This window comes from Ranitomeya imitator, chromosome 1 (genome assembly GCF_032444005.1).
Source record: "Ranitomeya imitator isolate aRanImi1 chromosome 1, aRanImi1.pri, whole genome shotgun sequence".
Lineage (NCBI taxonomy): Eukaryota > Metazoa > Chordata > Amphibia > Anura > Dendrobatidae > Ranitomeya > Ranitomeya imitator.
Window position 1 is genome coordinate 1,119,070,221 of NC_091282.1, and position 72,089 is coordinate 1,119,142,309.

The window sequence follows — 72,089 nt, forward strand, 5'->3', positions numbered from 1 at the left end:
CCAAAACATCATCCAAATACACAATCATAAATTTATCCAGATATTCACGGAAAATATCGTGCATAAAGGACTGGAAGACAGAAGGAGCATTAGAAAGTCCAAAAGGCATCACCAAATACTCAAAATGGCCCTCAGGCGTATTAAATGCGGTTTTCCACTCATCACCCTGCTTTATCCGCACAAGATTATACGCACCCCGAAGATCAATCTTAGTGAACCATTTAGCCCCCTTAATGCGAGCGAACAAATCAGTCAACAATGGCAAAGGATACTGATATTTGACTGTAATCTTATTCAAAAGACGGTAATCTATACAAGGCCTCAAGGAACCATCTTTTTTGGCCACGAAAAAAAAACCTGCTCCCAAAGGGGACGAAGATGGACGGATATGTCCCTTTTCCAAGGACTCCTTAACATAATCCCGCATAGCAGTATGCTCTGGCACTGACAGATTGAACAAACGTCCTTTAGGAAATTTACTGCCAGGAATCAAATCTATAGCACAATCGCAATCCCTGTGAGGAGGAAGCGAATTGAGCTTAGGCTCCTCAAAACATCCCGATAATCAGACAAAAATACCGGAACCTCAGAAGGAGTAGATGAAGCGATAGAAATCGGAGGTGCATCATCATGAACCCCCTGACATCCCCAGCTTAACACAGACACCGCTTTCCAGTCCAAGACTGGGTTATGAGTCTGTAACCATGGCAGACCAAGCACTAAGACATCATCTAAATTATACAGTACCAGGAAGCGAATCACCTCCTGATGAACGGGAGTCATACACATGGTCACTTGTGTCCAGTACTGAGGTTTGTTCATAGCCAAAGGTGTAGAGTCAATTCCTTTCAAAGGAATAGGGACTTCCAGAGGCTCCAGACTAAACCCACAGCGGTTGGCAAATGACCAATCCATAAGACTCAGGGCAGCGCCTGAATCCACATAGGCATCGACGGAAATGGCTGATAATGAACAAATCAGAGTCACAGACAGAATGAACTTAGACTGTAAAGTACTAATGGCAACAGACTTATCAACCTTTTTTGTGCGTTTAGAGCATGCTGATATAACATGAGCTGAATCACCACAATAAAAACACAACCCATTTTTCCGCCTATAGTTTTGCCGTTCACTTCTGGACTGAATTCTATCACATTGCATTGTCTCAGGTGCCTGTTCAGAAGACACCGCCAAATGGTGCACAGGTTTGCGCTCCCGTAAACGCCGATCAATCTGAATAGCCATAGTCATAGACTCATTCAGACCTGTAGGCTCAGGGAACCCCACCATAACATCTTTAATGGCCTCAGAAAGGCCATCTCTGAATCTTGCAGCCAGGGCGCACTCATTCCACTGAGTAAGCACCGATCATTTCCGAAATTTCTGACAATATATTTCTGCTTCATCTTGCCCCTGAGAGAGAGCCAATAAAGCTTTTTCAGCCTGAATCTCTAGGTTAGGTTCCTCATAGAGCAAACCCAATGCCAGAAAAAACGCATCCACATTGAGCAACGCAGGATCCCCTGGTGCCAATGCAAATGCCCAATTCTGAGGGTCACCCCGCAGGAAAGATATAACAATTTTGACTTGCTGAGCAGGGTCTCCAGAGGAGCGAGATTTCAAAGAAAGAAACAACTTGCAATTGTTCCTAAAATTCAGAAAACTAGATCTATCACCAGAAAAAAACTCTGGGATAGGAATTCTAGGTTCAGACATAGGAGCATGTACAACAAAATCTTGTATATTTTGAACCTTAGCAGCAAGATTATTCAGGCTGGAAGCCAAACTCTGGACGTCCATGATAAACAGCTGAGGTCAGAGCCATTGAAGGATTAAGAGGAGGTAAGACGCAGCCAGGCTGCAATTAAGGCTAGGCAGCAAACTCTGAGGGGAAAAAAAAAAAAGAAAGAAAAAAAAAAAACTTCCTCAGACTACTTTTCCTCCTACTTCAGCCAATACGATTACCACTTTTTGGCCGGCTATACTGTCATGATCCCAATGGCAGGGGATAACAAAAGGACAAGCACAAAAAAACAAAACAAGCTCTAGGGTGATGGAAACTGAGCAGACCGCGATCCTGAACCTAAACACACAACTAGCTGTAGCCGGGGAACGTGCCTACGATGATTCCTAGACGTCTCGCGCCAGCCGAAGGACTAACTTCCCCTATTAGAAGAAACACAGACCTCTCTTGCCTTCAGAGAAACACCCCACAGAAATAGCAGCCCCCCACATGTAATGACGGTGAAATGAGAGGAAAGCACATACGTAGTTATGAAAACAGATTCAGCAAAATGAGGCCCGCTAAAGCTAGATAGCAGAGGATACAAAAGTAAACTGCGCGGTCAGTGAAAAACCCTACAAAAAAACCATCCTGAAATTACTTGAACTCATGTGCCAACTCATGGAACATGAGGAGTAATATCAGCCCACTAGAGCAACCAGCAAAAAGGAATCACATATCTGCAAGCTGGACTAAGACAAAAATTAAGCAAAACGTAGAACAGGAAAATCAAAAACTTAGCTTGTCCTGAAGATTACAGAAGCGGGAAGCAGAGGTAACAAGACACACTGATTACATTGATAGCCGGCGAGGAAATGACAAGAAAGCCAGGTTAAATTGGAAACTCCCATATCCTGATAGAACAGGTGGACACCAGAGACCGCAGAAAACACAAGTCACCCAGTACCATCTGTAACCACCAGAGGGAGCCCAAAAACAGAATCCACAACAGTGTTCATATCCCCATGTGTGGTGAGTATCCCATGTCGGGGCCCCACCTTAGCAACTGTACAGTATATACTCTTTGGCACCATCACTCTCATTTTTTAAGTCCCCCTTGTTCACCTCTGGCAGCTGTCAATTTTTCTCCAACACTTTTCCTTTCACTTTTTCCCCATTATGTAGATAGGGGCAAAATTGTTTGATGAATTGGAATGCACAGGGTTAAAATTTTGCCTCACAACATAGCCTATGACGCTCTCTGGGTCCAGACGTGTGACTGTGCAAAATTGTGTGGCTGTAGCTGCGACGGTCCAGATGCCAATCCCGGACATACACACATACATACATAAATACACACACAGGCTTTCAACTTTATATATCACATTATCATGACTGGAGATTGACGGATGAGGAAAAGCTATAATTTGCCTGTTCTTGCAGATTTTCCTGGGAAATTTGATTTGCAGAGAAGTTATTTTTCTCGAGTTGTATATTTCTTATTATCTTTTATTATCTCTTCGGTCTCTCTAGGACTGTCCTGTGCATGCATGCATAAGGTTACAATGTCATGACGATGAGTTTTGTGGTGCGTGCACTGAAAAGTCCAGAGCTGAAAATCCAGGCCTAGCATGAAAAGGCCTGAGTTTTCAACCATCATGGCGGATGAAAAAATACGACAAGTCAAAGTTCTTAGTCTATATGTGCAGGTCATCGACCGCCTCTTTTGCTCTTGCAAAACCTGCAGACTGCAAAAGAATCGTCTGATGGTAACATTCAAAAGAACCGTCAAATACGAGATGCCCACGCATATGACTCACCACCTCTGCTACTAGACCAACTTCTGCAAAAGGTTTGTATGTTCACCCCAAGTTTGCATGGATTTCCCATGGGTGCTCTGGTTTCCTCCCATACTCCAAATACATATTGGTAGGGAATTTAGAATGTGAGCCCCATTGGTGACAGCCATGATAATGTATGTAAAGTGCTACGTAATATGAGAGAGCTGTATACGCAAAGCATAATAAAAACATAACTCTAAAATTTAATTTTCCTAAGTAGCTACTTACTGACGCACTCTTGGAAGGGAACATGTGGCAATAGTATGCAGTGCAGTTGTGGGGTGTAGAATTGCTAAATTGTAGTGATGAGCAAATATTCATCATTATTTGTTACTCGCACTAATATTACGCTATTCCTGGCTATTCTTTACTCGGCAGGTAACTAGCTATTTGCCTCGGTATATTCAAGTGACCCGCCCAGCATGTTTGGCGCTTTATTTGCAGCCAATGAACATGCTGGGCTTGCTTGCCAATCATAGTAATGCCTTTACAATCTTTGGTGTGGCATTGCTGTGATTGGCTGGCCTTACAGCATATTTAAGCCCAGCCGGCGCCATCTTGTGCACATTGCATGCGCAAACAGTGTAGTGAGAGCGTAGTGTGAGCGTAGGGAGAGTGAAAGCAGCATGTAGAGAGAGTTTCTGATTTCAAAAAGGTTTTAAGAGTTACTGAGAGTGAAGATTAGTTCTATGTTAAGGTACCTTCACACTGAGCAACTTTACAACGAGAACGACAGCGATCCGTGACTTTGCAGCGTCCTGGATAGCGATCTCGTGACATCGCTGGTCGTAGCTGAAAGTCCAGAACTTTATTTGGTCGTCAGGTCCACGTGATTCGTCATGTTTGACAGCAAAAGCAACGATGCCTGCAATATTTTTTTCACAGAGCTAACAACCAGCGAGAATGATAAGTACATCACTGGATCGCTCTTGCATCTTTCTGGAGTTGCTGTGTTTGACATCTCTTCAGTGACCTAACAGCGGCGCTCCAGCAATCTAGTTTAGGTCGGATCGTTGTCTATATCGCTGGAGCGTCGCTAAATGTGACGGTACCTTTAGGTTTAGATAGCGTAGGAAGAGATTTAATACGAGGAAGAATGAAAGGCAGGCTGGGTGTTATCATTGCAAGTACATGCTGCAGATCTCTGCTAGTTTGCATTGTGTGTACTGTAGGAACAGATTGTGGGAGTAGGGAGATATAGGAAGGGTTTCATATCCAGTACCATAATATACAAAACAGCTCTTTTTAGAGCAAAATAATATTACTCAGTACCAGCATATGCTAAATCAATTATTTTTTAGCAAAATAATATTCCTGGATACCAGCATATACTAAATCGCTTTTTTTTAGACCAAAATAATATTCCTCAGTGTCAGCATATAATAAACCTCCTTTTTTAGAGCAAATTGCTAAATAATATTTGTTACCTATAGCTGAAATAGCTTATATTTATATAGCAGTTGTGCGCTGATGCAACCTGCAGAGATACGCAAACTATGTACCAGTCATTTTCCTGAGTTTGCTGTTGTCGTGTCTCATATAGGTGATATAAAAAAAATTACTCTGCTATTGCTTAAATAAATAACATACATTTATCTAGCATTTGTGCGACTGGCGGGAATTTTTACACATTACCTTTTTGAGGGTACTTGTAACAAATAAAGCCAGGATTTTTTTTTTCATAACGTATTCAATATGGGAAAGGATGATGTTAAGGAACGGAGATGTGGATGTGGTGATGCCCGCCAACGCCATGTGACAGATCAGAAGGTGACTTTATCTTGTTCTATTTTCCTATTAAAATTCTGTCTGTGCGCTACACCTTTGTAGAACTCAGACAAGTATGAGGATGTTATGGGTTGGATTGCAGACAAAGGCTCCAGTGTGTTGACAAGCAGCACCAAAGTTTTCCACACGGTCCAGTCTCAGTAGCCAAGAGGCTGAGCCTTACAATCCTCCTTCATCACCCATCAAGAGTCGTAGGAGACATATGACCCAAACACTGGCCACTCCAAGGAACCTTTTACGTTCTCTTGTAAGAATTTTGGCCTCTCACCATGCACCATTAAAGGGGGTCATGAGGAGGTGGAGTGCAGTCATGCATAAACAGTTAAGCAACCATGGCCAGAAGAAAGCCATGTTGGGGAAGGTCAATTCATGTCTGAAGAGGTAGAGGATAATCATGATGCACAGTTGCCATCATGTCAGCCAAAATTCACAACTCAGAAGGAGGATCAGATTGATGATTTGGAAAATGACGGTTGATGAGGAAGCCACTAATCCATCCTGGCATGGTGGCACGCATAGCGAGCACAGCAGTGCAGAGAGGGATGGATCCATAGCATGAAAGCAGGCAAGAAGAGGTAGTGGTCGGCCAGCGGGAGAACTTGGTCAACTGTTCCACAGAGCCACCCCAACTGACTAGCTAACAGGCCAATGGTGCTTTTTTCCACTGTGTGGCAGTTTTTTTCTGAAAGTCCTTCAGACAAAACAACTGTAAATTGCAGCATCTTCCATAACAAGCTCAGAAGAGGCAAGAACACTGCCAACCTGAGCACCACTAGCACGCAGACGCACATGGCAGCAAAGCACCCCAGTAGGTGGGTGGAACGCCTGGGTACAAAATCTGTGTCTGAGGGTAAAACCACTGCCTCTTCCCCTGTGTTATGGACTTCCCAATCTACTGTCCAGGAAGCAGACACTGATGTCTCCTGCCCACAACCAGCAGTTGCACAGACACAACAGTCAGCATTCACATCTAGTTAATTTTCCAGTGCAGCATTCAGATGTCCCTGCTCCAGATGTTTCACAGGAAGTAGAAATATCCACCCACAGGCCAAAATGCTAAACACACACATTTTCAGATTACTAGCCATGGAAATGTTGCCGCTTCAGCTTGTCGGAACTGAGCCTTTCTGTGACCTCTTGGCGGTGGCAGCCCCCAGTACTCGATTCCCAGCCACCACTATTTTTCCCAATGTGCTGTCCCTGCATTACATAAGCACATGTTACACAATATCAATCATGCTGTGACCAATGCAGTTACAGGGAAGGTCCACCTTACTACAGACCCATAGACAAGGTTTTGTGGACAGGGATGCTACATTTCCCTGATGGCACATTGGGTGAACCTCCTAGAGTCTGGGACAGAGTCAAAGGCTGGGACATCACTCATCTTACCCTCACCAAGAATAGTGGCCCAACTTCCATCAGGGTTTCAGTCTCCTTGTATGCCAGTTCCTGTCTCTACTCCTTCTCCTCATCTGCAGCTGAACTATTTAGGTGATAAAACTCACGATAAAAGACCAGACGATCAGTGGCTCTCCTTGCTGAACCTCCAACTAGGTCTGGTTGTGTGCGATAATGGGCATATCTTGATGGAGGCTTTAAAGCTCTCAAGCTGGTACACATTCCATGCGTAGCCCACATGCTGATCTTGGTCGTACAGCAGTTTTTAAAAACATACGCTGACTTGCTGGACCTACTTGCCAAGGTACACTATGTCAGCACCCATTTCCAAAAGTCATCTTAGGCTTTCGAGGGTCTGGCTGTGCTGTAGCCGTGCTTTAATTTGCCTCATTACCGAATGATTCTTGACCTTCTCACATGCTGGAATTCAACTTTTCATATTTTGTAAAGGCTTAGTGAGTAGCAGAGGGCAGTGGATGAATTCCAGCTTCTCAATGCCCATCAGAGTAACACTCAGCCCCCACACATAACAACTGCCGAGTGATTGTGGATGGCTGACATATGTAAAGGTTCCTTAAAACTTTGAGTACTGCATCAAGATGGTGAGCGCTGATGACACTATTATCAGCATAACCATCCCACTGCTCTGTCTATTACAACGTTTGCTGCAGAATATCAAAAAGGAAGCTTTGATTGCTAAGCAGGAAGCTATGGATCAAGATTTTACAGTGGCTGATAACACACAGCCCAGCCTCAGACAATATTCTCAAGCCACATTGGGTGATGACGAGGAACAGTAGGAGGAGGAGGAGGAGGAACAGGAGTTTTTGGTCTGCGCTAGAGAAGGGACTCCCATCCCAGCTTCATGCCTGTCCAGCATGGATGACTTGAAGATGAGAAGAGGAGGAGGAGAAGATGGTTAGTGTTCGTCCTGGTGGGGAAACTGAACATTTGACTCTTTGTATTCTTCCACACATGGCATAGTTCATGTTCAGATGCTTTTCCCCAGGCCCTCATGTGAAAGGCATTTTGTCAACTTTGAAATACTGGCTGTGCACCTTTCTTGACCCATGGTTCAAGCAGCAATTTATTTCTCTCATGTCAGAGGTAGACATACCATTTCAGTGCGTGCATGCCAGAGGGTAATTGTTAAGAAGTTGCTGAAAAGATTACCCTTAGACAATGCTGCTGGCAGAGGTACCAGCTCTTTTCACCCACAAGGATTACAAGGGAAGGACACGAACACCATGTGCAATTCAGGGGGGAGTGAATGTCCACCAACTGGCCCATTTTCATGAAACTGTCACACCAGCAAAGGCTATCTGTGGGTGTAACTATGACATGGAGGGAGAAGTTGACCAAGAAGAAGGAGTACTTAAGTGACCAGAAAAGCGTCCTTCCTGATTCTTCATTGTCTTTTAACTATTGGTTTTCCAAGCTGCACACTTGGCACCACCTCTCCTTGTACGCCTTGGAAGTGCTGCCATGCCCTGCTGCTAGTGTGTTGTCTGACTTTGCAAGCCCTACGGATGACAGCAACCCAATGTAAATACAGCTAAAATGGTGTTTTTTGGAAGTTGTCTTAACATCCATCCTTTACCACCCAAACTTATTTTGTTCTGGAAATCACGTCCTACTCCTCCTGCTTCTGCAACAAGTACTTAGCGGTCATCTATGTATACCCCATGTGGATAATGTTTTTAAATTTGTAAACCTTTGTACATGGTGCAATGATGAAACTTGTACACCTTTTTAGGCCGGCGTCACACTCAGCGTATGAAAATACGGTCCATTTTTTACGGCCGTAATACGCAAAAATGTCCCCAAAATAGTGATCTGTATATCATCCGTAGGCAGGGTGTGGCAGCATATTTTGCGCATGTCATCCTCCGTATGTAATCCGTATAGCATCCTTACTGTGAGATTTTCTCGCAGGCTTGCAAAACGGACTTACAATGGATCCATGGGCTGAAATATTCGTTAAAACATATATACTGTCTATATATATATATATATATATATATATATGTCAGTGAGTTACATATATATATATTTATTAATATTCCATATAGCGCTAGATAGCTGAAAAGCCGGTAATTTAATTGCGGCTTTTGCTATCTCCTTCCCAAACTCGACATGATATGAGACATGGTTTACATACAGTAAACCATCTCATATCCCTTCTTTTATTACATATTCCTCTTTAGTAATGTAAGAAGTGTCTTGATGTAAAATTTGGTGGCTCTATTAAATTAAAGGGTTAAATCGCAGAAAAAAATTGTCGTGGGCTCCAGCACAATTTTCTCCGCCAGAGTGGGAAAGCCAGTGACTGAGGGCAGATATTAGTAGCCTGGAGAGGGTCCATGGTTATTGGCCCCCCTCGCTAAAAACATCTGCCCCCAGCCACCCCAGAAAAGGCACATCTGGCACTTAGCCTCTCTCTTCCCACTCCCGTGTAGCGGTGGGATATGGGGTAATGAAGGGTTAATGTCACCTTGCTCTTGTAAGGTGACATTAAGCCAGATTAGTAATTGAGAGGCGTCAATTATAAACACCTATCCATTATTAATCCAATAGTACGAAATGGTTAATAAAACACACACGTTATTACAAAGTATTTTAATGATATAAAGACAGAGGGTGTTTTAATATTTTTTTATACTCTTAATCCACCTGAAGACCCGTGTCACCTGAAACAAAGTTCAAAAAAACAAACAACAATATTACATACCTTCCGTCATTCAGTCTTGTCCCATGCTGTAAATCCATCTGGAGTTAAATCATTTTACACCCAGGAGCTCTGCTAATTTATTGTGCTCGTGGCTGTAAAACCCCAGGGAATTCATGGAATGCAGGGGAATGACCTGTAGTTACCTCGAGTCGTGATGATGCACCCTCTGCTGGAGGTCCTCATATGAACTCGAACCTGGGAACTATTCAGAATATTTTCCCACGCTGGAGTTCATATGAGGACATCCAGCAGAGGGTGCATCACCACAACTCGAGGTAACCTCGACTAACAAACAAGTTCAAGCTGCCCTGCAGTCCGAGGGTACTACAGTGTCAGCCCGTACTATCCGTCGGCGTCTGAATGAAAAAGGACTGTATGGTAGGAGACCCAGGAAGACCCCACTTCTTACCCCGAGACATAAAAAAGCCAGGCTGGAGTTTGCCAAAATCCACCTGAAAAAGCCTAAAACGTTTTGGAAGAATGTTCTCTGGTCAGATGAGACAAAAGTAGAGCTTTTTGGGCAAAGGCATCAACATAGAGTTTACAGGAGAAAAAAAGAGGCATTCAAAGAAAAGAACACGGTCCCTACAGTCAAACATGGCGGAGGTTCCCTGATGTTTTGGGGTTGCTTTGTTGCCTCTGGCACTGGACTGCTTGACCGTGTGCATGGCATTATGAAGTCTGAAGACTACCAACAAATTTTGCAGCATAATGTAGGGCCCAGTGTGAGAAAGCTGGGTCTCCCTCAGAGGTCATGGGTCTTCCAGCAGGACAATGACCCAAAACACACTTCAAAAAGCACTAGAAAATGGTTTGAGAGAAAGCACTGGAGACTTCTAAGGTGGCCAGAAATGAGTGCAGACCGGAATCCCATAGAACACCTGTGGAAAGATCTAAAAATGGCAGTTTGGAGAAGGCACCCTTCAAATATCAGGGACCTGGAGCAGTTTGACAAAGAACAATGGTCTAAAATTCCAGCAGAGCATTGTAAGAAACTCATTGATGGTTACAGGAAGCGGTTGGTCGCAGTTATTTTGGCTAAAGGTTGTGCAACCAAGTAGGCTGAGGGTGCCAATACTTTTGTCTAGCCCATTTTTGGAGTTTTGTGTGAAATGATCAATGTTTTGCTTTATGCTTCATTCTCTTTTGTGTTTTTTCATTTAAGACAAATTAAATGAAGATAATAATACCAAAGAATTTGTGATTGCAATCATTTTCAGGAAGAAACTGAGTATTATCTGACAGAATTGCAGGGGTGTCAATACTTTTGGCCACAACTGTAGCTGAAGCAAATAGGCTTTTGAAGATTTCCCCAGGGGGGGCCAAAAGTCATAGACCACGTGTCCCCAGCAATTATCACAGGGGTGTGAACTCCTGTGCAGTTACCAGAAAAACTGACTTGATTTGTTTGACTCAGGCTGCAATGCAGACAATGTGGCACCACGGATCCCAGGCTAAACCAGCTAAGGCTCTGAGATATTGAATCTAGAAAATGACCTAAGAATGCATATCTCTGAGCATAGCCGAGTGCATAATCAGAATCTGCATTCCTTTCTCCACAAGCCCTTACATGAAGCCACCACCAGAACCTGCAACCTCCTGCTCTGTGGCCTCCCCTCTAACACTCTCGCACCCCTCCAATCTATTCTAAACTCTGCTGCCCGACTAATCCACCTGTCCCCCCGCTATTCCCCAGCCTCTCCCCTCTGTCAATCCCTTCACTGGCTCCCCATTGCCCAGAGACTCCAGTACAAAACCCTAACCATGACGTACAAAGCCATCCACAACCTGTTTCCTCCATACATCTGTGACCTCGTCTGCCGGTACTTACCTACCCGCAACCTCCGATCCTCACAAGATCTCCTTCTCTACTCCCCTCTTATTTCCTCTTCCCACAATCGTATACAAGATTTCTCTCGCGTATCACCCCTACTCTGGAACCCTATACCACAACACATCAGACTCTCGCCTACCATCGAAACCTTCAAAAAGAACCTGAAGATTCACCTCTTCTGACAAGCCTACAACCTGCAGTAACCACCGATCGACCAAACCGCTGCATGACCAGCTCTATCCTCGCCTACTGTATTCTCACCCATCCCTTGTAGATTGTGAGCCTTCGCAGGCAGGGTTCTCACTCCTCCTGTACCAGTTATGACTTGTATTGTTTAATATTATTGTACTTGTTTTTATTATGTATTCCCCTCCTCACATGTAAAGCGCCATGGAATAAATGGCGCTATAACAATAAATAATAATAATAATAATAACTCTGCTTTTATTGAGTTATAAAGTATAGCTACCAGGAATTAAATACGGTAGCAATATTTGGTCTCCCTGCGCAGAACCCAGTGGCGGCGCCACCAGTCCATTTAGAGCTTCGGATGGAAAGTTTTGGACATCCACTGTTCAGGACAGAAAGCCATACTCTCAGATATGGGAGGAGTGGGGTTGGGCACTGCGTGTGGGAGGGGGCAGCCTAGGGGATAATAGGCAGCTCCTCATTTTGGACTCAGTTTTTTTACTGGCAGGAGGCCCGTTAACTGATGTGGCCAGGGCATCACGTAACAAAGAAGTGGACCTGTGATCCATCAGCGCCTCACTCTGGTCACATGCTTCATCACATGATAATTGTAATCTATCTATACCCTACCCTTGTACTACACTCCTGACTGTATACTTGTATATTTGTTCTTAAATATATATCCCTGTATTTTTCTAGCATCCTTTTTAGAATCCTTTTTAGCGATTAAATATAAAATTAATCTTGGGCTGCTCTTTTATCTCGATTCACATATCTCCACGTCCGCATGCTCAGCTGGTTATTATACGCTATCCGGATTGGTTTCTGACTGGATTTAAGCCTGTTGTAAGAAGGGGCTTATATCTGAAGAGGAACTGATGGCAGTATACTGTACTGTGTTAGTGAGGAACTCCGACAGTGACAGCTGGGAGGTTTACATATCTATCCCCAGCCAGGACTGGAGATATATATCCCCCCTCGCTTAGAGTTCCTCAATAACTCTTAACCATAAGGGAAGCCTCTTTGGCGATTATTTGCCCTCGTGCAGTTCCCTGACTGACCTGGAGTAAGTGGTGGTGCCAGAGAGCCGATCCCTGCTCGGTCATTCTCTCCCCTCCCCAGAGGTGAGTGAAGTCGACACACCCCTTCAACTGTGCGATCCATCACAGTAGATGTGATAAAAATATGGTATTTTTAGGGGACTAAAAATATAAAAAGCTGTTATATTTTTTAAAGGTATTATAAAGATAAAAAAGTTTAACCTGCACCCTCTTTCCACAGCCAAATTATAAAGAAAGTTAAAAAAAAGCATATTTGTTCTCACTGTGTCTTTAAGGCCGGGATCACACATGCGAGAAATACGGCCGAGTCTCGCATGTTAATACCCGGCACTGTCGCCGGCTCTCAGGAGCGGAGCTTGTGGTCGGGTGCAGTGCTGGGTATTAACATGCGATACTCGGCTGTGTTTCTCGCATGTGTGATCCTGGCCTAACAGTCAGATCTCTCAGTCTAAAATTAACCCCTTAGTGACCAGAGACATTTGTGTTTTTGCATTTTCCTTTTTTGCTGACCCTTCCTCCCAGAGCCTTAACTTTTTTATTTTTTGGTCAACTTGGCCATATGAGGGCTTGTGTTTTATGAGACAAGTTGTACTTTGGAACAAGACCCTTGGTTTTAACATGTCGTGTACTGGAAAATGGGAAATAAGTTCCAAGTGTGGTGAAATTGCAAAGAAAGTACAATACCACAGATGTTTGTTTTTTTTACCATGTTCACTAAATGCTAAAACTAACCTGCCATTATGATTTTCCATGTCATTATGAGTTCATAGACACCAAACATGTATAGATTATTTTTTATTTAAGTGGTGAAAAAAATACAGTTTGTTAAAAAAACAAAATGTGCCATTTTCCAATACCCGTAGCATCTCCATTTTTTTGCAATCTGGGGTTGGGTATGTTAGGGCTAGCGGAACGCACCAAATAATTAGAGAAAAGGAATAATGTTGGTTCGCAGCCCAGGGTTCACCGTGCAGAGATGGAACCTGCTGCTAAGCAATGACGGACTATATGGTCGGTACAATGAGGATACACACATGGGTTAGCTTCACCCTGTGTGAAAGAAGTGAACCCTGTTGCATCAAAGGGCCGCAGTACCGCACATAACAGAAATAATAATTAAATAGCATGAGAGTGCATGCAATGCCGCACTGGCTGACGCCACTAACCACCCAGACTTGGGTTTGGAAAGCGCAGTGATAGCGCACGGCGCCGCACTGGTGGTCACAGCAATAGACGCTGTTTGTGTACCAGTGTTGGTTACAAGTTGGGCGCTAGATTACAATCATCCTCCTTTCGCGAGCATTCAAACACAAGGGAGGGGATGATTAAAGAGCGACTTTCACTCACAACACACACACATAAACAAGTGTATACTAGTGCAGGGCCGTGCAGCCATGCAAACCTTTTATAGCTGCAGCAAGTTCAGGACCTTCCTAGAGGACCAATGAGAACTGCTACAGTAACTGAGCAGCTTCAGGACCTTCCTAGAGGACCAATAGGAGCTACTGCAGTACCTGAGCTTGCGACCCCAGTCCACTGAGAGGTCTTCCTTTGGGCATGATCAGAAGGGGAAAAGCAGGACATAGTCCCAGAGACCTCTGCTCACTGCTGATCAGTGCAGGCTACAATGGCAGAGCCTGGAAAGGCAGCAGTAACCCTTTGCACAGAATCAGACTGAGCGAGACGCTGGGACCGACGTCTCCACTGCGGCTGATGCAGAATGAGAGACTGCAGCAGACATGGTTTGAGAGTCCCCCTGTGCAGTGGCAGGAACTCGACTCCTAACAGGGTGAAGGCTTATTTTTTGTGTGCCGAGCTGTCATTTTTATTGATACCATTTTGGTAAAGATAAGATCTTTTGATCGCCCGTTATTGCATTTTAATGAAATGGTCCAGTCACCGAAAAAAAAGCCTAATTCTGGCATTTTGACTTTTTTTATTACATCGTTTAACGATTGGATTCATTTTTTTGGATTGATAGTTTGGGCAATTCTGAACACGGCGATACCAAATATGTGTATATTTGACTTTTTTATTGTTTTATTTTGAATGGAGCGAAAATGGGTGATTTGAACTTTTCTATTTTTTATTTTTTTATATTTTCAAAAACTTTTTTTTTCTTTTTGCATGCTTCAATAGTCTAGAAGCTGCAGTACTTTGATCGGCTCTGTTACATACAGGCAATGATCAGATCGCCTGTATGTAGCAGAAATGCTCATTTGCTATGAGCGTCACCACTGGGTGGTGCTCATAGCACTCTGACTATGACAACAATAAGGCCGGCGTCACACTCAGTGTAGGAAAATACGGTCCGTTTTTTACGGCCGTAATACGCATAAAAATTCCAGAAATAGTGTTCCGTATCTAATCCGTTGCCAAGGTGTGGTCGCGTATTTTGCGCATGTAATGTTGCGTATGTAATCCGTATGACATCTGTAAAGCTTTTTTTTTCCACGCAACCTGTCAAAATGGACATTTAACAGTTTTGGAGCCTGAAATTAATTAAAATCACCATCAGCAACCCTATTTAAGGCCTCTACAACAGGTGGCACCCTCCCATATGGCCATTTTGTGGTTGTGCATTTGTTGGTGTGTTGTGGTAACGTTTGCACCGTGTCTGACCTACTGCACTTCACCCCAACTTAGCGGGTTTTGTTTAACTGGGTCTTGTTTGTCGGTTTGGCCAGCCATACCCTGTGATTGTAGATCCGCGAAGGAGGAGAAGAAGAATGTGGGTGCATCCTCTTTTGACCGAACGCCTCACTAAATGCCATTTTCAGAGGCTCTATACAGCTCTGCGTGCACATCCTGATAAGTTTTACCTATACTGTAGAATGACAATACCAACATTTGATATCTTGTTGGAGACAGTACGTCCAGGACTCACGTATCAGGACACCAGGATGCGAAAAAGTATATCCGCAGAGGAGCATCTTCTCCTTACTTTACGGTATGTTTTCAACATCCTCACATACTGTATGTTAATGATGTTTTTTTTCAGTGTTGTTTGGTAGCAGCTATCTTAAAATATGTGTGTTACTTAGGACCAAACCACAATAAAAATACTGTATGTATTTTAATGTTCTACTTATGTACACTAGGTAAATATCCATTAATTTCATTGATATTCCTGTTTTTTTGGAAACAACATACTTGCGCTTTATCATGTTTTACCTAAACTATTGTTACCTAACTAATATGATTTTTTGTGTCCTTTCAGCTTCCTGTCAACTGGATTGTCTTATGTGGGACTACACCTGGAGTTTCTCATTAGACGCTCCACGATTTCTGGCATTGTGCGCTCAACATGTAGTGAAATATGGTTGAAACTACATGAACTTGTCATGCCTGAGCCAAAAATGGCTGATTGGCTCAAAATAGCCCATGGGTTCAATGACACTTGTGACTTCCCACACTGCATTGGAGCCCTGAATGGGAAACATATCAGGGTGCGTAAGCCACCGAACTCTGGCTCCCAATTCTATAATTATTAGCAGTTTTTCTCTGTAGTTCTGTTAGCTGTAGTTGACAATAACTACAGGTTTATAATTGTAGACATTGGGGCCTATGGGCGAACAGGAGACTCAAGAGTCTTCAATTCGTCCATTATGGGTCGGCGGCTACGTGAAAACCATTTAGAGCTCCCATTACACAACAACTCCCAGGCTGCAATGCTGAATCAGTGCCATATGTTCTTGTGGGAGATGAGGCCTTCCAATTGACAAGGAATGTCATGAAGCCTTATCCCAGGCCCAACCTGGATCACCGGCGGCGTGTTTTTATTTTCAGGCTTTCCAGGGCGCGTAGACTGGTGGAGTGTGCCTTTGGGATTCTCTGTGCCAAATGGCGTCTCCTCCAGTCTGCCATTCAGCTGAGTGAGGCTACTATTAATGAAGTTATTAAAGCATGTGTTGTTTTGCACAATTTTACTAGACTTCATAATTGCCCGTCATCTGTTATTGGTAAAGAATTGTTGCCCAATGAGAGTAGGCCTACACCACATGGCCCTCCTCCGCGCGTCCGCTTTCTGGAATTAAAGTGAGAGATATTTTCACAAATTATTTTGTTTCTCCTGAGGATGCTACTCCCTGGCAAGATTATGCTGTTTCTTAGTTGTGATTTCCTTATTTTCAAAATATATAATCACCATAAAATATTTTATGCCTACAGAAACTGTACTCTGTGTGTTGTATTTACTTAATTACCAGATGGTTATGAACAGAGCATATGTGTGTGATGTAAGAATGATTGTCCCACAAATGTCAATTGGTTTTTGACAACATTTTATACTTATAGCAAAAGCCTTTTGGTCTTAACTTTTAACCATATTTGTTTCATATGGGTTTTTTTTTTTGAAAACCACAACAGAACAAAGTGCAATTACAGCACAAATTTAACCAAAACATGGTTAGGCAGAACAAATATAAACAAAAATAACTTTCAGTTACAAATTTCGGTAAGTAGATGGAGGTAATGGCGGCAGCTCAGGGTCCTGCTCAGGTGGCCTTTGTTTTGCCAATTGTCCTTCACCCTGTGTGGATGCTGTGTGTGGCGAATCCAAATACAGGCCTTGGCCATATTGGCCAGTTGGGTATTGGCCATAATGGATTTGTCTCTGGCCCTCATGCTGCTGAATATATTGGCTGGACTCATAGCCACCCCCAATATGGCCATGTCGTCCAAACCCAAGTTGGGACCAGCCTACAGCACTGGGTCTGGAAAAGTGGGCATATTGGGAAGGTTGATTGTAGGCTGTCATATGGTACGGTGCTGGCCTTGGTTGATTTTGGGTGGGGAGGGGTTGAGGTGTAGGCACATGTGGAGGAGGTGCTTGAAATCCCGATTGACCATGCACCTGTTGAGTTTGTAGAAGGCGCAAGAGGTTATGTGGTGAAAGCTGCCTTCTCTCAATAAATTCCAAAACCTCCTAGGGGTCATTTGGGGAGGTCCATAAATCAATCAGATTTTGAATACACCCTCTCACACATAGCCTCACCTCATGGGGAAGGGGACAAAGGTACCGGGCAAGGCTGCAAGCAAAGGTCTCCTCTCCATCATCTGTGGCTGCCCATGCCAAATAATTGAGGACCCCAGCTGTTGTGAATTCCGCTCTTGGGCTCCCTCCGGTGGTTGTAAGTGCCACTTTTGTGAGTTCTGCTCTTGGGCTCCCTCTTGTGGTTTCTAGTGGTATGGCTGCTCCTTGGAGTTAGCTGTCATCAGCTGCCTCCACTTATTGTCTCTTCTGCTCGGCTATTTAGGCCTGGCTCTTTCTTCAGCCAGTGCCACTTGTAAATGGTTCCTGGTTGGATTCACATCTCTTTGGAGTTCCCTGTTATCCTGACCAGTTCAGCAAAGCTAATTTTTTGCTTGCTCTTTTCTGTCCATAGATTGTGGACTTATCCATTCTGTGCTTTCTATGTTTGTCCAGCTTATCAGTGTGAAATAATTCTGTCTTGCTGGAAGCTCTGGGAGGCAGATTTGCCCTCCACACCTTTAGTCAGGTGTGGAGATTTTTTTTAAACTCTGCGTGGATTTTTGTAGTGTTTTATACTGACCGCACAGTATTCCATCCTGTCCTATCTATTTAGCTAGACTGGCCTCCTGTGCTCATCCTGGTTTCATTCTGAGTATGTCTTTTCCCTCTCCACTCACAGTCATTATTTGTGGGGGGCTAATCTATCCTTTGGGGATTTTCTCTGAGGCAAGATAGCTTTCCTGCTTCTTTCTTTAGGGGTAGTTAGCTCTTAGGCTGTGACGAGATGCCTAGGGAGAGTTAGGAGCATTTCACGGCTACTTCTAGTGTTGTGTTGAGCTTAGGGACTGCGGTCAGTACAGTTACCACTTCCTTCAGAGCTCATTCCATGTTGCTCCTAGACCACCGTATCATAACAGTACAAGTGGCCAAAAATGAATTAAATGCATCTCAAAAGAAGGAAAAGAAGTTCTGAACCATTTTTTTTTCTGTGCTCTGGTTTGTCTTTTTTTCCTCTTGATATCTGGGTGGTTCAGGATATATGCTTTGGCATGGATGTTCAGGGTTTGTTTTCTCGTGTGGATCAACTTGCTGCAAGAGTACAGAGTATCCAGGACTATGTTGTCCAGACTCCGGCTTTAGAGCCTAGAATTCCTACTCCTGATTTGTTTTTTGGGGACAGATCCAAGTTTTTGAACTTTAAAAATAACTGCAAATTGTTTTTTGCATTGAAACCCCGTTCTTCTGGTGATCCCATTCAGCAAGTAAAAATCATCATATCCTTGCTGCGTGGTGACCCTCAAGACTGGGCTTTTTCTCTTGAAACAGGGGATCCGGCATTATTGAATGTAGATGCATTTTTTCAAGCGCTCAGATTATTGTATGACGAACCTAATTCTGTGGATCATGCAGAAAAAAACCCTGTTGGCCTTGTGTCAAGGTCAGGAAGCGGCAGAGTTATACTGCCAGAAATTTAGAAAATGGTCTGTGCTCACTAAATGGAATGAAGAGGCTCTGGCTGCTATTTTCAGAAAAGGTCTTTCTGAAACCCATAAAGATGTTATGGTGGGCTTTCCTACGCCTGCCGGTTTGAGCGAATCTATGTCTCTAGCCATTCAGATTGATCGGCGTCTGAGCGAGCGCAAAGCTGTGCACCATATGGCAGTATCCTCTGAGCAAAGTCCTGAACCTATGCAATGTGATAGGATTTTGACTAGAATAGAATGGCAGGAATTCAGATGTCAGAATAGGCTGTGTTTTTACTGTGGTGATTCGGCTCATGTTATCTCTGATTGCCCTAAGCATACTAAGAGAGTCGCTAGGTCTGTTACCATTAGTACTATACAGCCTAAATTTCTCTTATCTGTGACCCTGATTTGCTCATTGTCGTCCTTTTCTGTCATGGCATTTGTGGATTCAGGCGCTGCCCTGAACTTAATGGACTTAGAATTCGCCAGGCGCTGTGGTTTTTCCTTGCAGCCTTTGCAGAGCCCTATTCCTTTGAGGGGTATTGATGCTACACCCTTGGCCAAGGATAAACCTCAGTACTGGACACAGATGACTATGTACATGGCTCCTGCACATCAGGAAGATTGCCGTTTTCTGGTATTGCATAACCTGCATGATGTTGTTGTACTGGGATTTCCATGGTTACAGGAACATAATCCGGTGCTGGATTGGAAAACTATGTCGGTGACTAGTTGGGGTTGTCGAGGAGTACATAGTGACGTTCCTTTGATGTCAATTTCCTCTTCCCCCTCTTCTGAGGTCCCTGAGTTTTTGTCGGATTTCCAGGATGTATTTGATGAGCCCAAGTCCAGTTCCCTTCCTCCGCACAGGGACTGTGATTGTGCTATTAACTTGATTCCTGGTTGCAAGTTCCCTAAGGGCCGACTTTTCAATCTGTCTGTGCCAGAGCATGCCGCCATGCGGAGTTATGTTAAGGAGTCTTTGGAGAAGGGGCATATTCGGCCCTCTTCGTCACCATTGGGAGCGGGTTTCTTTTTTGTTGCTAAGAAGTATGGCTCCTTGAGACCCTGTATTGATTATCGTCTTCTTAATAAGATCACGGTCAAATTCCAATACCCCTTGCCTTTGCTTACTGATTTGTTTGCTCAGATTAAGGGGGCTAGTTGGATTACTAAGATTGACCTCCGAGGGGCATATAATCTTGTTCGTATTAAACAGGGTGACGAATGGAAAACTGCATTTAATACGCCCGAAGGCCATTTTGAGTACCTTGTGATGCCATTTGGACTCTCTAATGCTCCATCTGTGTTCCAGTCTTTCATGCATGATATTTTCCGCAATTATCTTGATAAATTCATGGTCGTATATTTGGATGATATTTAGATTTTTTCCGATGATTGGGAGTTTCATGTGAAGCAGGTCAGGATGGTGTTCCAAATCCTTCGTGATAATGCTTTATTTGTGAAGGGGTCTAAGTGCCTATTCGGAGTTCAGAAGGTCTCTTTTTTGGGTTTTATTTTTTCTGCCTCGTCTATAGAAATGGATCCTGTTAAGGTCCAAGCTATTCATGACTGGATCCAACCCACATCTGTGAAGGGTATTCAAAAATTTTTGGGCTTTGCTAATTTCTATCGCTGTTTCATTGCCAACTTTTCCAGTGTGGTTAAGCCCCTTACTGATTTGACGAAGAAAGGCGCTGATGTGACTAATTGGTCCTCTGAGGCTGTTGAGGCCTTTCAGGAGCTTAAACGCCGATTTACTTCTGCCCCTGTGTTGCGTCAGCCTGATGTTTCTCTTCCTTTTCAGGTTGAGGTCGACGCTTCTGAGATTGGGGCAGGGGCCGTTTTGTCTCAGAGGGAGTCTGATGGCTCTTTGATGAAACCGTGTGCTTTTTTTTCTAGAAAGTTTTCGCCTGTGGAACGCAATTATGATGTCGGCAATCGGGAGTTGTTGGCTATGAAGTGGGCGTTTGAGGAGTGGCGACATTGGCTTGAGGGAGCTAAACACCGTGTTGTGGTCCTGACCGATCATAAGAATCTGATTTACCTCGAGTCGGCCAAGCGGCTGAATCCTAGACAGGCTTGATGGTCCCTGTTTTTCTCCCGTTTTGATTTTCTGGTCTCGTATCTTCCAGGATCTAAGAATTTTAAGGCTGATGCCCTCTCTAGGAGTTTTTTGCCTGATTCTCCTGGAGTCCTTGAGCCGATTGGCATTCTTAAGGAGGGGGTGATTCTTTCTGCTATCTCCCCTGATTTGTGGCGGGTGCTTCAGGAATTTCAGGCTGATAGGCCTGACCACTGTCCAGTGGGGAAGCTGTTTGTTCCTGATAGATGGACAAGTAAGATAATTTCTGAGGTTCATTGTTCAGTGTTGGCTGGTCATCCTGGGATTTTTGGTACCAGAGATTTGGTTGCTAGGTCCTTTTGGTGGCCTTCCTTGTCGCGCGATGTGCGTGCTTTTGTGCAGTCCTGTGGGACTTGCGCTCGGGCCAAGCCTTGCTGTTCCCGCACTAGTGGGTTGCTTTTGCCTTTGCCGGTCCCTGAGAGGCCCTGGATGCATATTTCCATGGATTTTATTTTGGATCTTCCTGTTTCCCAGAAGATGTCTGTTATCTGGGTTGTTTGTGACCGGTTCTCTAAAATGGTCCATCTGGTACCTTTGCCTAAGTTGCCTTCCTCCTCAGATTTGGTTCCATTGTTTTTTCAGCATGTGGTTCGTTTGCATGGCATTCCGGAGAATATTGTGTCTGACAGAGGTTCTCAGTTTGTCTCTAGATTTTGGCGGGCCTTTTGTGCTAGGATGGGCATTGATTTGTCTTTTTCTTCGGCGTTTCATCCTCAGACTAATGTCCAAACTGAGCGAACTAATCAGACCTTGGAGACCTATTTGAGATGCTTTGTGTCTGCTGATCAGGATGATTGGGTGTCTTTCTTGCCGTTGGCCGAGTTTGTCCTTAATAATCGGGCTAGTTCGGCTACTTTGGTTTCACCTTTCTTTTGTAATTTTGGTTTTCATCCTCGTTTTTCTTCTGGGCAGGTTGAGCCTTCTGATTGTCCTGGTGTTAATTCTGTGGTGGACAGGCTCCAACAGATTTGGACTCATGTGGTGGACAATTTGACGTTGTCTCAGGAAAGGGCTCAACGTTTTGCTAACCACCGTCGGTGTGTTGGTCCCCGGCTTCGTGTGGGGGATTTGGTTTGGTTGTCTTCTTGTCATGTTCCTATGAAGGTTTCTTCTTCTAAGTTTAAGCCTCGGTTTATTGGTCCTTATAAAATTTCTGAAATTATTAATCTGGTGTCTTTTCGTTTGGCTCTTCCAGCCTCTTTTGCCATTCATAATGTTTTCCATAGATCTTTGTTGCGGAGATATGTGGTGCCCGTTGTTCCCTCGGTTGACCCTCCTGCCCCGGTGTTGGTTGAGGGAGAGTTGGAATATGAGGTTGAGAAGATTTTGGATTCTCGTTTTTTGAGGCGGAGGCTTCAGTATCTTGTCAAGTGGAAGGGTTATGGCCAGGAGGATAATTCTTGGGTTGTTGTCTCCGATGTCCATGCCACCGATTTGGTTTGTGCTTTTCACTTGGCTCGTCCTGATCGGCCTGGGGGCTCTGGTGAGGGTTCGGTGACCCCTCCTCAAAGGGGGGTACTGTTGTGAATTCCGCTCTTGGGCTCCCTCCGGTGGTTGTAAGTGGCACTTTTGTGAGTTCTGCTCTTGGGCTCCTTCTTGTGGTTTCTAGTGGTATGGCTGCTCCTTGGAGTTAGCTGTCATCAGCTGCCTCCACTTATTGTCTCTTCTGCTCGGCTATTTAGGCCTGGCTCTTTCTTCAGCCAGTGCCACTTGTAAATGGTTCCTGGTTGGATTCACATCTCTTTGGAGTTCCCTGTTATCCTGACCAGTTCAGCAAAGCTAAGTTTTTGCTTGCTCTTTTCTGTCCATAGATTGTGGACTTATCCATTCTGTGCTTTCTATGTTTGTCCAGCTTATCAGTGTGAATTAATTCTGTCTTGCTTGAAGCTCTGGGAGGCAGATTAGCCCTCCACACCTTTAGTCAGGTGTGGAGATTTTTTGTAAACTCTGCGTGGATTTTTGTAGTGTTTTATACTGACCGCACAGTATTCCATCCTGTCCTATCTATTTAGCTAGACTGGCCTCCTGTGCTCATCCTGGTTTCATTCTGTGTATGTCTTTTCCCTCTCCACTCGCTGTTAGAGCTAGCGGAACGCACCAAATAATAAGAGTGATAGTGTACAGTGCGTTCGTAGCCCGGGGTCTACCGTGCAGAGATGGAACCTGCTGCTGAGTAATGACGGACTATATGGCGGTACTAATAAGTATACTCGCGTGGGTTAAACTTCACCCAACGTGAAGGAAGCGATCCTGTTGCGTCACATGATCGCGGTACCGCACATAGAAGGCGAGCAAGCAGTCAGCGAACTTAACCCCAACTAGGATTGAAGTCCGATTAGACCACTTGCTGGCACAACACCGCAACAGGGTGTGTTAGGCAACTCTTATAATTAGAGCACCGAAGTGCGAACTGTGCCGTGCTGGCAGGCACCACTAAGCACCCAGACGTGGGTCAGGAAGCGCACTACTGGCGCGTGGCGCCGCACTGGCAGTCACAGCAATAGACGCTGATACGTGTGTGACACGAGTGATTTGTCGGGCGCTAGATAGCAGCCATACTCCATATGCGAACAGTCATACAATAGGGTAGGGGTATTTAATGAACGACTTGCACTCACAACAAACACACGTATTCAATTGTACACTAGCGCATGGCTGTGCGGTCATGCGCAGTTTATATAATTGCAGGACAGGAAGTGGCCACAGAAACTTTGCCCTTCCAGGGCCTGCCAAGAGGACCAATGGAATGCGCTGCAGAGCCAGAGCACATGACCCTCGATCTCCAACGGGAGATCTTGCTCTGGGCATGCTCAGTGTGCGCAAACAAGGACTTAGTCCCAGGGAAGTCCGCTCGCCGCTGACCAGCACTGACTTTAATGGCGGGAGCTGAAGAAGCAGCAGTAACTCTCTGTACAGAGTGAGAGCGAGCAAGACACTGGGAGCGACGTCCCTGCTGAGCAGACTCCACTGCGGCTGGAGGGGAATGGGAGACCGCAGCGGAGACGGATCGAGATTCCCCCTGTGCAGCAGAGGAAACTCGACTCCTAACATTACTCCCCCTCCTAGGGCCCCCCCTCCTTGGGCCTCGCTACGCTCGAAGGCAGCAATGAGCTGTGGGGCCCGAATGTTTTCAGCAGGCTCCCAAGACCTGTCCTCTGGACCATAACCCTTCCAATCCACCAAATAAAACTTTTTGCCGCGTACCACCTTGCACCCCAAAATAGCGTTCACCTCGGAATCGTCCGTAGACGAACCCGATGTCCCGGCAGATGACTCGGAAAACTGGGACATGTATACGGGTTTCAAGAGGGACACATGAAAGGTGTCTTTGATACCCAAGCGTGGAGGAAGAGCCAGGCGGTAGACCACAGGATTAACCTGTTCGAGAACCTTGAAGGGACCCAAGTAGCGAGGAGCAAACTTAGTGGACTCAACTCGCAGCCTGATGTTACGGGCGGAGAGCCACACCAAGTCGCCAGGGGCAAAAGTCGGAGCGGGGCGCCGATGAACATCGGCGGAGGACCTCATTCTCTCCTTGGATGCCCGAATGGCATCCTGCGTGCGATCCCAAATGTCCCGTGCCTCCACAGCCCAGTCTGCCACCCTGGGATCAGCGGAAGACACAGGCATGGGCACAGGAACACGCGGATGCTGGCCGTAATTTAAGAGGAATAGAGTCTGACCGGTGGAGTCGGCTACGGCATTGTTAAGTGCAAACTCTGCCCACGGTAGCAAGGATGCCCAGTCATCCTGTCTGGCAGAAACAAAATGTCGCAGATATGTGACCAAGGTCTGGTTGGCCCTTTCTACCAACCCATTCGTCTCGGGATGATATGCCGAAGAGAGATTTAACTCAATACTGAGTAGACGACATAGCTCCCTCCAGAATCGAGACGCAAACTGGGGACCCCGGTCACTAACAATTTTGTCTGGCATACCGTGTAAGCGAAAGATATGCTTGATAAACAAGACAGCCAACGCCCGTGCAGATGGTAGCCGTGGAAGAGGCACCAAATGCACCATTTTGGAAAAATGATCGGTGATCACCCAGATAATGGTGCAATTACGAGACTTGGGTAAGCCAACCACAAAGTCCATCCCGACCATCTCCCAGGGCCTGTCAGCCACGGGCAGAGGATATAGCAAACCAGCTGGCCGTTGCCGAGGAGTCTTGTTCCTGGCGCAAGAGACACACGCCCGAATGTACTCCGTGACATCACGAGCCATATGCGGCCACCAGTATGTCCTCGCCAGTAACTCTGATGTCCTTTTAGTACCAAAATGTCCACCCACCCTAGACGAGTGCGCCCAAGAGAGAACCTCCGGTCGCAAACTAGATGGAACAAAAGTCTTGCCCGGGGGCACAGACTCCAGCGAAACCGGGGCCACGGTTCTCAAACTCTTGGTGGGGACAATAAGCCGAGGCTCCTCCTCCTCCTCCGCAGATGACACAACGGAGCGAGAGAGAGCGTCGGCCCGAATGTTCTTCTCCCCAGAAAGGAAATGGAGGGTGAAATGAAACCGGGAGAAGAACAAGGACCATCTGGCCTGGCGAGAATTCAACCGCTGAGCTGTCTGCAGATACACCAAATTTTTGTGATCTGTGAAGACTTGAAAGGGAAAACGTGCTCCCTCCAAGAGATGTCTCCACTCCGAGAAAGCCAACTTCATGGCTAGCAACTCCCTGTCCCCAATGGAATAATTCCTCTCTGCTGGTGCGAAGGTCTTGGAGAAAAAGAAGCAAGGATGCTTCCGACCTTGAGCATCCTTTTGGAAGAGGACTGCTCCAGCACCAACAGAAGAGGCATCCACCTCCATGATAAATGGCTTATCAACATCGGGGCGATGAAGAATGGGAGCGCTAGTGAAGTGTGACTTTATAGAGATAAAAGCCTTGGAGACCTCCTCAGACCACAATTTGGGATTCGCCCCCTTCTTGGTGAGGGCAACCAAGGGAGCTACCAAAGTTGAGAAATGCGGGATGAACTGGCGATAATAATTGATGAACCCCATAAAGCGCTGCACCGCTTTAAGAGAATGGGGTTCCTGCCAGTCCATCACAGCCTGTAGTTTGGCAGGATCCATAGCCAATCCCTGGGCTGAGATGATGTAGCCCAGGAAAGGCAAGGACTCCTGCTCAAACATACACTTCTCCAACTTGGCATAGAGGGAGTTTGCCCATAGGAGGTCGAAGACTTTGCAAACATCTCTCCGGTGGGAGTCAATATCTGGAGAGTAGATGAGAATATCATCCAGATAGACTACGACCGAGGTGGAAAGCATATCCCGGAAGATATCGTTCACAAAGTCTTGGAAAACGGCTGGGGCATTACAGAGCCCAAAGGGCATCACCAGATATTCATAGTGCCCATCCCTGGTGTTAAAAGCCGTCTTCCATTCGTCCCCCTCACGGATGCGAATCAGGTTGTAAGCACCCCGCAGATCTAATTTAGTAAATACCCTTGCTCCCCGAAGCCTATCAAACAGTTCAGATATCAAAGGCAAATGGTATTTATTCTTAACGGTGATGGCGTTAAGACCCCTGTAGTCTATGCATGGACGCAATTCCCCACTCTTCTTCTGCACGAAGAAGAACCCTGCCCCAGCAGGTGACACTGACTTACTGATGAACCCTCTTGCCAGATTTTCCTGGATGTACTGTGACATTGCCTCCGTCTCCGGGAGAGATAGCGGATAGACTCGACCCCGGGGAGGCTCAGCACCAGGCAAGAGGTCAATAGGACAGTCATAGGGGCGATGGGGCGGAAGGGTCTCCGCCGCCTTTTTGGAGAATACGTCTGCATACGACCAATACTGCTTGGGGAGAGAGGAAAGATCTGCGGGTACCTCAGTTGTAGCTACCTGAACGCACTCCCTCTGACACCTACCCCCACAAGATTCACCCCATCCCAGAATTCTGCCTGAGGACCACTCGATATGAGGAGAGTGGTACCGTAGCCAAGGTATTCCCAACAGGACTTCATCAATTCCCTCTGGAATGACGAGCAGAGAAATAATCTCCTGACGAGATGCCGACATGGACAGAGTAAAAGGGATGGTCTGGTGAGGTATCTGTGAGGGCAGAGTCGACCCATTCACCACTCGTACCGTTACAGGTTGAGCTAGCATAACCAGAGGTATTGCGTGGCGTTGGGTGAAGGCAGAAGACATAAAATTGCCCTCCGCCCCAGAATCCACGCAGAGCTCTACCGAGTGGGAGAATGAGCCTAAAGTTATTGTCCCCTTAAAGGACAATTTAGAGGCAAACGTCGCCGTGTCTAGTGTACCTCCACCTACGACCACTAGACGCTGACGTTTCCTCGACCGCTGAGGACATCTGGTGGCTAAATGTCCAGACTGCTGGCAAACATGACAGACCCTGAGTGCACAAGCGGTCCGGGACTTAGGTCCCACTTGTGACACTTCCCTGGCCTCATGTGACTCAGGAACCAGGACCGGAGATTCCAGAGGTTTGGCGAAAGTAGGAGCCAGCCGAAACCTCTGCCTACACTGGGCTCGCTCTAACCTCCGCTCGTTAAAACGGAGGTCAATTCGAGTGGAGACTGTTATTAACTCCTCCAGTGTGGCAGGAATCTCCCTAGTGGCCAGAGCGTCCTTTACATGGTCAGCCAAGCCCCTTCAAAATATGGGGATAAGAGCTTTATCCGACCATTCCAGCTCAGATGCTAAAGTGTGGAATTGGACGGCAAAATGACTGACCAAGGACTCACCCTGAGTTAATGCCAGCAGTTGGAGCGCAGTGTCATGGGTGACTTGAGGTCCTAAAAAGACCTGTTTTAAAGTGCTCAAAAACAGAGGAGCACTCTGCACCACATGATCGCCACGCTCCCACAGCGGCGTAGCCCATTCCAACGCCCTGTCCGACAATAGAGACACAATAAATCCCACCTTAGCCCGCTCTGTGGGGAAACGTGCAGCCAGAAGCTCGAGATGAATAGAGCACTGACTCACGAATCCCCTACAAAATTTGCTATTACCAGAAAATTTTTCTGGCAGTGGGAGGCGAGAAAATGTCGGAACAGGGGTGGCAATGGACAAAGTTGCTGCAGCCACGCTGGCAGCCTGTACAGCAACTGCGGTAACATCCACAGCTGGGGTTGCGCTCTCGAGAGCCGCCAACCTATCCTCCAGCTGCTGTATATACCGCAGGGATTGCTGTTTGTCCGTCATCACTAGCCAGACCCGGGCGCTAGTGTAATGTTAGGGCTAGCGGAACGCACCAAATAATAAGAGTGATAGTGTACGGTGCGTTCGTAGCCCGTGGTCCACCGTGCAGAGATGGAACCTGCTGCTGAGTAATGACGGACTATATGGCGGTACTCATAAGTATACTTGCGTGGGTTAAACTTCACCCAACGTGAAGGAAGTGATCCTGTTGCGTCACAGGATCGCGGTACCGCACATAGAAGGCGAGCAAGCAGTCAGCGAACTTAACCCCAACTAGGATTGAAGTCCGATTAGACCACTTGCTGGCACAACACCGCAACAGGGTGTGTTAGGCAACTCTTATAATTAGAGCACCGAAGTGCGAACTGTGCCGTGCTGGCAGGCACCACTAAGCACCCAGACGTGGGTCAGGAAGCGCACTACTGGCGCGTGGCGCCGCACTGGCAGTCACAGCAATAGACGCTGATACGTGTGTGACACGTTGAGTGATTTGTCGGGCGCTAGATAGCAGCCATACTCCATATGCGAACAGTCATACAATAGGGTAGGGGTATTTAATGAACGACTTGCACTCACAACAAACACACGTATTCAATTGTACACTAGCGCATGGCCGTGCGGTCATGCGCAGTTTATATAATTGCAGGACAGGAAGTGGCCACAGAAACTTTGCCCTTCCAGGGCCTGCCAAGAGGACCAATGGAATGCGCTGCAGAGCCAGAGCACATGACCCTCGATCTCCAACGGGAGATCTTGCTCTGGGCATGCTCAGTGTGCGCAAACAAGGACTTAGTCCCAGGGAAGTCTGCTCGCCGCTGACCAGCACTGACTTTAATGGCGGGAGCTGAAGAAGCAGCAGTAACTCTCTGTACAGAGAGAGAGCGAGCAAGACACTGGGAGCGACGTCCCTGCTGAGCAGACTCCACTGCGGTTGGAGGAGAATGGGAGACCGCAGCGGAGACGGATCGAGATTCCCCCTGTGCAGCAGAGGAAACTCGACTCCTAACACTCACAGTCATTATTTGTGGGGGGCTAATCTATCCTTTGGGTATTTTCTCTGAGGCAAGATAGCTTTCCTGCTTCTTTCTCTAGGGGTAGTTAGCCCTTAGGCTGTGACGAGATGCCTAGGGAGAGTTAGGAGCATTCCACGGCTACTTCTAGTGTTGTGTTGAGCTTAGGGACTGTGGTCAGTACAGTTACCACTTCCTTCAGAGCTCGTTCCATGTTGCTCCTAGACCACCGTATCATAACACCCAGCATCCACATCCCTCCAACTGGCTTGCAGCTCCCTCCTTCTGTGGCCTCTGCGTAAAGGCCCAGCTTCCTGTGGGGAGGAGACCAGTGAGACAGGAGGGCTGCTGCTGTGTCCATGCTCTTCCTGGCTTACAGGATCAGGTGCTGCTGAGGGTGGTGGTGCTGCATCGTTGACACTTGTTGCTGTCTCTTGTGATGCAGAAGCCGATGGTCCAGGAAGGATGGAGGTAGAAGAGGCCAAAGATGGGCCTGCCACCTCTTCTTCAACACCAACCGGATCTATGACAACCTCCGAGTCCAACCCGGTCTCCCTCTCAGTGAGGTTGGACTGTGTTCTGTTATAAAAAAAAAGAAAGCCCATAATTAATAGTTGTGTCATTTGCTAACATAAGTTTATTATACATCTGTGACCTCGTCTCCCAGTAATTACCTACACGCAACCTAAGATCCTCACAAGATCTCCTTCTCTAATCCCCTCTTATCTCCTCTTCCCACAATCATATACAAGATTTATCTTGTGTATCACCCCTTCTCTGGAACCCTCTACCACAACACATCAGACTCTCGTCTACCATTGAAACCTTCAAAAAGAGCCTGAAGACCCACCTTTTCCGACAAGCATATAACCTACAGTAACCACCGATCAACCAAACCACTGCATGACCAGCTCTACCCTCACCTACTGTATTCTCACTCATCCCTTGTAGATTGTGAGTCTTCGCGGGCGGTGTCCTCTCTCCTTCTGTACCAGTTATGACTTTTATTGTTTAAGATTATTGTACTTGTTTTTATTATGTATACCCCTCCTTACATGTAAAGCGCCATGGAATAAATGGCACTATAACAATCCAAAATAATAATAACAATAATAATAATTGTGTTGTGATGTTTTTACTTATGGTCTTAGATCCATACTGGGATCCAAAAAGGAAAGTCGATCGTAGTATATGTACTTTCGATTTTTGGGTGGAGCTGCTGACCCACTTCTTGCCCGCTGCTGCCTTTCCCGGCGATATTGGTCCCTGATGCTGCGCCATCGTGTCATACCATCTTCCACTGCAATGACATGGTAACAAATATTCTATAAGCTCATTCTGAACATTGATTAAAACAGTTGGCATTGATTGATCATATTTTAACGATGCTAATAAAATGGCATATTAAATGAATTACCTAAAGTTTAAATTGCTTAAAACAACAAATTCATTATACACAATAAAATGATACAACACAAGGACAGGGTCCAGTCCCCTCTGTACCAGGCTGGCGTTACCAAAAATAGTACCCAACGCAACATCTATATTATGTATGTACTTAAACACTTTCTCATGTTCAGAATCTTTGTTTTGGGTCAAAAATTCTAAAAAAATAAAAAAAAAGACTTAGCCAAAAAAAAATCTGCATGAAATCATGTAGGTAAAGCATTTTTCAAGGTTAATTAATGTCGCAACATGAGTGTACTTACAAAGTTGGGTCTGCTCCGCACGTGTGCGTTGGTCAAAATCTTTAAATAGGATCTCACAGATGGTCCTCCAAGTTGTCTCTTTCCTGGCCCGGTTGGAGTAGTTTGGATCCCGCTGGTCCCATATTTTAGGCCTTTCTTGGACCAGGATGAGGAGCATATCCACATTAATGATGGATGCCATGCTGCTTGCAACTCCAAAGAGGCGAGCGCCAGAGTTCCGGGATGTCTGTCTGGTTGTTTCAGCTAATTAGCATGTCTGAGATTCCTGATTGAGGGCTTGGCACATTTCCTGGCACCTGGAGATGTCTGGCGTATTTCTCGCAAGTCACACTGCTGGTCCGTGTGTAATCCATATTTTTCTCGCCCCCATAGACTTGCATTGGCGAATTTTTTGCGCAATACGCTGACAAACGCAGCATGCTGTGATTTTCTACGGCCGTACAAGACCATATAATACGGATACGTAAAATACGGCAGATAGGAGCTGGGCCATAGAGAATCATTCTACCGTATGCAATCCGTATTTTCTGCGCCTCTCATACGTCCATAAAACTCGCAAGTGTGACGCCGGCCTAAAGGTATGCTGGAGATCTCTGGTTGTTATTCCAACCCATCGGTGACCCTCTGATCATGTGACGGGTTCATTGATGGGCGGGTTTAGTGACTCGATTCTGGTAAGGGCAAGTTAGATGCTGCTGTCAGAAATTGACAGCGGTATGTAACTATTTAACAGATGTGGTTGGATTGTGACTCAACAGGCGGTTGTTGTGGGCACATATCAGCTGTATATATCAGCTGTCATGTGCCCAGGAAGGTTCAGGCTCAGTGTCGGAGCCCGCACCAAACAGGGGGAGTCTGATATTGGCATACTATTACTCCCGGTGTCAGAAAGGGGTTAATTAACCCTTTCCATGAACATCGTGAAGAAAAAAGTCAAACGGATAGAATTGTAGTTGTGCCACCACACCAATTCCACAATGAAAACAAGTCAAAACATTGCATGTTTCCCAACATGATACCAATAAAAATGCAAAAGCACAAAAACAAAAAATGTCTGCCTTCTTGATGCTTATTCAGAAACTACCGCAATTAAAATATATTCTTTAAAGTAACATAGTAACATAGTAACATAGTAACATAGTTAGTAAGGCCGAAAAAAGACATTTGTCCATCCAGTTCAGCCTATATTCCATCATAATAAATCCCCAGATCTACGTCCTTCTACAGAACCTAATAATTGTATGATACAATATTGTTCTGCTCCAAGTAGCACTGAAGTTGAAATCTGTACTTTAATACATGCTAAAATACTTATTAGGCCATGTTCACATGCTCAGTATTTTGCTAGTATTTTAAATCAGTATTTATAAGTTAAAATCAGGAATGGAACAATCAGAGAAATATACAGTATTAGGGCTCATACTCATCTGTGAGAAAAATGGATGAGTGCAATCCGATAAAAACTCCAATTGCATGCTGACCGATGGTAATCTGTGAGTCCCTGCTTATCTGCGATTTTTTTTCTCAGCTCATATTGGACTGAGGAAAAAATCGCATTATGATGTGGTTGTCCTAATTTTGGACGAGAGGATGAGATTCGCAATGCAAGCCAAAGGGCACAATTAAAAAATCGCATGGAAATCGTACCATGCGAGTGCCATCCAATTTTTACCACCCCATATTTTTGAAATCCCAACATTTCATCAGCTGTACACTAAAATCAGAGCAGGACAAGTTAGAATAGAATAGATATAATACATACATATACATAGAATAGATACATATAAAGTGACATATATAATTAGTCCAGTGAATGTGTAGCTTACTATACATAGTTTTAATTAATAAATGAATAATTTTCTGAAAAAAATGCAGCGGGATCCCCCAACATTATATTAACCAGCAATGGGAAAGCTGACAGCTGGGGGCTGATGTTTAAAGCCTGTGGAATGGGATAATACCCAGGCTATTAATATCAACTCACAGCTGTATACTTAGCCTTTGCTGTTTATTAAACAGGGAGATCTCCCCTAAAAAATGATGTGGGGTCCCCCTAAAATAACCGGCAAAGGTTAGATAGACAGCTGTGGGCTGATATTAATAGGCTAGGAAATGGCCATGGACATTGGCCCTGTCCCAGACTAAAAACATCAGCTCTCAGCAGCCCCAGAAAAGGCACATCTATAAGATTCACCAATTCTGGTGATTAGCCTCACTCTTCCCACTTGCTTTGGTGCGTTGGCAAGTGGGGTGATAGTTGGAGGTGTTGATGTCAGCTTTATATTGACAACTGGCATGAAGCCCAGGGGTTAGTAAAGGAGAAGCATCTATTAAATGCCCCCATTATTAACCCCATATTCATATTGTAAATAAAAAACATTCTGAATAAAGGCCTTCATTTGAAATAATGACACCAACTCCTTTATTGAATTAAAAATAAAAAAACACTTTTTCTCACCTTTATGCCCATTCCATTGAATCCCATGTCCCCTGTAAAAAAAATAAAAATAAAGCAACATAATCCTCACCTGCCTCGGAAGTGAAGATCATCCACTGATGCCCATGTTTCCTGTAAAAGAGTTAAAAATAATAAACAACCATATTCCTCACCTCTCCGATGAGCAGATAATAATCCATTTTGTCCATAGACGATTCTGGCTTTGCTACAGCTTCTTGGCATGCTGAACACTGGCATTATTCAAGTGCTGAGCATGTGAGGAAGTAGACACATTGAGCTGCATGTGCTTGAACAGCTCAGTGACCCATGGTGATGGGAAAAAAGGTGAGTATTTCATATCCAATGAACTCCTTTCATCTCACTGATGTTACCTCGAACATGAGAAAGTTATTTAGTAATAAAATACATGTACAGTAAAATACACATGCAATGCACTGATTATATATCTCACTATCTATCTATCTATCTATCTATCTATCTAGAAGAAAAAAGTGGAAAAGCACAGTATAGATGAATTCATGGCGCAAGGCCATCCAAATAAATATTCATTTGTATTAATAATAAAAAAGAAAAAAGGAGGAAGCGCTCCAGTAAATGATGAAAAAAAAGTGAACTTTATTAGCCCATATGGTGTGGCAATGTTTAGACTGTGACAGGCCTTTCTCAAGCTATCTATCTATGAGCTGATATTAATAGTCTGTGAAGATCCATGTGTGTTTCCCCCTTCCCAGGCTATAAACATCAGCTCCCGGCTGTCCGCTGTTAGGGCTAGCGGAACGCACCGAGTATAGATAGGTAGCTACAAGGTGCGTTGGCAACCCGGGGTCCACCGTGCAGAGATATCTGCTGCAAAGTAATGGTGGATAAATTCTGAGCTCACACGTGGGTTAAGCTTCACCCCGTGTGAACTGGAAGTGATCTCTGTTGCCTCACAGAGTCACGCTGTACACAAAACTATTACCCTAACTAGAGTTGTGCTTGCTCTGGAACTCTTCTGTGCTAACCACACACATGAAGGAACCAGATGCTAAGCCAAGGCAAATTGCACCCACTGATGCTGGCTGCCTGCCTGAGTGTACAGTCCCAAAGCTACAGCCTCACACCACATATGTATAGAGTGGTATAATATCCACTGGCATAAGCCAAACACATTTGATACTAGTGCATGGCCGTGCAGCCATGCAAACCTTTTATAGTTGGACCTTCCTGGTGGACCAATAGGAGCTGCTACAGGGCCTGAGCATGTGCCCCCGACCTCCAATGAGAGGTCCTCCCATGGGCATGCTCAGTGCGTGAAAAGCAGGACTTAGTCCCAGAAAAGCCTGCTCACCGCTGATCAGTGCTGGCTACAAAGGCAGAGCCTGAAAAGGCAGCAGTAACAATTCACACAGTATCAGGCTGAGCAGACGCTGGGACTGGTGTCTCAGCTGAGCAGGTTTCACTGTGGCTGGAGGAGAATGGGAGACCACAGCAGACCACCGCAGCTCAACCTACTGTCTCCTTCCCCATAATCCTGTAGAATGTAAGCCCGCAAGGGCAGGGTCCTCGCCCCTCTGTATCTGTCCGTCATTGTTAGTTTGTTTACTGTATGTGATATCTGTAACTTGTATGTAACCCCTTCTCATGTACAGCACCATGGAATCAATGGTGCTATGTAAATAAATAATAATAATATGGTTCGAGATACCCCCTGTGCAATGGTGGGAACTTGACATCTTAATCCACTTTCCCTCTGCTCGTTAACAAAATGGGTGATGAGTATGGGCCCTGATACAAACACTTCTGAATTTTTCACTCACTCCTGGTTTTGACTTAAGGTACCGTCACACTAGACGATATCGCTAGTGATCCGTGACGTTGCAGCGTCCTGGCTAGCGATATCGTCCAGTGTGACAGGCAGCAGCGATCAGGCCCCTGCTGTGATATCGCTGGTCGGGGAAGAAAGTCCAGAACTTTGTTTCGTCGCTGGATCTCCCGCTGACATCGCTGAATCGGCGTGTGTGACGCCGATTCAGCGATGTCTTCGCTGGTAACCAGGGTAAACATCAGGTTACTAAGCACAGGGCCGTGCTTAGTAACCCGATGTTTACCCTGGTTACCATCGTTAAAGTAAAAAAAACAACCACTACATACTTACCTACCGCTGTCTGTCCCCGGCGCTGTGCTTCTCTGCACTTCTCCTGCACTGGCTGTGAGCACAGCGGCCAGAAAGCAGAGCGGTGACGTCACCGCTCTGCTTTCCGGCTGCCCGGCGCTCACAGCCAGAGCAGAGAAGCAGAGCGCCGGGGACAGACAGCGGTAGGTAAGTATGTAGTGGTTGTTTTTTTACTTTAACGATGGTAACCAGGGTAAACATCGGGTTACTAAGCGCGGCCCTGCGCTTAGTAACCCGATGTTTACCCTGGTTACCGGGGACCTCGGGATCGTTGGTCGCTGGAGAGCTGTCTGTGTGACAGCTCTCCAGCGACCAAACAGCGACACTGCAGCGATCCGGATCGTTGTCGGTATCGCTGCAGCGTCGCTCAGTGTGACGGTACCTTTAGAAATACTGATGTCACTGTGAACTACTGACCAAAATACTGACATGTGAATGTGGCCTTTGTAAAGCATTTGCAGAGAGCTGTAGTTTAGTAAAAGTAAATTCATAATTTGTGAACAATAAATCATCGGAATGCAGAAAGTGAAATTTTTGGTAAGATAAAAAAATACTATATCACTTACAAATAAATATTAAAAAGTGAAAAATGAAAGTGGTAAAAAAGGATTTTCATATTTTTTAAATGTATTCATTTTCCTACCACTTTTTTGCAGTAAGTCAGTAGGTGCAGTCAAGTTTCATTTGAATAATTACTATTCTTATCACTGAGATACAAAAGTTTTTGCAGTAGATTACTTGTTAGCATCTTCAGGTCAGTTTGCTAGAGGACATATTTCTGAACTAAATTGTTTTTAAATTATTACTAAACATGCTTCACAAAAGCTATACCAAGCAGAATCGTTCTCACAGGATGTTTTTTGGCATACGAGACATTGAAGGTCAAATAAATCATTTGCTATGAACATGCGTTACAAAGAAAAGAACGAAAAAGAAAAATAACCAATTAACAGTATCCAATTTACAGCAATTTATCTTGCCAATTACTTATAAATACAGTATTCTCATAGAAATGAATGAAGAAAACAGGAAATTACACTTTGGTTATTATTTGAATTTTTTTTTGATTGTCATATTATCAACTAGTATGGTTACTATAAATGAGTCGGTCAGGCATACATTTCCCTGATAAGAACAGCTGACTCTCGAGGTGGCATCACATTAAAAGGGATTGTCTCTAAAAGGACTCATCACCTTTAAAAACAATACAACTGAAACCCAAGAAGCCATTGAGTTAGATTACTGAAACATTCCGCCCCAAACAAAGGTTAATACAGCATGTATAAATCATTTCACTGTTTAATAGTTTTCTTGTATTGTTGCCAATGACTTTTCTGAATCCATAAGCACTCCTCTGATTGATAATTATAATGCTTCTATTTTTCACTTGTTTAAAGTATTTGAAACTACGAGACATATAACCCACTGTGACAGTGCAATCTCCTCATGCAGAATACAAGCTTTGCTAAAGGTTGCCCCAAGGTTTCATACTTTATATAACACAAATCTCAAAATAAAAGAACCCAATATGTTAATGTTATTTAAGTGAGGACCATTAATCATATCGCAAATTTGGAATTGATAAATAGATAATATTATCAATAAACTTTTACTGGATGGACAGTGATGCTATGTAATTATTAATTGAATAAAGATGTGAATAAACTGCATAGTCGACATAAAGGTAATACCAATGTGTTTAGATGAAATGCATAAATAGATGAACTGGAATATAAGTTGGTATGCATGCAACATGTAGGCGCATGTTCACACTGGCCACTAAAGAGAAAAAACTTAAGATAAAAACAAAATGAGCAAATAGCCTGCAGTAAATAAACAAATAGCAATAGTGCATGAAAATAACATAGAGTACCTAGTTAACGTAATTTTGATTAAAAAAAGTAACAAAATCATACCATGTCAAGGTGACCCTTATCAAGATGGTCCTAACCACTAGTATTAAAACTTTACCATTAGTGTTGAGCGATACCGTCCGATACTTGAAAGTATCGGTATCGGATAGTATCGGCCGATACCCGAAAAGTATCGGATATCGCCGATACCGATACCCGATAGCAATACAAGTCAATGGGACACCAAGTATCGGAAGGTATCCTGATGGTTCCCAGGGTCTGAAGGAGAGGAAACTCTCCTTCAGGCCCTGGGATCCATATTAATGTGTAAAATAAAGAATTAAAATAAAAAATATTGATATAATTACCTCTCCGGAGGCCCCTGGACATCACCGCTGGTAACCGGCAGCCTTCTTTGTTTAAAATGAGCGCGTTTAGGACCTGAGAATGACGTCACAGCTTCTGATTGGTCACGTGCCGCTCATGTGACCGCCACGCGACCAATCAGAAGCCACGACGTCATTCCTCAGGTCCTAAATTCCTAGAATGAGGAGTTTAGGGCCTGAGAATGAAGTCGCGGCTTCTGATTGGTCGCGTGGCGGTCACATGAGCGGCACGCGACCAATCAGAAGCCGTGACGTCATGGGAGTCCCTAAACGCGCTCATTTTAAACAAAGAAGGTTGCCGGTTACCAGCGGTGATGTCCAGGGGCCTCCGGAGAGGTAAGTATATCAATATTTTTTATTTTAATTCTTTATTTTACACATTAATATGGATCCGATACCGATACCCAATACCACAAAAGTATCGGAACTCGGTATCGGAATTCCGATACCGCAAGTATCGGCCGATACCCGATACTTGCAGTATCGGAATGCTCAACACTACTTACCATATGTCAAATGATGTAAATATGAATAAAGGTCGAGCAAGACTGAGACCTCGACTATTGGATACCCAGAGGTGGGGAGCTATATAAATGTACTGTCCAGCTGAAACAAAAAGGGAGGCCATGCTCTTGTTTGAGCATAGCGCAACAACTTGTAACAAAAACAAAAGAGATGAACTAGAATATAAGTTGTTATGCATACAACATGTGGTCTCATTTTCACACTGGCCATGTGTTTAGATGAATTTTAAAAAAAAAAGAATGATATTATGGCAGCTGTTTAGATACATTGATTAAGATATCATTAAAGCTAACTTTATGAGTTATTGACTAGGCATGAGCGAACGTGCTCAGTGATACTCGTTTATCGCTTGAGTATCACGTTGCTCAGATGTTCTAGTTACTCAGTGAGAATTGTCCAGTGCTCTATGTAAAAATCAAATCACATTACACAGCAAATAAGCATGCGGGAATTCCCTGCACATTGCTGTAATGCTGTAGCCATCTTTGTTGTGGCTAGGCCTATGTCTGCACAGTATAATGAGTAATAGGCTTGCAGTGTTGATACTGGTGCTGAAGCTGAGCCATTACACCAACAGCCCTTCTATCCAGACTAGAGATGAGCATGTGGAAAATGATTGCCAATCTCAAATTTGGCACAAAAATTGCACATTCGGATTTGTGCTAGCATTCCCAAGTATTTTTCATAAAAATCGGCAAACTTCGGTCATAGTTTGGTAAATCATCAAGTTTCCACTAATGCTTTGGTTAGGACTTTGGCTAGGATAGTGGTTCTGTACAATGAGTGGGGTGAATGTGTTTTATGAGGCTAGGGGGTATATATAGGTCAGCGGAGCAACGGCGTGTAATTTCTTTTCTCTTTTAAATAACTATGTGTGTACATTCCGGCATCCTATCAGGACGCAGAAACCATCTACATTTTCATAACACAAGGGCTTCTGTCATTGGCTGCTAAAGCCAGATATTCTTCTCCATATGAACAGTGGACATTTTGCTTTGCTGGTGCACTTTTCTCAGTGTAAAAGAGCAGAGAGGCTGCTCCTGCTGCTGCAAGCTGTCATATAGTTACTAGCTATTGAACCCGTTCTACGCCCGGGTGGCGAGCATTTATATTGGTATATTGTCTCCATCATGGTATGTGCTGCTCCATCCTGCGTCCCCATCCTGTCATGCGCTGCTCCATCCTGCGTCCCCATCCTGTCATGTGCTGCTCCATCCTGCGTCCCCATCCTGTCATGCGCTGCTCCATCCTGCGTTCCCTTTCCTGTCATGCGCTGCTCCCATCCTGCGTCCCCATCCTGTGATGCGCTGCTCCCATCCTGTGATGCGCTGCTCCCATCCTGCGTCCCCATCCTGTCATGTGCTGCTCCATCCTGCGTCCCCATCCTGTCATGCGCTGCTCCATCATGCGTCCCCATCCTGTCATGCGCTGCTGCATCCTGCGTCCCCATCCTTATGTGCTGCTGCATCCTGCGTCCCCATCCTGTCATGCGCTGCTGCATCCTGCGTCCCCATCCTAATGTGCTGCTGCATCCTGCGTCCCCATCCTTATGTGCTGCTGCATCCTGCGTCCCCATCCTTATGTGCTGCTGCATCCTGCGTCCCCATCCTTATGTGCTGCTCCATCCTGCGTCCCCATCCTTATGTGCTGCTCCATCCTGCGTCCCCATCCTTATGTGCTGCTCCATCCTGCGTCCCCATACTGTTATGTGCTGCTCCATCCTGCGTCCCCATCCTTATGTGCTGCTCCATCCTGCGTTCCCATCCTTATGTGCTGCTCCATCCTGCGTCCCCATCCTTATGTCCTGCTCCATCCTGCGTCCCCATACTGTTATGTGCTGCTCCATCCTGCATCCCCATCCTTATGTGCTGCTCCATCCTGCGTCCCCATCCTTATGTGCTGCTCCATCCTGCGTCCCCATCCTTATGTCCTGCTCCATCCTGCGTCCCCATCCTTATGTGCTGCTCCATCCTGCGTCCCCATCCTTATGTGCTGCTCCATCCTGCGTCCCCATCCTTATGTCCTGCTCCATCCTGCGTCCCCATACTGTTATGTGCTGCTCCATCCTGCATCCCCATCCTTATGTGCTGCTCCATCCTGCGTCCCCATCCTTATGTGCTGCTCCATCCTGCGTCCCCATCCTTATGTCCTGCTCCATCCTGCGTCCCCATACTGTTATGTGCTGCTCCATCCTGCGTCCCCATCCTTATGTGCTGCTGTATCCTGCGTCCCCATCCTTATGTGCTGCTCCATCCTGCGTCCCCATCCTTATGTGCTGCTGCATCCTGTGTCCCCATCCTTATGTGCTGCTCCATCCTGCGTCCCCATCCTTATGTGCTGCTGCATCCTGTGTCCCCATCCTTATGTGCTGCTCCATCCTGTGTCCCCATCCTTATGTGCTGCTCCATCCTGCGTCCCCATCCTTATGTGCTGCTGCATCCTGCGTCCCCATCCTTATGTGCTGCTCCATCCTGCGTCCCCATCCTTATGTGCTGCTGCATCCTGCGTCCCCATCCTTATGTGCTGCTCCATCCTGCGTCCCCATCCTTATGTGCTGCTGCATCCTGCGTCCCCATCCTTATGTGCTGCTCCATCCTGCGTCCCCATCCTTATGTGCTGCTCCATCCTGCGTCCCCATCCTTATGTGCTGCTCCATCCTGTGTCCCCATCCTTATGTGCTGCTCCATCCTGCGTCCCCATACTGCCTCTGACCCGCTCGGCGCCGAGTGCTGGGGGGCATGAGCAGGCGGGGACACCGGCGCGCTGTGGGGGTCAGGTGCCAGTATCGCCGCCAGCTCAGGCCCCCCAGCACTTACTATACTCACCTGTCCGGCGTTCCATCGCTGAGCGCCGCCATCTTCCCGGTCTCCTGGCTGTGACTGTTCAGTCAGAGGGCGGCGCCGGCGCGCATTAAGCGCGTCATCGTGCCCTCTGAACTGAAGGCCACAGACCGAAGACCGGGAAGATGGCGCCGCTCAGCGATGGAACGGGGACAGGTGAATATAGGCCGATACCCACCCTCCTGGCGGTCCCTGCTTCTGCGGTGGAGATCGCGGTGTGTGTTCAGTGTGAACGCACACCGCGATCTCCCGGGAGCGTCGCTCTGTGAGGCCCAGACTGCGCCGGCGCTTGCGCTTGCGCAGTCTATAGAGGCTTCGGACAGAGTGACGCTCCCAGCGTTATATTATAGATATAGGATCCTGTCCTGTGTGAAATCGATTTTCCAGCATCTAATTAGTTTTTGCTAATAGTATTGTGCAGGTAGGAGTCCACATATCCTTCTGAAAATCGTTTGGGTTAATACTGTGTTGCAGTCAGGACTCAGGAAGCCCCATTTGCTAATCAAAATTGTTAGGCCTAATATTGAGGTTCAGCCAGGTGGCCCCATTTGCTAATCAAAATCATTTGGGCTATTACTGTGATGCAGTCAGGACTCAGGAGGTCACATTTGCTAATCAAAATCATTATGGCTAATGTTGGGGTGCTGCTAGGAGGCCCCATTCACTAATTCCAATCGCTAAGGCTAATAGTGTTGTGCAGGTCGAGGTCCATATTTCCTACTCAAAATCGTTTGGGCTAATACTGTGCTGCAGTCAGAATTCAGGAGGCCCCATTGGCTAATCAAAATGGTTAGGTCTAATATTGGGGTTCAGCCAGGAGGCTCCATTTGATATTCAAAATCGTTAGGGCTAATAGTATTGTGGAGACTAGAATACACATTTCCTACTCAAAATTGTGTGGGCTAGTACTGTGTTGCAGTCTGGACCCAGGACACCCATTTGCTAATCCAAATTGTTTCGGCTAATATTGGGGTACAGCTAGGCCGGCCCCATTTGCTAATCAAAATTGTTAGGTCTAATAGTGTTGTGCAGGCTGGAGTCCACATTTCCTACTCAAAATCGTTTTTCCTAATAGTTTTTTGCAGTCAGGACTCAGGAGACCCCATTTGCTAATCAAAATCGTTAGGGCTAATAGTATTGTGCAAGTCAGAGTCCACATTTCCTAGTCAAAATCATTTGGGATCATATTGTTTTGCAATCAGTACTCAGAAGGCCTCATTTGCACATCAAAATCAGTATGCCTAATATCGGGGTGCAGCCAGGAAGCCCCATTTGATAATCACAATTGCTTAGGCTCCTAATGCTGAGCAGGTTGGAGGCCACATTTCCTATTAAAATTTGGTTGGACTAATACTGTGTGGCAGTCAGGACCCAGGAAGCCCCATTTGCTAGTCAAAATCATTATGGCTAATATTGGGGGTTCAGCCTGGAGGCCCCATTTGCTAATTAAAATCGTTTAAGCTGCTAGTGTTGTGCTGGCCAGAGTCCACATTTTCTGTTCAAAATCAATTTGGCTAATACTGTGTTGCAGTCAGGCCTCAGGAGGCCCCATTTGTTAATCAACATCATTAGGCCTAGTATTCGGTTTAGTCAGGAGGCCCCATTTGCTAATCAAAATCGTAAGAGCTATTAGTGTTGTGCAGGTTGGAGTCCACATTTCCTACTCAAAATCATTTGGGCTCATACTGTTTTGCAGTCAGGACTCAGAAGACCCCATTTGCTAATCAAAATCATTTTGGCTAACATTGGGGTGCAGCGAGGAGGTTTCATTTGCTAATCAAAATTGTTTAGGCTAATATTGGAGTGCAGCTAGGAGGCCCCATTTGCTAATCAAAATGGTTAGGTCTAATATTGGGTTCTGCCAGGAGGCTCCATTAGTTAATCAAAATCGTTAGGGTTAATAGATTTCTGCAGGTCGGAGTCCACATTTCCTGCTAATCATCATTTGGGCTCATACAGTTTTGCAGTCAGGACTCAAGAGGCCCCATTTGCTAATAAAAATAATTATGCTAATATTGGGGTGCAGCCAGGACTCAGGAGGCCCCATTTGCTAAACAAAAACGTTAGGCCTAATATTGGGGTTTAGCCAGGAGTTCCCATTGGAACACATTAAGACTTATATAATTTTGGATGCCGGAGTCCACATTTCCTAATCAAAACCGTTTAGGCTGATAATGGAGTGCAGCCAGGAGGCCCAATTTGCTGATGAAAATCATTTAGGCTACTAGTCTTCTGCAAGCCGAAGTCCACATTTCCTACTCAAAATTGTTTGGGCTAATACTGTGTTGCAGTAAGGACTCAGGAGGCACCATTTGCTCACAAAAATAATTAGGGCTAATATTGGGGTGCAGCCAGGAGGCCCCATTTGCTAATCAAAATCGGTTAGGCTACTAATGTTGTGCAGGCCAGAGTCCACGTTTCATACTCAAAATCGATTGGGCTAACACTGTTTTGCAGTCAGGAGTAGAGAAGACCAAATATTTCATTGTTCGGTTCGCATTATGATATCCGAATTTGCAATATTTGTCAATTTATTCGTCGAATAGTCACCAAACAAAACCGAACGCCATTACAGTCAGTGGGAGGCAAAAACAAATGCATGCGTAGCAGTTTAAAATGGGTCTAAAAGCTGCCAAAACACAACAAATGATGGGTAGACACCAGGAAAGTGGCCTCAATTCACTCACAGTACAAATTGTAGCATGGCACTGAAGCAATCAGCCATGCATGAGGTCTCTAGACCAGCATTTACAGCTTTGAATTCAATGTCAAATTAAGATGAGGTGGATGATGGATCAGTGTAGGACTGCTGTGCTGAGAGCCCTGATACCACATGCAACAGCCCGATCTGCTTTCATGCTCAGCCACACTCAGGTGGCACAAATATCATTTTCATGGACTACTATTGTCAGAGAAATCTAAGGATAGTTGACTTAAAGGAGGTGGAGGCCTGACGGTTTCAGAGGGCCTACTACTACAGGCAACACACATGAAGGAGACCCAACCAGGAGTCTAAACATTTATAATAATTAGTGGAAGACACCAACAAAGTGGCATCAATTGCAATACAGTCAATCCAATATAGCGGGGACCCACACCTCTTCCACTACAGCCAACCCAGCAGATATAGACTGTAATGGGCAAGGTGGTATAACCATTGTGCTGTATCCGTAAGAAAGCCTGGAGGGGTATAACTAGGTGGCCTACCAAATCTCAACTCAGATAAGTGGCAGCAGGTGAAAACTATGACCACTTTTTGGAAGTGCATTTGAACAGCAAGGTTGATTGCTGTTGAGGGGAACTAGGAAAAAAAAAAAAAAAATCTCTATAAATCTTCAGCAGAGCGAGTGTGAGCGAGCTGAGTGTGACCAGAGCGTAAGTGTGGACGGCGGTAAGTGTGACTTGTGATTCAGTGAAGAGGTATTTGGAAAGCCTTTAACAAATACCTGTGTGAATTGGTGTGAGTTGCTGAATTGGGGGTAGCTATATTCATAAGGGTTAACTTAGGGTGGGGGCTCATAGTTAAGGGTTTATAAGGGGCAGCTGTTTGGGGCTCAAGTCCTTTTTGGAAGTGCATTTGAACAGCAAGGTTGATTGCTGTTGAGGGGAACTAGGAAAAAAAAAATCTCTATAAATCTTCAGCAGAGCGAGTGTGAGCGAGCTGAGTGTGGCCTGAGTGTAAGTGTGGACGGCGGTAAGTGTGACTTGTGATTCAGTGACTTTGGAGTCAGGGAGTTTTCAGGGGAGGAATTACTGAATTGCTGTCTGATTTTTATTAATACTTTGTATTTATTTTTTTTTTTTATTGAACTGTTCTGTCTGGTGCAATCCCCATTAGGAAATGTGCTCCACGATTGTTAATGCCATCCAGTGCACATCTTGCCACATGTATGCAGTCCTTGAGCAGCCGATCGAGGGTGCATACTGCTGTGCGAGATGTGAGCACGTTGTGCATTTGGAAACCCAGATTCTGACTCTAAATGTGCAGCTGGCAACACTGAGATCCATAGACAACATGGAGAGGAGTCTTCTGCTCACGGAGCAGACGCTCAATGGTACAGATGAGGGGGGGGATGGTGGGATGGAGCTGCAGGACAATGAAGTAGCAAGCTGGGTGACAGTTAGGAAGCGGGGTAGAGGGAAGAGTGCCAGGGAGGCTAGTCCTGATCTGGAACACCCCAATAAGTTTGCTAAGTTGGCAGATGAGGGGGGTGCCAGTACAGGGGTAGCACTGCTGCAGCCAGGCATGTCCTCTGAAAGCCGGAGGAGTGACTGCTCCAGTAAGGAGGGAAATAGGAGAGCAGGGCAGGCCAGACAGGTGCTGGTAGTGGGCGACTCAATTATTAGGGGAACAGATAGGGCAATCTGTCACAAAGACAGGGATCGTCGAACGGTGTGCTGCCTACCTGGCGCTCGAGTCCGACACATCGCTGATCGGGTGGACAGATTATTGGGAGGGGCTGGTGAGGACCCAGCGGTCATGGTGCACATTGGCACTAATGACAAAGTTAGAGGTAGGTGGAAGGTCCTTAAAGATGATTTCAGGGAATTAGGCTGCAAGCTGAAAGCAAGGACCTCCAACGTGGTATTTTCCGAAATACTGCCGGTACCACGTGCCACGCCAGAGAGGCAACGGGAGATTAGGGAGGTTAATAAGTGGCTCAAGAATTGGTGTAGGAAAGAGGGGTTTGGGTTCCTGCAGAACTGGGCCGACTTCTCAGTTGGCTACAGGCTCTACGCTAGGGACGGGCTGCACCTCAATGGGGAGGGTGCAGCTGTGCTGGGGGAGAGAATGGCTAGAAGGTTGGAGGAGTGTTTAAACTAGGAATTGGGGGGGAGGGTATTCATTTTATAGGAGGGGAAGATAGTGCAGACAGAGTCCTGGGCACAAATAAGGAAGTTGGGGGTGGCGGTGGCATGGGGGGTGGGGTCAGAACAGTTAATAATTTAAGAAATAGAAGTACAGAGAGGAACATAAAGTGCATGTATACTAATGCCAGAAGCCTCGCCAACAAAATGGACGAATTAGAACTAATGTTGTTGGAGCATAATTATGACATGGTGGGGATATCTGAAACGTGGCTGGATGAGAGCCATGACTGGGCTGTTAACTTGCAGGGCTATAGCCTGTTCAGAAATGACTGTACAGATAAGCGAGGGGGAGGGGTGTGTCTATATGTAAAATCATCCTTAAAACCCATCCTGCGCGATAATATAGGTGAATTTAATGAAAATGTAGAATCCCTGTGGGTGGAGATAAGGGGAGGGGGAAAAAATAATAAATTACTGATAGGGGTTTGTTATAAATCTCCAAAAATAATGGAAGCAATGGAGAATATCCTCGTAAAGCAAATAGATGAAGCTGCGACTCAAGGAGAAGTCATTATTATGGGGGACTTCAACTACCCTGAAATAGATTGGGGAACAGAAACCTGCAGTTCCAGCAAAGGTAATCGGTTTTTGACAATTATGAGAGACAATTACCTTTCACAACTGGTTCAGGACCCAACAAGAAGGGGGGCACTGCTAGACCTAATATTAACCAACAGGCCAGACCGCATATCAAATATAAGGGTTGGGGGTTACTTGGGAAATAGCGATCACAAAATAATAAGTTTTCATGTATCCTTTAAAAAGATGTGTAGTAGAGGGGTTACAAGGACACTAAACTTCAGGAGGGCAAATTTCCAACGGATGAGAGAGGATCTTGGTGCAATTAACTGGGACGATATCCTGAGACACAAAAATACACAGAGAAAATGGGATACGTTTATTAGCATCCTGGATAGGACCTGTGCACAGTATATACCGTATGGGAATAAACATATTAGAAATAGGAGGAAACCAATATGGCTAAATAGAGCTGTAAGGGGCGCAATAAGGGACAAAAAGAAAGCATTTAGAGAATTAAAGGAAGTAGATAGTGAGGAGGCATTAAATAAATACAGAAAATTAAATAAATTCTGTAAAAAGCAAATCAAGGCAGCAAAGATAGAGACAGAGAGACTCATTGCCAGAGAGAGTAAAAATAATCCTAAAATATTCTTTAACTATATAAATAGTAAGAAACTAAAAAATGATAGTGTTGGCCCCCTTAAAAATAGTCTGGGTGAGATGGTGGATGAGGATGAGGAAAAAGCCAATATGCTAAATGACTTTTTTTCATCAGTATTTACACAAGAAAATCCCATGGCAGACAAAATGTCTAGTGATAAAAATTCCCAATTAAATGTCACCTGCTTAACCCAGCAGGAAGTGCGGCGGCGTCTAAAAATCACTAAAATTGACAAATCTCCGGGCCCGGATGGGATACACCCTCGAGTACTGCAGGAATTAAGTACAGTCATTGATAGACCATTATTTTTAATCTTTAAAGACTCCATAATAACAGGGTCTGTGCCACAGGACTGGCGTATAGCAAATGTGGTGCCAATATTCAAAAAGGGAACAAAAACTGAACTCGGAAACTATAGGCCAGTAAGCTTAACCTCTACTGTGGGTAAAATCCTGGAGGGCATTCTAAGGGACGCTATACTGGAGTATCTGAAGAGGAATAACCTCATGACCCAGTATCAGCACGGGTTTACTAGGGACCGTTCATGTCAGACTAATTTGATCAGTTTCTATGAAGAGGTAAGTTCCGGATTGGACCAAGGGAACCCAGTGGATGTAGTGTATATGGACTTTTCAAAAGCTTTTGATACGGTGCCACACAAAAGGTTGATACATAAAATGAGAATAATGGGGATAGGGGAAAATATGTGCAAGTGGGTTGAGAGCTGGCTCAGGGATAGGAAACAAAGGGTGGTTATTAATGGAGCACACTCGGACTGGGTAGCGGTTAGCAGTGGGGTACCACAGGGGTCAGTATTGGGCCCTCTTCTTTTTAACATATTTATTAATGACCTTGTAGGGGGCATTCAGAGTAGAATTTCAATATTTGCAGATGACACTAAACTCTGCAGGGTAATCAATACAGAGGAGGACAATTTTATATTACAGGATGATTTATGTAAACTAGAAGCTTGGGCTGATAAATGGCAAATGAGCTTTAATGGGGATAAATGTAAGGTCATGCACTTGGGTAGAAGTAATAAGATGTATAATTATGTGCTTAATTCTAAAACTCTGGGCAAAACCGTCAATGAAAAAGACCTGGGTGTATGGGTGGATGACAAACTTAAATTCAGTGGCCAGTGTCAGGCAGCTGCTACAAAGGCAAATAAAATAATGGGATGCATTAAAAGAGGCATAGATGCTCATGAGGAGAATATAATTTTACCTCTATACAAGTCACTAGTTCGACCACACTTAGAATACTGTGCACAGTTCTGGTCTCCGGTGTATAAGAAAGACATAGCTGAACTGGAGCGGGTGCAGAGAAGAGCGACCAAGGTTATTAGAGGACTGGGGGGTCTGCAATACCAAGATAGGTTATTACACTTGGGGCTATTTAGTTTGGAAAAACGAAGACTAAGGGGTGATCTCATTTTAATGTATAAATATATGAGGGGACAGTACAAAGACCTTTCTGATGATCTTTTTAATCATAGACCTGAAACAGGGACAAGGGGGCATTCTCTGCGGTTGGAGGAAAAAAGGTTTAAGCATAATAACAGACACGGATTCTTTACTGTAAGAGCAGTGAGACTATGGAACTCTCTGCCGTGTGATGTTGTAATGAGTGATTCATTACTTAAATTTAAGAGGGGACTGGATACCTTTCTGGAAAAGTATAATGTTACAGGGTATATACACTAGATTCCTTGATAGGGCATTGATCCAGGGAACTAGTCTGATTGCCGTATGTGGAGTCGGGAAGGAATTTTTTTCCCCAATGTGGAGCTTACTCTTTGCACATGGGGTTTTTTTGCCTTCCTCTGGATCAACATGTTAGGGCATGTTAGGTTAGGCTATGGGTTGAACTAGATGGACATATAGTCTTCCTTCAACCTTAATAACTATGTAACTATGTAAGGAGGGACAAGGAGGTGGCACCAGGTGCTACTCAAGGGCTGACCTACAGAAGGTGGCAGATGACCTCCTACAGTGGGTAGCCTGCTAAGGCCCAAAGTAGGAATGAAGAATTCAGGCAGGCACTATAGAGACACTGGAACCATGAGTGAAAATGGAACCAGCTGAGGAACAGAAAAGCAGTGGCATGTGCGGGCTGGACCGGGAGTTAAACCGATGGGAAGGCCGGTGCGATCAGGACCAGCTGATGGATAGAAGAGCACAGACAGGTATGAGCAGACGGGCACAGACAGGTAAGAACAGATGGGTACAGGGTAGACTAGCAGACTGGTGACCTGGGGAACCTCACAACTAGGAAGCATGCAAGGAAAACTAATAACATAGCTCCAGCACCTCCGTATTGGTAGAGAAGCCTTATATAGAAGGTGTCACCCAGCTATAGGCTGGGAATACCTAAGATTGATGTGGGCGGTCCCTTTAAAGAAGGAGCACTCACGCGCCCTTAGCATAGTGACCAGGCCTACAATTGAACCTTGGTGGACACCAACACATAGGGAGACACTGAATATCGTGTCTGTTAGGTATGAGTAGATCCAACAAAGGACCAAGTCTGTACTGTCAACAGATCAGAAAGTCTGTATTAAGAAGGAATGGTCCACTGTGTCAAAGGCAGATGCCAGGTCCAGGAGAAGGAGGAGTAAAAACTTGCGTCGCTTTCATTTGGCGGTTTGTAGGTCGTTGGTGACTTTAGTCAGGGAAGTTTCAGTGGAATGGTGTGGTTTCAAGCCAGATTTTAAACTTTACAATCCCGATACCATCCTTGTGCCCATCAGCATAAAAACATCCCCAGCTTCTCTCATATCATCTTTTAGATCCTGCCAACTTCCTGAGGGAGGAAACTCTGAGACGAGGACTCTGTGTTCATTTCACTGAGAAGGTGATCCGTTCCTGCAGTGGAGTCTGTTGTGAATTCTGTGGTCAAGCTCCCTCCTGTGGTCATGAGTGGTACTTCGGCTGGTTCTGTCTATGAGCTTCCTCTGGTGGATGTGAGTGGGGCTGCGGCTTCTGAGTTTCCTTCCTCAGGTGACGAGGTTAAGTCGTTAGGTGCTGCTCTATTTAACTCCACCTAGTTCTTTGTTCCTGGCCTCCAGTCAATGTTCCAGTATTGGTATTGCTCTCTCCTGGATCGTTCTTGTGGCCTGTCTGCCCTGCATAAGCTAAGTTTTGCTTGTGTTACTTTTGTTTGCTTTATTTTCTGTCCAGCTTGCTATATTGGTTTCTCTTGCTTGCTGGAAGCTCTGAGACGCAGAGGGAGTACCTCCGTACCGTTAGTCGGTGCGGAGGGTCTTTTTGCCCCCTCTGCGTGGTTGTTTGTAGGTTTTTGTGCTGACCGCAAAGCTATCTTTCCTATCCTCGGTCTATTCAGTAAGTCGGGCCTCACTTTGCTAAAATCTATTTCATCTCTGTGTTTGTATTTTCATCTTAACTCACAGTCATTATATGTGGGGGGCTGCCTTTTCCTTTGGGAAATTTCTCTGAGGCAAGGTAGGCTTATTTTTCTATCTTCAGGGCTAGCTAGTTTCTCAGGCTGTGCCGAGTTGCATAGGGAGCGTTAGGCGCAATCCACGGCTACCTCTAGTGTGGTATGATAGGATTAGGGATTGCGGTCAGCAGAGTTCCCACGTCTCAGAGCTCGTCCTATGTTAGTAACTATCAGGTCACTTTGTGTGCTCTTAACCACTAGGTCCATTGTGGTTCTGAATCACCTGTTCATAACAGGAGTCCTCCAAACCTCCCAGGCGTCTCTTGCTTGACCTGGACAACTCCACACATAATCAACAAGAACAAAACTCAAATCCATTGCTCCCATTCATGGTGCTTTCTGCCTCTAGCAGATCTTGAAAGCTAATGAAAGCGAATGGTGTGGTACTGCCTCCCCCATGATTCTTCAGCTCAATGGTATGGATCCTCCCATACTGATGGAACAACTCCTCCAGCTCCTTCTCTTGTAAATTGGCTGGTAAATTGCCCACAAAAATGTGTCCATTCCCCAAGCGCTTACCCTAATCCCTGGAGAAGGCCACTTGGTGGCCGGGTAAATGGTGTTTTGGTGGTACAATAGCTGGGCTGGCTAGGTGATGATGTTACATGGTTCCTGGGCTCTGACCCTGTAGTCAATCTTTACCCATGTGTCCAAGGTGCCCGTACATGTAACTGCACAGTGGGTTGGCCAAATCATGGGTCCTGTTTGTAAACCTTTGTCCTGGTGGGGATTCTGCTGGGGAGTGGGATAGTCTTGCCCGACTGGTGCCGCTTGAATCCTTGGTTGAGGGGTCTACTGGGATTGACGGGCATACTGGCTCTCCTGTGGGGTCGATTGGCTAACAAATTTATAGCCAATCAGGCTGCTTGTTTAAGGCTTCCGGTCAGCTACCCACTCTCAAATTTCTGGGGCCATGTTCTCCATAAGTTGCTCAAGCAGGATCACGTCCCAAAGAGCAGCATCAGAGAGGGCAGCCCTACTGTAGAGCCAGTGGTTGCAGTGTCTCCGGAGTTGACTGCCAAATTCTACAGGGGAGAACCCCTGGCGAGACAATGTCCAAAACTTGGTGTGATATCTCTTGGGGGTGATGGTAAAAAGTGACAGCAGGGTATCCTTTATAGTTCCATAGGCAGTATTGAGGTCCAAGTGACTGGACAGCATCCCATATCTGACCAATCAAACTAGTCCACAGGCAATTTTCCCAATCAGCTATGGGAACCTGGTGTATCAGCATTAGAGTCTCAAAATCTTGCAGATGTTCATCGACTTTGGTGTTTGACTCATTAAGCACTGACACATCTCTGTAGAGGAGCTGAGTTCCTTGGTGGGGGACTATCATGATGGTAAAGTCCGGTGCAGGCTGTAGGGGTACTGGAACTTCCAAAACTGATTAACCCTTGTCAGGCTGCATAATTTTACAACCTTAACAGGCTGCATAGGTACAATTGTACCTTCACATATACCTCCACTGTGGGAAGACTTTACTTGGTTTCAGAAACTAAAGTTCATTCAGCTACAAATGTTATGCTGATATCTATTGTTCAGTGTTGTTACTGGTCACTTATGTTGCTGTCAATTAAGTTAATTCAAACTGGGAGTGGCTTCTACTTGTCTTCCTGCCTCCCTCCTCTCATTAGCCATTTTGCTGTTCATCTCATTGCTGTGAGCACACATTTCTAGGCTTGTGAAGTCTTCAATTTCTTGGAAACGAAGGTAGGAAAGTCTCACAGCATCTAACAGCCAGTTATACCTTTATTCTCATTATGTGGGGACAGAACAGTCAAATTGTCTTTCAGCCTGGACTTGGCTTACATATATTTTGTATGAAACTTATCACTATAGGTATAATTTTTATACGAAAAATGGATAATAATTAGTATCTACATATTGTTTTACGATGTTTTATTTATATTCAGCACAAAATACGAAGCCAAAATTCATCTAGCAAGTCATCATGAGTGATAGTAATGCTGGATCTAGTTTCCGCCATAATCCAAGAAAACGTGTTTGCAGGTTAGTATAATTTTGTGAAAAGCCAATAATGTAGTATTTCGGAAAATTATTTATTTTACATTTTTTCATATTTACAGATTTACGTCTGACGAAATAATGCGAATGCTAGAAGAATCTGATTCTGAGCATGAGGATGAACCATATGTTCCATCTGATGATGAAAACTATGTACCACAAGTGGATGTTACTGAAGAAGATTCAGACATTGAACAAGAAATGGTCATAGAGCATGAAAATGAATACGAATCAGACGAAAGTGTTGAGGATGATTCTGTGCCTCAAAGTGCAGGCGACATTTGGACTGCTAAGGATGAAACTCAATGGTGCAGTAATCCACTGCCAAATGCACAAACAAAATCTCGTAATGTCCTACGACAAAGAGGTGGCCCTGCAGCAATCAGCAACCTATATACAGCAAAAGAGCTATTCAAGTCCATCATGACTCCCGAGATGTGTGACATCATATTACGGGAAACGAATCGAAAGGCCAAGAGAGTTTGTGATGCTTACAACAACGAACTGGTACAACGTTTTCCTGATTCTTCCAAACGGCCACCACAAAAAACATTCAAGCAATTTACTGAAACTGAACTTCATGCATTTTTGGGCATACTGATTGCTGCTGGTGTGCACAGAGCCAACAAAGAGAATCTGGAGGAAATGTGGAATGTTGCTGCTCTGCCTCTTATACGTGCAGCCATGTCTCGTGACCGCTTCAAGATGATACTCAGATTTATCAGGTTTGACAACTAAAATACACGTGCAGAACGTGTGCAAACAGATAAAGCTGCACCAATACGGGACATCTGGACAATGCTGAACAGTAATCTGGAGAGAGCCTACAAGCCATATCATTGTATCACCGTCGACGAGCAATTATTTCCATTTAGAGGTCATACTAAATTTACCCAGTATATACCTTCAAAACCAGCTAAATATGGCATAAAGATTTTCTGGGCTTGTGACTCATCAAATGCCTACCCTTTACAAGGTCAGCTCTACACTGGGAAACCAACTGATGGTCCTCGACAAGTAAACATTGGAGAACGAACAGTATTGGACCTAGTGAGCTCGTATAAAGGCTCTGGAAGAAATGTCACCACCGATAACTTCTTTACAACCATGGAACTAGCTAAGGTATTGAACTCCTGGAACATGACACTAGTTGGTACAGTGAGAAAAAACAAAAGGTTCCTACCTAACAACATGCAGCCTGCCAAAGAAAGGCCTGTATACTCGACAAATTTTGCCTACAATCATGATGCAACAGTCTGTTCATATGTACCAAAGAAGAACAAATCAGTCGTGCTTCTATCATCTATGCACATGACGGGAGAAGTTGAAGAGACACTAGCAGCCAAGCCAGAGATAATAAAATACTACAACATAACAAAAGGTGGCGTTGATGTTATGGATAAAATGTTGGGAGAGTACACTGTGAAACGACGAACATCACGTTGGACTTTGGCATTTTTCTACAATATGATTGATGTCAGTGGGTTAGCATCCTACATCATCTACAGAGAACACAATCCAAGCTTCAGGGCAAAGGATCAACGAAGAAAGTTCCTGAAAGATCTCGCAAATCAGCTGTGTATGATTGCAATTGAAGATTGTAGTACAAACAAAATGATAATGAGAAACCATTTTCTTCGAGGTGCAGTAGAAATGGTGCTTGGACGATGCATTGTGGTAGCATCGCAGCCAGCAGCTGGCCCCAAAATACCTCATGGTAGTCGTGGACCCTCCCCTGTTGTTGGTAGTTGCTATGTCTGCAGAGACCTGAGGCGAAAACAACGCAAGACTAGAAAGTCTTGTGTGGTTTGTGTGAAACCCATTTGCGATGAACACTCTGTAGCAAAGCCAACATGCATTACTTGCAAAGAAAATCAATAAAAAAAAGTTTCTTACATTTTCTTTTATAATGTAAATGAACAGTTTTTTACTTGTTTATAATAGTTAAATAGCATTATCATTAAAAAAAAATGTATGCTTTTTCCCTTGCATTATCTTCATTCAAAATATATGAGGTACATTTGTACCTATGCAGCTTGTTATGGATGCAAAAAGATCTCGACCCCTTATCTCGGAAGCGGGTGGAGATATTTTATTGAAATTTGGCCAATATATTCTGGACCAAAAATGTAGAGATGTCACGAAATTTCAGCCCTCTACGTCTTTTCAAAAAAAAGTTATTGCAATTTTAAAACGGAATAGTTACAATTGTACCTATTCAGCCGGATAAGGGTTAAATAACCCAAGACCTCTCCTTACTTGAGTCTCTGGATCCCAATGCAATCAATATTTCCTGGATTCGGGCTGCCGGAGACTGGGTATTGGATTCTAAACTCTACCACTGGATCCTGGATTTGCAAGCAGCTTAATTCCTTTGGGTCCTCTTCAGCAGAGTTTTCATCATCCTCCATGATGTTCTGGGCATCCCAAAGGACCAATTCCTTAAACAAATCCGACCGAGTGTCGATTGCCTGGTATTCAATCTGTCAAAGCAAGCAAACTGGCAAACTACTGTAGTTGTCGATTCTGGTTACGACTATACATCCACTCTGGTCCTTTTCCCAAGGTCGAGTTGGAGGGTTTGAACATGATGGCATTTGAAACCTACTGTGTGTGCCTCACAATGGTCTTCTGGGTCTGTCTGTATGTCTCCCTGGTTGTGGAGCCCTGGACGGTGTCTACAAACACCAGTCCCCTGCAGCTCCCCCGGTTCCAACAGGCTAAGTAGTATCCCACTGCTGTCACCAAGTGTGGAGACATGGGAGTCAGTGGGTGCTGTCATCCACTGGCATGGTTGTCTTTAGAAAGACTGCATGGACCAGGGTTCATACTACTGAATGCCCACGCTCTCTCCGTGTGACCAGAACACTACTCAGATAACACAGGGTGAAGGTAAAACATTGTGGCAATAATTTATTGAACCACAAATACACAATAACATACAGAACAGTCCCAGCAAAATACTCCAAGATGGTGCAAACTACAGGGTCTCACTCTTCCGCTGACTCACCGGGATAATGGCAGCTGTTAATTCAGAGCACCCAGGGTCGGCTGCCTCACCTGTGGCACGCACAGAGAGGAAACAATGACAAGCTTGGGAAACTGACAATCCATTGATTTATGAAGTCAGGTGACTTGATTGTCCCAACCTGGATTCTCTAAACGTCTTTGAGGATTCAGTGACGGTCTATGAGGCAGCTCTGTATTTCTTCAGTTGGAGTCATGATGCCATGGCTTCTGTAAGGTACACAGGCAGACCATCCTTTATATAGGTCACAACTTCTCATTCAGTCATTCCACCACAGGCTTGAGGGAAGTTGGAAGGAAGGAAGACCAACCCTCACTGCTGGAGTGTTCAAGTAACATCATAGATTGTCCTTCATTTTGCAGAGCATGAGTTGGTCATCAACATATTAAAAAACATTCAAACATTATGCCTTTGTTTCCCAAACATAGTAGAACAATACTAAGGCCAGGGTCACACTTGTGAGTTCAATGTGAGAAACTCACGCGAGTCTCTCGCATCAAGTCCCGCCACTGCCACTGTCACTCGGGACCGGAGCGTGCAGCTACATAGAACTACATGCAGCCACACACTCCGGTCTCAAGTTCCAGCAGCAGTGTTGGAACTTGATGCGAGAGACTCACGCAAGTTTCTCACATTGAACTCGCAAGTGTGACCTCAGCCAAAGACTGCAAAACAGGGACAGATACAATAGGTAATCAGCAGCCAGTTATTCTCACATGAACTCTAGCTTATGTCCCTGAGCCTACTGAATTAATGTCTGAATAATTCAGATTAAATGCGATGTCACCATGCTCTTTCACATTTAGATAGTGAAAAAATAAAATTTAGAAAGCTATACTCGTGCATGAAGCACAATAGAAGCACTGCACAACACACTTGTGTGACAGGTGTTTGTTTGTAGACCTCAGTAATGGCAAAAAAAATGCTGGAAGGTTGATTTCATAGCCACACAGGACACTACCTAGCTAAACTATCTGCGTAAGAAACAACTGCTTAGCTAACTAGCTAAAATCCGAGCTGCCAATACTGCCAGCATCAGTAGCAGCCTCTCTGCGCTGTTATGGTATAAAAATGGCGCTAAAGCAAGATGTCAGCTCTTTATATTGAGAGGGACATGTGATTTCAGCAGCCAATGACAGAAGCCGTTGTACCAGGACATTATGGATGTTTCCTGGGCCTGATTGGCTAGCCGCAATGTGCACACAAAGTTACCGATTTTTCCCGATTTTATAAAATTTGCTTGTGTTTTTGATTACAAATCCGAATGTGCCGTATTTGTGTTCGTGAATGTTTAGCGATCATTTTCCGAACAAATTCGCTCATCACTTCTAAGGAGGCCCCATTTGCTAATCAAATCCTTAGGGCTAATATTGTTGTTCATGCACACTATCTCTGAAAATAAATACTGATTGTTCATTTAGTGACAAGTAAAGGTACCTTCACACTGAGCAACTTTACAATGACAACGACAATGATCCGTGACGTTGCAGCATCCTGGATAGCGATCTCGTTGTGTTTGACACGCAGCAGCGATCAGGATCCCGCTGTGACATCGCTGGTCGTAGCTAGAAGTCTGGAACTTTATTTGGTCGTCAGGTCGGCGTGATTCATCATGTTTGACAGCAAAAGCAACGATGCCTGCAATGTTTTAACATGGAGCTAACAACCGGCGAGAACGATAAGTACGTCACTGGATCGCTCCTGCATCGTTCTGGTGTTGCCGTGTTTGACGTCTCCTAGGGACCTAAACAGCGACGCTCCAGCGATCGGCTCGTTGTCTATATCGCTGCAGCGTCGCTTAGTGTAATGGTACCTTTACTCACAGCTCTTTACCTAAACTTGTGAAACATAAGTAAACAGATAAGTGGGAAAAATCGAGGTCATTGTGGAAGGGACAATAGCCTTGGTGTTTGACATGTACTGAACAGACACTGTCTTGTCCTAGCCAAAGATAACTGACAACATCTGAGGAGTAGATGGAGAGTAATCATTATAGTGGAGACAGGGAAATGTTGGCACACATGGCTGACTTTATGTACCACTGCCTTTCCCTTGACCCTCTCTTTACATTCATCTTGACCAAAAAAGAGTAGTGGTGGCTTACACTGCTAGACCCACGCTACAAGGAGAACTTTGCATCTCTTCTTCCTAAGGTGGAGAGGTCTTTTAAAATGTTGCTATATCAGAAGGCCATTTGGAAAATATTTTTAAAAAATTCCCATCAGACATTGCTAGAAGCAGGGGCAAAGCTTCCTGGCCCAGCCAAAGAGTTGAGGTGAGGCACATCAGAGGCAGGGGTACACTGTCAAAGGTCTGAGCCAATTTCATGACACGCTCCCAACATACATTACCTCATGACGGATATTTTGACAAGGATGCAAAGTTTTAAAAGATGGTCAAACCTGGATGACCAAGCCAGTGTACTCACTCATTCCTCTGTGACCTTCAACTATTGGGTTTCAAAGCTGGACACCTGACATGAGATGTCCCTCTATGCCTTGGAGGTATAAACCTAATCCGAACAAACGGGAGCAAATGCCAATATAAAATCTTTCAAATCTTTATTATAAACACTTTTTAATAACGAAGTACAAAATAATTAAAATAGTGGAAATACGACTGCACAATACAGCTGCCTCACTAAGTAACATACCCCATACAAATCCTCAGTATAGTCGTAGGTTAACACCCATTTGGCTAAACAACACATATATGCTTAGAACTAACTATGCATAACCTTAGTAAACTAATGGACCATTCCAATATAAATATTCTCAAAAGTTAATTTATCCTATCTAAAAAATGTTTTACAGGAATTAGAGAAGGCTATACAGAGAAAACACATATCCATATGACACAGATACCCTGCATAAATAGTTATTGGAGATTGTTTCCTAGATAAGGTGCAGAGTGTAGAGACGGGGTCTGTCTCTAATGATCCATAGGGATACAGCAGAGTTACCAGCTCCCATATACTAGTGTCAGGGCTGTTTACAGTGGTAACTGACTACAGATAGACTTATACTGTGCTCTAATTAGAAGGCAAGTGCCAAAATATAATTACAAATTCATAAATATGAACGCAAAGTGCAGTCAATAGTGCTTAACCAGCGTATCCAAGGCAACATTTAACAACACCCAATATATGGTATCAGTTAGAGTGGTAAATAAAGGGGTATACGACCAAGTGTGACGGCGCCACATATTGAGCCTATGTTCTATGTATGGGTGAACTATGCCTTGGAGGTGTTGGGCTGCTATGCTGCTACCATCTTGTCTGAGTAGAATTTTAGTGCCACAGTGGGTTGATAACAGGCAGACTATTTCGCCTGTCAACAGAAAGTGCTTGTAGTGCTTATATAGTCTGCATTAGAGCCGACTTTTGCACATCACCAGATGATAGCAGCACATAAAATGTTTTTAATATTTTGAATATTTGAATGAGGCAAGCCAGTTGTTGTCTTCTAGGGTTTTTGGATGGCAATACTTATAAAGGCTTTCCATAAAGTACAAAGCCAGGGAACAAATTATAAGCATAGGAGTGCCACAACTACATTTTGTTCACAATAATTGACTGAGGCAATGCAGTTGGTGCCTTCAAGGGTGTATGGATGACCCTGCTTGTAAATTTTGGTAGGATTTTCACTTAGTACCTAGTCTAGGAGTACCAATATATAAAAATTTGAACAGAATATGTATGAGGCCCGCCTTTATGTTAATATAGGGTGTATGTGATTCCTTCTGAGTCCCTAATTTGAGGCAGTTCTTCATTCATAAATTCAATTGTATTTTCCTAGTTTTTAATTAAAAAAGAAACAATTTTGGTTTACTTATATATATTTTTTTTAAATCATTTTTAAAATTTAGCCATATATAAGTCATTATACAGGAAAAATGTTTCTTAACATTTTTTTCCCCTGTAAAATGCAACTATTTGTCAATTTGGAATGTTTTATTGTCACACCTTAATGTGGAGTAAAAGTGTGACACCATTGTTCTCATCAGTGATCTAGGAGTCAGAGATGCTTCCAGGGATCTTCCCCATGCAGTTCTCCTTCCATTCAGCACTTTTCCCATCAATTTCTATATATCCACTGCTCTCCGACCTCTTTGTAGGGTCTGTTGTAAAAAAGCTTGGCTTTCCCATTGACTCCCATTATATTCCTAACGCAAAATAGCATTCGAGCATTAGGAACTAATTGGTTTGAGCAACGAGCACCAGGGCATTTAGTGCTCGCTCATCTCTATTATTGACTATATTTGACTTTCTATCAATAATGTAGTGTTCTTCAACTTGTTGCTCTGCAGCGGTGATTATTGCACAGCCTTTAGGTTTAATATCATTTTGGGAAATGTAGTTTTGCATCAATAGCAGGCCGGACACCATTGCATATGAACAAACTGAGCTATACAAAGCATGTTATGTGAAATGCTAAAGGGTATCAATGACTGTATGACTCATTCAGACTCTTCTTTCCTCCGGCATGTAACATCCTCTTTAGGAATCCTCACGCTATGACATGGCTTCTGGTGCCAATCAGGCCTCTGACGTAATTAGTAAGGATCTTGAGCACGGCACATCCTGACACCTAATAATTAAAATCTGATTGAAAACTTTAATGTGAATCTCCTTGCCAGATTCATGCAAACTGACAAAATCAAATTTTGGCGGCCTTGCTTGTCACTAGCATGTTATGACATGCATTGTTTGCTTGCTCTTAGGTACTTTTGTGTTTAGCATGCCTGAGTATGATTTGTTTTGTTTTTTAGTGAGATAAAGGAGGTTGATCAAAAGTTTTGTTTTGGACTTAAATTGATGTAGCATAGGTTGGGTTGCTGTAAACTTAAAACAGGCCACATTTTTAAAATTTTAAATGTGGCACTTTATGTGGCAATAACTTCAGAATTTTTAACCCATTAGTGACCACCAATTTGACTTAAAGCTTAACTTACATATGAATGAATAGCTTCCCACTGCCAGGCGAAAATGCAGCAGCTGTCATCTGTACACTATAGCCAGGGCTGGGACAAGGTATTTTGGTGCCCTAGGCTGATGAAGTTGACGGCAAAACCCTGATGAACCCTCAGCACCGAAGTAAAAGAATGAGTCATAGACTAAGGTAAAAGGACCCTTAAAGTACTCCCCCTTTTCACCAAAAAATACTGGCAAATGTAAAAGAAAGTGATGAACTTTAGGAGTGAGGCTCAAGAGAGTGTTTTCAAAGTTAGATATAGAATCATTCATTATTTGTGAACCATCTACACAACACAAGGGATATATATATTCATCCCTGACATCCTATAGTTTTAATGTCAGATCCAAGGATGGTCATGGAAACTAATATGACTGAACTTTAATGGGGGCTGTTTGGTTTCCAGCACTTAGCAAGTGTCCAGCAATTGCCAGACACCTTAATGGAAACTAAATAGACCCCATTATAGATAAAGGAATATGGATACGTATGATTGTTTTTAAAGAAACACTCCCATTTAAATTTGTATCCTCTTAAGGCCACGTTCACCCTTACAGTATTTTACATCAAGATTTGAAAGTCAAAACCAGTAGTGGGTGAAAAATGCAGAAGTGGTGGCGTGTTTCTATTATACTTTTCATCTGATTGTTCCACTCCTGGTTTTGGCTTACAAGTACTAAGGTAAAATACTGACAAATTACTGAATGTGGCTTAAAGGGGATATCTGGTACTTTTTGAAAAACAGAAAAATGGGCCTAAGCACTAACAAGCAGGTAGTTGCTACTTACCTGCCTTTTGTGCACGGCACCATTCTTTCCCTGGCAGATCGATCACAGACTGCTTGTGCCAGAGATTCAACTGCCTCCGCAAACATCATATCACAAAGCGGTGGATTCTTTTCCACTCTGCTCTGTTGCCTGTTAGGGCTTAGGCACATTTTTTGTTTTTCAGTAGGTCCCTGATATACTCTTTAATATACTGCAGTCATCATATTATAAAGCACTGTGTACTTACAATTGCCAAGTTTACTCTTTCAGCCAGCAAGTTCTTCCCTTTTCCATTAGGTCTATGACATCAGGTGATTAATAACTGACAAACTGAATCCTTCTAAGTCAGTCCCATATATAACTCTGGCAAAAATTAAGAAACCACTGCAAAATGATAAGTTTGTCTGATTTTTCTCTTTATATGTATACTTTTGAGTAAAATGTAAATTGTTCATTTATTCTATAAACTTCTGACAACATGTCTCCGAATTTCCAAGCAACAAATTTGGTATTTTCTTTCTGAAAAGGAGAAATGGTCAAAGTAGAAAAAACAGTGCTTTCAGACCTCAAATAATGCAAAGATAACAAGTTCATAATCATTTAGAAACAACAATACTAATGTTTTAACTCAGGAAGAGTTCACAGATCAATATTTTGTGGAATAACTATGATTTTTAATCACAGCTTTCATGCGTCTTGGCATGCTTTCCACCAGTCTTTCACACTGCTTCTGGCACAAAAATGTAAGCAGTTCTTTATTTGATGGCCTGTGACTATCCATCATCCTCTTGATTACATTCCAGAGGTTTTGAATGGAGTTCAGTTCTAGAGATTGGGCTGCCCTTACATGGTTTTGAAGTGGTGGTCTCTTAATTTTTGCCAGAGCTGTATACTAGGATAGTGGGATATATATACCAGAATGTGGGGGCAATATATACCAGGCTGGATAAAATATATACCAAAATGGTGAACCATAAGTACCAGGATGGTGGACCATATATATCAGGATGGAAGGGGTCAGAAAATTAGATATAAAATTCAAAATATATTTTACTGAAAAAACAAAAAAAACAATAAAAGTACAAGTGTTTAGTATCGCCACATCCGGAACAATCCGACTTATAAAACTGTCCCACTAGTTAACCCCTTCAGTGAGTACCATAAAAAAACACAAAGCAAAACATGATGCTGTTAGGGTTGGCGGAACGCACCGAATATATAATTTACTAGCTGAAGAGCCCGGCGTTGCCTGGGCATAGTAAATATCTGTGGTTAGTTATAGCACCTCACTTCTCTTATTTTCCCATCACGCCTCTCATTTTCCCAATCACATCTTTCATTTTCCCCCTCACATCTCTAATTTTCTCCCTCACATCTCTCATTTTCTCCCTCACTCCTCTCATTCCCCCCTAACACTTGTCATTTCAACCTCACATCTGTCATTTTCTGATCACTCCATTATTTTTCCTCACTCCTCTCATTTTGCACTCACACCTTTTCATCTTCACCTCACACCTCTCATTTTCACCTCATCACCTCAGTATATACATGTTTGTCATCTCCCTTATATATAGTATACATCTGTATGTCATCTCCTGTATATAGTATATACCTGTATGTCATCTCCCCTGTATACATTATATACCTGCTGTGTGTCATCTCCCCTATATATAGTATATACCTGAATGTCATCTCCTTCTATATATAGTATATACCTGTATGTCATCTCCTCCTGTATATAGTATATACCTGTGTGTCATCTCCCCTGTATATAGTATATATCTGTGTGTCATCTCCTCCTGTATATAGTATATACCTGCATGTCATCTTCTATATATAGCATATACCTGTATGTCATCTCCTCCTGTATATAGTATATACCTGTAGGTCATCTGCTCCTGTATATAGTATATACCTGTGTGTCATCTCCTCCTGTATATAGTATATACCTGTATGTCATCTCCTCCTGTATATATATGTACCTGTATGTCATCTCCTCCTCTATATAGTATATACCTGTGTGTCATCTCTCCTGTATATAGTATATATCTGTGTGTCATCTCCCCTGTATATAGTATATACCTGTGTGTCATCTCCTCCTGTATTAGACCTCGTTCACACGTTATTTGCTCAGTATTTTTACCTCAGTATTTGTAAGCTAAATTGGCAGCCTGATAAATCCCCAGCCAACAGGAAGCCCTCCCCCTGGCAGTATATATTAGCTCACACATACACATAATAGACAGGTCATGTGACTGACAGCTGCCGTATTTCCTATATGGTACATTTGTTGTAGTTTGTCTGCTTATTAATCAGATTTTTATTTTTGAAGGATAAGACCAGACTTGTGTGTGTTTTAGGGCGAGTTTCATTTGTCAAGTTGTGTGTGTTGAGTTGCGTGTGGCGACATGCATGTAGCGACTTTTGTGAGATGAGTTTTGTGTGGCAACATGCGTGTAGCAACTTTTTGTGTGTCGAGTTGCATGTGACAGGTTAGTGTAGCAACTTGTGTGCAGCAAGTTTTGCGCATGGCGAGTTTTGCGCGTGGCGAGTTTTGTGTGGTGCCTTTTGAGTATGTGCAAGTTTTGTGTGAGGCAAATTTTGCATGTGTTGCAACTTTTGTGCATGTGGCAATGTTTCCGCGTGTGCAAGTTTTGCGTGTGGCGAGTTTTCCATGAGGTGAGTTTTGAACTTGTGGCGAGTTTTGCAAGAGCCTAGTTTTTGCATGTGGCGAGTTCTGCACGTGGCGAGTTTTGAGCGGCGACTTTTGTGTTTCGTCTTTTATGTGGCGAGGTTGGTGTATGTGTGGTGAAATGTGTGCTGAGGGTGATATGTGTTCAAGCACGTGGTAGTGTGTGGCGCATTTTGTGTGTGTGTTCATATCCCCGTGTGTGGTGAGTATCCCATGTCGGGGCCCCACCTTAGCAACTGTACGGTATATACTCTTTGGCGCCATCGCTCTCACTCTTTACGTCCCCCTTGTTCACATCTGGCAGCTGTCAATTTGCCTCCAACACTTTTCCTTTCATTTTTTCCCCATTATGTAGATAGGGGCAAAATTGTTTGGTGAATTGGAAAGCGTGGGGTTAAAATTTCACCTCACAACATAGCCTATGACGCTCTCGGGGTCCAGACATGTGACTGTGCAAAATTTTGTGGCTGTAGCTTCAACGCCTCCAACACTTTTCCTTTCAATTTTTTCCCCATTATGTAGATAGGGGCAAAATTGTTTGGTGAATTGGAACGCGCGGGGTTAAAATTTCGCCTCACAACATAGCCTATGACGCTCTCGGGGTCCATACGTGTGACTGTGCAAAATTTTGTGGCTGTAGCTTCGACGCCTCCAACACTTTTCCTTTCACTTTTTTCTCCATTATGTAGATAGGGGCAAAATTGTTTGGTGAATTGGAATGCGCGGGGTTAAAATTTCACATCACAACATAGCCTATGACGCTCTCGGGGTCCAGACGTGTGACTGTGCAAAATTTTGTGGCTGTAGCTTCAATGCCTCCAACACTTTTCTTTTCACTTTTTTCCCCATTATGTAGATAGGGGCAAAATTGTTTGGTGAATTGGAATGCGCGGGGTTAAAATTTCACCTCACAACATAGCCTATGACGCTCTCGGGGTCCAGACGTGTGACTGTGCAAAATTTTGTGGCTGTAGCTGCGACGGTGCAGATGCCAATCCCGGACATACATACACACATACACACACACACATACACACATTCAGCTTTATATATTAGATTAAATGGAATTGGTGCGTTCGCAACCCGGGATCCACCGTGCAGGAAAGCACCTGCTGCTAAATAATGGCGGCTCTATATGGCGGTATATACCAACTCTGTTAGCTTCACAGAGTAACCACGATAGGAAAGCTCTGTGCCCTGTTAGACTTTCACAGAGGCACAGGCCAACTACCCAGATGTGAGCAGTGAGTGGTCATGCATGCATACAAAACTCCTCGCCGGAGATGCCAGCATTCTAGGGGCTTATTTCAGCCGGGTCCCTGAACACACTTAAACACAATCTCCTCGCCGGAGGTGCCAGCATTCTAGGGGCTTATTTCAGCCGGGTCCCTGAACACATTCAAACACATGACCACATTGGCGCAAAGCATATAGCATAAGACGATACTAGCGCATGGCCGTGCGGTCATGCGCAGTTTATATAGTTGCAGCACAGGAAGCTGCTACTGAAGTTTTTGCCCTTTCAGGACCTTCCAGAAGGACCAATGGAAAGTGCTGCAGTACCTGAGCATGTTTTGCCCTTTCAGGACCTTCCAGAAGGACCAATGGAATGTACTGCAGCACCTGAGCATGTGACCGAACATGTGGCCCTCGACCTCCAATGGGAGACCCTGCCCTGGGCATGCTCAGTGTGAGTAAACAAGGACTTAGTCCCAGAGAGGCTCGCTCGCCGCAGATCAGTGCAGGGAACCATAGGAAAGCCAGAAAAGGCAGTAGTGACCCTATGCACCGAATCAGCCCCAGCGAGACGCTGGGAGCGACGTCTCTGCTGAGCAGAGCCCACTGCGGCCGATACCGAATGGGAGACCGCAGCAGACACGGATCGAGATTCCCCCTGTGCAGCAGAGGAAACTCGACTCCTAACAGATGCTTTATTATCATACTGCTCAACAAAAAGTGAAATAAAACGCTGTCAAAAAGACGAATGTAAATAAAAATGGTATAACTGAAAACATCATCTCGTCCTGCAACAAATAAGCAACCATTGTTAGGCATCAGTATTCTCCCGCTTCCCGAGATAGATCAGATGTCAGCTGCTCTGGTGATGAGGCAGGGCCAAATTGGTCCATGGGCAAGGTCCTGTCTGACTGGACATGAGCCTAGTGTATAAAAGGTTCTCAGGGGTGCACGCTGGGGCGCTAGTATCATTTATGTATGGTTTTTGCCAGTGGATATTCTACCACTCTGTCTGCAAGTGTCGTATGTCTGTCTAGCTTTGGAACTAGACACACAGGCAGGCAGATAGTGTCAGTGGCAGCAATAAGCCTTTGGCTTAGCATCTTTTGCCTACATGTGTGCGGTTAGCACAGTAGAGTTTCAGAGCAAGCTCAACCCTAGTCAGGGTATTATGCTCATCATCTGTTTCGTTACTGTGTGCGAATTACACAACTCATTTGCAGAGTATCTGTTTCATTTCTGTGTGCAAATGACACAGCTCAGTTGTTGTCTTATCCTGTCTTATCAATTTTATCACATACGGAACGGCATTAAAAGATAAAAAAGAAACAATTCTTGAATTGCTGGTTTTTGTTCGTTCTACCTCCCAAAAATCGGAATGGAAAGTGATCAAAAATGTCATGTGCCCAAAAAGGGTACCAATGAAAACGTCAACTCGTGTTGCAGAAAACAAGCTCTCCCATGACTCTGTCAGAAGAAATATGGAAAAATTATAGCTCTCAAAATATGATGATGCAAAAACTTGTTTCTGCAATAAAGCATTTTTTAGTGTGACAGTAGCTATGCTTATAAAAACGCTAAAAATCAGGTATTGCTGAAATCGCACCAACTCGAAGAATAAAGCCATCTAATCACATACCATATGAGGAATGGCATCAAAAATAAATAAAATGAACTCTTTACCTGCTGTTGATTTTTTCATTCTGCTTACCTTAGATTGCTGTAAGGCTCTGTTCACATTTATCCTGCTCCCTGCTCTGAGCACTTGTGCCTTGGTTTCTGGGTAAATCTCTGAAATACGTAATTCAGATGGAACCCATGGAAGATTCCCTGTAGTAAGTCAGATGGAGTCTCTGTGGAAACTGTCTGGACTGTGATCCAGCATTGTAATAATAAGGCGTTAGCACAACTATGAAGACCGGTGCACAAGTAGGTTCCCAAATCATATAATCTTGTGTAGATAACTGGGCACACAATGGGTAGTTGAGAAATTGTGGTTTAATATGATCAAAAATTAATACATATACAAACGTTTCGTTCATCTAGACCTTAATCAATGTGCTACAATCAAAAAATGCTAAAAGAAAAATAAAGTATATACAATTTGTTTAACAAAATGGGTCAAAGAAAATTAGACTGATAGTAGTCAGAGAATATATCCTTAATCATTGGACAAAATAACAGTATCCATCAATGAAAATGTGCAGTATACATACGTATACATAGCCAGAGACAGTAGAAATGATGTTGACTGTGTCTAAGTAGAAATAAATGTAGAATAATAACCGTAGGCACAGCTTATATCAGTGGTGCTCAAGTAGGCGCCCAAACCATATAGTGTAGAAGATAAACTTGGCATACACTTAGTGGGATGCAGTGAGATTTTAATTAGGAGAGTACATACAGTGACGTTTCGGTCAAACATAGACCTTCATCAATGTACTATAACAGAAAAAAATAATATATATAACAAAAATCAAAATGAAGTATTTACACATTCAACCCATCTGTGGGTCAAAGATAGGCAGATTGATACATGAACATAGCAGTGTATGGTTATATACAGGAGCATAAGATTTATAAGAAGATAACCAAATTAAATGTCCAAGCATCATAGTAAATCCTAGCATGAAGATAAGAGACGTGCTCTAACTGAGTGAAGTCAATGAGCGTGTTACTTCTATTAGTGAGACCGACGTGCCATGCAATGAACAAGTACCTACCCTCTCAAGAATCCCAGATTATAGGGGGTCACTATAGTAATAGTAAGCGGAAACCTGTGGTGGCACAAAAAAGGAATAGCACAAGACTCCTATATTATACTGGCCGAGATGTGACTACAATGGATAGTGATGAATAGGCGTTACCTACCCTGCTTGCTGCAGTGGATAAAGGGGCCTGAGATCGGCACTATGGGGTTAAAATAATAATGGCCATAATGCAAAAGGAAGCAGATTTGTGCATTCTCCGTAGTGCTTGCTGTGCGCACACATAACTTACCCGGTGATAAGCTGTATGGGACGCGGTGTCCACCGCTAGTCCAGAAGGTGAGGAGAGCACACCCGGGCGGCCTTAAAAAGGCGCGCTAGAAGGAGACGCGCTGCAGGAAGCGTCTGACCGGAAGTGACGCCGGGTGCCTGTATAACATTGTGCGCTCCATCTAGGAAAAGTGGGCGGAGATATGCGCTCCACCCGGAGCATGCGCAGAGAGAATAATAACCTGCTACTACGATAGTGAGTCTGTAAGGTGGCGTTTAACACAGGACATAAGTGAATGTGCCATTCTAAACAGGCGTGATGGTGTTCCGCTGGTTTATACTCCTGGTGACAGTTGAAAAGAGTGAGAGTGGGTGTGCTGATCTTGGTCACAAGAAATTAATACAGACGATTCTGTAAAAGAAATATATAGTTAGTACAATGAATAGAGGAGTAGATTCCACATACATAACAGTGCAGCAGAGAGACTAGAAACCAATGGAAATGTTTCATCAAGCCATAAATGATCCAATATCATACTCTCTATTTAGACCCATAGGGGTTAAGGTCTGCAATTCATGGATCCAATAGGCTTCTCTCTTTTTGAGCAGGTTCACCCTATCGCCCCCTCTACGTAGCGGTGTAACCTGCTCCAACACCTGAAACTTGAGCTGTGCGACAGTATGTCCTTGTGTTATGAAATGATGTGGAATAGGCAACAATGTATTATTGCATCTGATCGTGGATTTATGTTTGGAGATTCGGTCTCTTATGGATTGTGTTGTTTCTCCAATATAACATAATCCACACGGACATTTTAATAAATAGACCACAAAAGTTGTGTCGCAAGTGAAGTATCCTTTGATATTGTATTGTTTCCCATTGTGGGGATGGTAAAAGGTAGAACCTCTCGTGACGTTGTTGCACTGTGTACATTGCAAACAAGGAAACGTCCCATATTTCGGGTTGGTGAGGAAACGTTGTTTTGGCGTCTGTTGTGTTGTGCCTATATCAGCCCTAACTAACTTGTCTCGAATGTTCCGTGGTCTCCTGAAGCAGGGAAGGAAAGGTTCCTTAAATTCCTTAATCCTAGGATGAGCTGTCCCTAGGATGTGCCAGTAGCGTCTTATGGACTTATGTAGAATGTATGACAGGGGATGGTAGTCATGGACAAAAGGAATGCGATCTTTAGCATTGGTTCTGGTAGTGGGGATAGTTTCTGATGTGTTTAGAGTTAGGGGCGGATAGCCTCTTTCTAGGAATTTGGAACGCATCTCATCCAATCGTTGTGTCTGTTTAGTTTTATCAGAGACTATCCTGTGGACCCTTTTAAATTGCGACTTGGGAATGGAATTTTTCATTCTGGTGGGATGAAAGCTGTGGTAGTGAAGGAGACTGTTTCGGTCTGTAGGTTTTGTGAAGAGGTCTGTAGATAGTTCTCCCTCATCATTCTTACAGACTAATGTGTCTAAGAAATTAACCTCTTTCTGATTATACGACATTGTAAAATCAAGACCAGGCCATGATGATTTTAAAAAAAGAAAGAAAGTTTTCAACGTTTCTTCTGGGCCATCCCAGATACAAAATATATCATCGATATATCTCTTCCACACTAAGGCATGGGTCTGGAATAGGTTGTTGGTGTAAATGGAACTCTCCTCATAGTCAGCCATGTAGCAGTTAGCATATGGGGGTGCTGCGTTACTGCCCATGGCGGTCCCACGCGTTTGTAAGAATTGATCTTCAAACAGAAAAAAATTCTTAGTCAAAATGATAGAAAGTAAGTCACAGCAGTCATTTTTAGAACTCATCCAAAACCTCACCACTATTCCGAAAGAAGCGTTTTTGGTGACATTTGATGTCAAGGACCTATATACATCGATACCGCACAGTGAGGGGATAAAATCGGTCAGGACATTACTCACATCCTCCAAGATGGATCCAATACAAATTAATCTCTGCTGTGACTTACTTTCTATAATTTTGACTAAGAATTTTTTTCTGTTTGAAGATCAATTCTTCTTACAAACGCGTGGGACCGCCATGGGCAGTAACGCAGCACCCCCTTATGCTAACTGCTACATGGCTGACTATGAGGAGAGTTCCATTTACACCAACAACCTATTCCAGACCCATGCCTTAGTGTGGAAGAGATATATCGATGATATATTTTGTATCTGGGATGGCCCAGAAGAAACGTTGAAAACTTTCTTTCTTTTTTTAAAATCATCATGACCTGGTCTTGATTTTACAATGTCGTATAATCAGAAAGAGGTTAATTTCTTAGACACATTAGTCTGTAAGAATGATGAGGGAGAACTATCTACAGACCTCTTCACAAAACCTACAGACCGAAACAGTCTCCTTCACTACCACAGCTTTCATCCCACCAGAATGAAAAATTCCATTCCCAAGTCGCAATTTAAAAGGGTCCACAGGATAGTCTCTGATAAAACTAAACAGACACAACGATTGGATGAGATGCGTTCCAAATTCCTAGGAAGAGGCTATCCGCCCCTAACTCTAAACACATCAGAAACTATCCCCACTACCAGAACCAATGCTAAAGATCGCATTCCTTTTGTCCATGACTACCATCCCCTGTCATACATTCTACATAAGTCCATAAGATGCTACTGGCACATCCTAGGGACAGCTCATCCTAGGATTAAGGAATTTAAGGAACCTTTCCTTCCCTGCTTCAGGAGACCACGGAACATTCGAGACAAGTTAGTTAGGGCTGATATAGGCACAACACAACAGACGCCAAAACAACGTTTCCTCACCAACCCGAAATATGGGACGTTTCCTTGTTTGCAATGTACACAGTGCAACAACGTCACGAGAGGTTCTACCTTTTACCATCCCCACAATGGGAAACAATACAATATCAAAGGATACTTCACTTGCGACACAACTTTTGTGGTCTATTTATTAAAATGTCCGTGTGGATTATGTTATATTGGAGAAACAACACAATCCATAAGAGACCGAATCTCCAAACATAAATCCACGATCAGATGCAAAAATACATTGTTGCCTATTCCACATCATTTCATAACACAAGGACATACTGTCGCACAGCTCAAGTTTCAGGTGTTGGAGCAGGTTACACCGCTACGTAGAGGGGGCGATAGGGTGAGCCTGCTCAAAAAGAGAGAAGCCTATTGGATCCATGAATTGCAGACCTTAACCCCTATGGGTCTAAATAGAGAGTATGATATTGGATCATTTATGGCTTGATGAAACATTTCCATTGGTTTCTAGTCTCTCTGCTGCACTGTTATGTATGTGGAATCTACTCCTCTATTCATTGTACTAACTATATATTTCTTTTACAGAATCGTCTGTATTAATTTCTTGTGACCAAGATCAGCACACCCACTCTCACTCTTTTCAACTGTCACCAGGAGTATAAACCAGCGGAACACCATCACGCCTGTTTAGAATGGCACATTCACTTATGTCCTGTGTTAAACGCCACCTTACAGACTCACTATCGTAGTAGCAGGTTATTATTCTCTCTGCGCATGCTCCGGGTGGAGCGCATATCTCCGCCCACTTTTCCTAGATGGAGCGCACAATGTTATACAGGCACCCGGCGTCACTTCCGG